This window comes from Mercenaria mercenaria, chromosome 18, assembly GCF_021730395.1.
Source record: "Mercenaria mercenaria strain notata chromosome 18, MADL_Memer_1, whole genome shotgun sequence".
NCBI lineage: Eukaryota > Metazoa > Mollusca > Bivalvia > Venerida > Veneridae > Mercenaria > Mercenaria mercenaria.
The window spans coordinates 59079045-59151133 of record NC_069378.1 but is presented as its reverse complement, the minus strand read 5'-3'; the positions used below and the strand labels follow the sequence as shown (position 1 = coordinate 59151133).

General features: G+C 31.8%; 2 protein-coding genes across 2 annotated transcripts in view; one reads left to right on the top strand and one right to left on the bottom strand.

Annotated features, from left to right (window-relative positions):
- Positions 1–20947: 20947 nt before the first annotated feature.
- On the bottom strand, positions 20948–27358 carry LOC128550703 (protocadherin-11 X-linked-like). The gene is made up of 5 exons (XM_053530274.1): positions 27172–27358; positions 26035–26278; positions 24672–24793; positions 22945–23013; positions 20948–22226 (listed from the first exon to the last, which is right to left on the bottom strand). The coding sequence occupies exons 1-5, from the start codon at positions 27227–27229 to the stop codon at positions 21985–21987; spliced, it is 735 nt and encodes a 244-aa protein (XP_053386249.1). The 5' UTR covers positions 27230–27358; the 3' UTR covers positions 20948–21984.
- Positions 27359–70782: 43424 nt separating this feature from the next.
- LOC123538440 (neural-cadherin-like) overlaps positions 70783–72089 on the top strand; it is a 6520-nt gene continuing 5213 nt past the window's right edge. Inside the window, exon 1 of the mRNA XM_053530273.1 lies at positions 70783–71440. Coding sequence (XP_053386248.1) covers positions 71380–71440 — 61 coding nt within the window. The 5' untranslated portion in view covers positions 70783–71379. The remainder of the gene's footprint in view (positions 71441–72089) is intronic.

The following is a 72089-nucleotide window of genomic DNA, read 5'->3' as shown; positions in this document are numbered from 1 at the left end:
GTGTATTTCAATGTAAAGCAGCGTATGGTCCCCAGTTTAAACCACGTGTTATCACAAAGTTGATTTTTCCGTTTCTATGAAAATATAGTCAGCAATTTATTTTTCTAGACGATTTTTGTTAAGCAGTAAAACAATTTTTAATTACGAATGAAGACTTTAGTTTTATAATTTTGCTGTTGACAGACAAATTGTGTTACGATCTATATAATATACTGCTTACGTTATGACTATACGTCGAGCTAAGTTATCTCAGTTGCAATTTCCGTAAGATATGAATAGTGAATGATATCTGGAACTATCTATAGATAACACATTGCTGTTCACAATAATTATACCACATTTACTTTCTTGTTATTGCGATAAAATGTTTGCATTTCTACAACTTTGATCTGCAGCTTATGTCAAACTCCTCGCTTCACATGTATCCTATTCCTAAGATTACTAAAATCCAGTAAGAACTAAAAACCTAGGATATAAAATTAAACCCTAACCAATTGATTCCAAAAATACGTTTCAAAACTCCCTTCTTTCGTCATATAATGTTTACGGAAGACCTTTTCTAAATTTAAGTTCTGTTGGTCCGGCACACCCAGACTTGTTACGGGATGTATTTATTTGTGGGGTATTGAACCTAAGCTTTCGAGTCAAAAATAATTCGCATACAATTTTAATGAATATGCTTTTATAAAGAATCTTAACCTGTGTCCAAATATAAAGACTTGCTTTAAAGATGTCACATATCTATCTATCACAAATATATTTTATATTGTGTTAAATCCCCATTAAATATATTCAACTTTACTAAATATATCAATTATTTGTACATGTAAAGCTACAAGTATTATTAGTCGATTGTTTAAAAAAAAACTTCTTGTGGTGGTACACATTATTACTGTGTTCAGTCATACATATATATAGCGTTTACTATTTCAACCTAATGCAAAGTACTGTTAATACACACAGACCTGTTAATTTTATGTTTACATAAACTAGGAGAAGCATCTATTCCTGTTATCAAATAAGAAATTTGGGTCTAGTAGACCTTTAAAGTTACTGAATATGTTTGATAACATCTAAAATTATAATACCATGTGTACTTATCACATTTTGCTTTTTCTGCCAGAGCTCGAGTGACAAAAACAATATAGAGTAAATGTAATGATATTTAAGACACGTCTTAACCTCAAATGTTTGATTAATTAAAAAAGTAGAAATATTACTGCTAGATATATTTAATCTTTGATTCAATTGACCTAAGAAGAGTATATCGGTATGACCGTGAATTTATAGTTTTAAATGCATTACGTTACATTGTAAATATATATACAATAATTTATTGTAAATATAAAAGTGGAAAGGGAACACATAACGTTAGTTAACCGACCATAACTTTTATCCTTATAATCTAAACTGAATTTAGAGACTTCAGGAATATCTAAGTGAAAATATGATATCAGTACATTTAATTAAGTGTGTAAATATTTTGTGAATACAAAACCAGTGATCGTATGTGATAGTTCTGCTGCTGAATATTTGACTTTATGCCTGGTTCACTTATTAATGTTTCGATAGTTATTCCAAATGCTATTTTTCCAATCATTTAACGCCTCTATTTACTTAATATGAAATTAGATTTTGCTGCATATGCAATATCAATTACGTCTTGATTATATAATGACACTACATGACTGCTCATACAATGTTTTGACCGCATATTATTTAATTTTATCAACACAAATTGTTAGACTGTTCACATTGCTTACGATAAAAAGTCAAGTTTATATGCGAATTATATACCTATTACAAATGTACTGTCAGCGTTTGATGTTTACTGCAAATTACAGATAATATATTGAAAATTGTTGTCAGATTGTGTGGTTGTATCACTATATATTCAGACAATAATGATCAACGGATATAGAATAATAACGAAATAAAAAAATTCGTAATAGCATATCATATGCAAATAACTATATCATGTATATATGTTTATGAAAGACGAATTACATTTTGATAAGTATTCAAAGTTGTTATCTATGACACATCTTTTTTCTAGTCTAATACAAAATGAATATGTATAATTTACAAACACTAGATTAGTGTGCACTTATTTCAAGTCCCTTGTACTGATATATGTTTGACATGTAAAGAATAGAGAAAAGTGGAAACTTCACAGGTCGCTCAACACGACAGAAACGAAAATGTTAAAAACCGTATATACAGGATTTTATAAGTAATAATAAAGCAATAAGTATCTTCATAAGAAATTATGGACGTTTTCTTACATATAGATTTCAGTTATCTCGATACAATCAAGGTAATAAAATATCTGAAAATTGTTCTGAAGCATATAACGCAACCAGGCCTCATAATACAGATTCGGTTCAATTGAGTCTGTTCAGAAGAGATAATGAAATATTATAGTGAAAATAAATGTACTCCATTATTCCAAAAGAACAGAAAAAGTAACAAAACTTTATCTAGGGAGACCTTTTGCAGCCGTCACTCGGCACTTTAAGACTACTGTAATTCAAACTGTGAAAAAATCCTGTGGAATCATTGAACATAATAGCAGACTCGGTTTGATTGAGTCTGCTAAGAAACGAAATGAGATGTGTAATACATCTTACGCCTGTCCCCTAATACAAGCTTCAAATGCTTTTCTCAAAGGATGTGTGAAAACCGAAATTGCCTAGATGACACGACGTTATGTACGTATGTAGTATAATTAACTGACGTCTTTCTATGTATATATGCTGATCGGGCATTTACATATTGTTTTATCAAATTATATATAGCTTTGTACAGTAATTATATATAGCTTTGTACAGTAATGAGACCGTCAGCTTTTCCATCCATCTGTTAATTATATTAATTTAGTTCATTGTTATCTCTAGACTTACACAAATCAACAATTACAAAGTATCTTTCGTTTCAGAATACAATAAGGGACATAACAAGAACGAATGTTGGAAAGAAACTTTATGAGTTTCCTCCTTTTGCCAATAAGTTATTACAGATTATATAGCATTTCGAATGTATAGGGGAGATGATACTGTAGTGCTCGAAATAAAGCTACTTGGCGAGTTGCCTCCTATGTCTTACAATACAGCACCATTTCGTAGTTTCGGACATATTGTTACGTATGTTATATTTCGTGAAGGAGGCAAAAAGGAAAATGCATTTATTATTTCTTTCATAGCAAATAAAGCTTATTCATCTATTAAACAAACTGCTAAAATAAAGGTAACGTTGGTTGTCTTTCGGATACAACATAACATACATCATGTACAGTTAGATACACAACACACAATATAACGCACCTAACCCTGTGGCTCTGTAACACGATTCAATCATAACGATAGTCATAGTTCTACATGTGTAAAGAACGCGTATGAAATTTTACCTGTTATCTGAGGAAATATAACAGTTGCTACTTATAACACGATTTAAGTCATTTTGTTGAATATGACTTTCACTTGAAGTCTACTGTTCAATTGGTTTAAACACTACCAAACGATGCAACTCGCTGTAAAATATCTGTATATATGACCTTTTCTCCGCTACACAAGATGTCATTTCAATACGGGGCTTCACATTACAGATATACAAATATAGTTTTACAGACCAGCTTATATGTCCTCATGACTATGTTCTTACAGATGACAAAAGATTTAGGGATTTACACAAGATAAGTACTTAAATTAGTTTCACTAGTATAACAGGCGTATTCTTAAAACAAATTAGATAAAGTCGAATGATGGAAAGATATGCTCATAAATTAATATAGACAATAGGTCGCTAGTGTAGCTCATTTTATAACGTATAGATCAAAGCCTAAACAATTTTTTTTTATTTGATAGTACTCGAATGGGATCTTTGGACTCCAAACATCATCATGGAATGTGATTGACCTGGCGTATTCCAAAAGGCTTTCTATATAATTTCTAGAAAGGAGCGTTTCCCGGGTTGCTCTGAACAGGTTTAGCTTGCAAATACTAGTAGTTTTTGGCCTAGCTATGCTCTGTAAGTTGCACAGTGTCCATAGTAACTAGTCAGGTGGGTAGTTACCGAGTCGCATGTAGTATTGTATTAGTATTATTAGTATTATATACATATAAACAAATTATATTAATAAGCTTGTCTCTTCTCCGCCATGGTGAATTGGTTAAGATTTCCCTTCTTAGTTAAGGGCTGGGCACGGCCACAATATACATTTTACTCATTTTAACTGATAAATAAATCATTGCCGCAAGTTTGATCTTTCACGGTCAAGTGGCATTTCAAAATAGAATCATGTATTTTCTATGCTTCACCATGGAAAAGAGACTATATTGATGTCAGCACGTCGTGCTGCTACCGTGGTTTGTTTGTTTCTGTCATGGTCAGATTAATAACATAATAAAATTTACGCTGCTTGATTGCTGATGATAAAGTTACATTAATGTGCCTTTAACTTTAATCTTCAGATATTGGAAAGTGTGTCTTTCATCTTTTGTGTTTTTTGTCTCGCGTACAATTTTGACCACATTTATAGGGTCTTGCCCCCAGGTGAACACCAAAATACTTGAATTTTATACAATTTGAAAAAAAAACACACATTTTATATTTTATATGAGAAATTATGAACATTTATATGAATAGATATATGATATTTATATACTAGTATTTAAAGTTTAATTGATTGTAGAATAATGTGTATATGTGACAATTCTCTGGAAACCATCAATGGGGATAATTGGGTTTTCGCAGGGATATAAGTTTTTTTCTACTTATTTAATTAGCTCCGTTGTTTTACTCGTATGGACATATGAAATTAGAAAACTTTCAATGTTCATAGAGTCGTATGTATAGTGTATGCATTTAAACATGATCTCAACTTGTTTTCTCACTACATTATATCTTAGTTTTCATTCACGTTTATAAATCTGTTTTGGCGGGTATTACAGACGTATTTGTTTGAGGTTTACAATGTGCCACACGTTGATTATCAATTGATACCTTAAGGTAAATTCTCAAAACAATTGCTCAAGACTTTGCGTTTTGCTTACAGCTGCTGTCATATCCTATTACGTACAGTACAATGTATCTTTTCATAATGTATAAGCACCATGTTAAGACACTTTATTGCAATTTCTCGTTGTATTTAATTATACTCGTTTTTCAATAGTATCTTGGTAGCAGTTTTCTCTTCCTGTTCTCTCTTCCTTAGCAATTAGTGCACAGGCATACCCAGCGGAGCAATGCACTATCATGCACTATATTCTAAACCTTAAGGTAACTAATATCATTCTGGTGTCAAATATGGGGTAATGGATGTCATTGTGAATGAACGCAGAAGCGAAGAACTGCAAAAATAAATTGTATGTTAGTTTATTGTGAACAAAAAATAATTTTTCCTAGGCAAATATCAAATTAACAGGCCCAGAGTGTTTGGTTTCATGATCAACTGAGATTTGGTTTATTTTTCATACTGTATAATAAAGCTTCACTTTTCTTTCATCCTGATGTTTTGAAATTTTTGTGACCATCTACAAATAGTTCTGAATATTCTGAATAAACTTATGACAAGGATCTATTTCGCGGAAATTTTGTCGCTAAAGTGCGGACAATAATATGCAGCTTTAGGACATTTACTCCTTTATTTTATTTTTTGGGGGAGTCATTTTGATGGAGTGATGTCCGTTTTTCTATCAGTCCTCCAGTCTGTCTTGATGTCACAAGTCCTCTGATTCCAATTGGCAAATTTTCACCAAACGTTACAAGAGCAGTCATTGCCTAGTTTATTTGTGCAAATCGTCGGCATTTTCTGGGTTGGTGACTTTTAGCGGAACTATGGTTCTTGATTCGTCATTTTTTTGATGTTTTGGTCACTTTAGTTATATTTTGGGGCGGATATCAACCAAAACGTACAGAAATGATCAGTGCCAAGTCTCAATTTGCATATGTTTGGCATGTTCCGGTTTAGTGATGTTCTCTGGATTGATGGCCTTTGATTTTTTATGTTTAACCTTGACTGCGCAACTGTTCTGTTACCACCTTGAGGAATTACACCAAACTTCATAAAGGTGATTACTGGCAAGCTTTGTTATACATGTCATCGACATATTCCGATTAGTTATTGCTCTTTATTCGTCAAACTTAATGAAGTTTTGGTCACTTCTCTTATAAATTAGAATCGAATTCCAGTAAACATTGTAGGACTCAACAGTACAATGCCTAGTTATGCATATAATTGGCATATTCCGGTTAAGTGAGTTTCATAAATCACCACAAGTGATAAGATAAGTGTAGTTGTGCGTATTATCATCACGTTCTGATTAAATGATTTTCAGCGGAGTCATGACCATTGACTTGTCAAATGTTTTATATATGTTCTACATCTCCTAATCCACTGTTTGGAATTCCACAAAACCTCACAGGAGTTACCACTGCCAAGTCTGTATGTGATTGCCGTTAGAATGTTATGGTTCAGTCATTTTCCTTCGATTTATGGCCATTAATTTATGTGTTGAAAGATATTTGTATCTATAGACAAATATATTTTCACAATATGGGTAATTTCTGTTGAGTCAATTTCAAAACATAGTCCAGTCTTCATTCAGAAAAGTAGGAAAACCACAGATCGTTCATCACAAAATAACCAAATCGGGACACTACACGATTTATACATAATGACTATTTCTTTTTAATATCAATTAAGAAACAAAGTTTATAGATATCTTACAAATAACTGAATAACTGGATAACTTTTATTTACACTGTCCTGTGACTTTGAAACACGGTTGGGTTAAGAGTGAGGTTAGGAGCACAATAAACCGGTTTAAGCTCCCCAGTGGTGGTTTTGCCACTGACTGTTCGAAGGCGGTGCCCCACTGTGTTCCTTTATTTGTTTGTTTTGTCCTTGTGTGTGTGTGTGGTTAACGTTTTTGGAGGCTGCGTGTTTAGAACGTGGCTTTCCCTGTTGGATATTCATCCTTGTCTATTTACAATGTACTCATGATCAAAACAACTAAAATATCCATTGTGGTGCGATAAAAATACGCGAAAAAGGACGAAAAGCTAAAAAGAAAAGTCACATTCAAACAACGCCGTCGCCATTTATTGTTTGTGAATGGGATTGTTTTTTTAAACTAAAATTTGTCATCTCCATGCAATTAATATGTAACAGAAATTTTTATCACGATCAAAGTTTTTTCCAGTTTTTAATAAAATCATATTAGAAAATATGTAAATGCTATATGCACCTCAATATACATTAGATAATGAAACTTATATCGTGTAGATTTTCTGAGAATCAGATTAATCAGAAAATTCAATCCCCATTTCCTGAAAGTGGTGTAGTAGATAGAAGATAAAGATGTCGAAAGCAGTGATGATGACGCTGACGCCAGTACAATAGCACTCCCAATTCTTCGAATAGTCAAACTCGTTTTAATGGAAGTTGTTCAAATGTTTGCAATTACCTAACAGCGAATGTTAAAAGATCACAAGGAGGTGTTCAGAAAAACAGGAAAAAGACTTTCTGAAGAAAATGATATCTAGCAAGAGACCAGTCCGATCATTGCCATGCAGGACATGCATACATTTATATGCTTATATATTATCAGTATCAGTTTGTATATTAGTACCTTTGGTATAGAACAAGTGGTTTTGAAATATAGAATACTGATTCTATTTCAACCAGAATTTTGTTACTCCGATGCACGCTGGCATAAAGATATATGTCGTTTTCTGTTATTTGCAGACTCTTCTGTTGTGACTTAAACAAGTGTATGTTTTCAAAAAATGTAGAAAAACGTACAACGTGAAGTCCTGATAATTTACAAAACAAACGTAGTATATTGTTTCTAATATTTAATTTTTTTGACACAAGAAAAAAAAAGTAAAACTAATTTGCGTTGATTCCGATGACTTGACAATAAATAAATTGTTAAAATTAAGCAACTGGATGTTAGTTTTAACTTAAGTTGTTTTTACGTTTGAATCCAGAACATGATAACTTGTATTTCGAACTTATATAAAGCATATAGTTTAAAAACAACTCACTCAGGATAACTGCTAATTTCTTTTTTTTTCAGGGGACAATTAAAAATATGTGAAATGTAAATAGGGCTAAATTGCAGGAGTATCAAAGTACATAGTCCAAAGTGGGAAATGACTCAACTGTCGATACAGTAGTATCTCATTACTGAATCATTTCTGGACAGATAACTGTTAGTACGACAACACAAATACACACAGATCACATTGTACTAAAGAGAGCAGACAAAGAAACCTGGATGCTGTTTAATCTTTTCGTAGTCCAAACACTAAGTAATCTATTTAGAACCGAAATTTCAGAGTTCACAAAATTATTGGTAATTGTATGACATTTTTGAAAGCGGTTTTAGTTTGTAATGTCTAAGTCTTTATGTCTTAGTGATGTAAAATGCCAGATATGTCAGTAAAGTAAGAAGTTTCCATACAGCTCAAGATTTACTTGTGTCATCTCACCTATTGTACTAGAACAAAAATACAAAACTGTCCTTTCAGAGTTCAATCGACTGGTTGTCGGGAAAATTATTTGACGATCATTTTGGTACACACGTAGGTTTTTCAGCTGAATAATTTTTAAACAGTATTTTAACTCTTGAAAAAAAAGGTTCTAAAGCTACTGGAAATCGGTTCTAGAATTATCGATTTAAATATACTGTGATTACGAAATAAAACAATATCATAAAATAAATAGTACCAATAAACCCCCAACTGCCATATAAAAGCCAGAAGATGGCTCTGGGGCAGGTTCCTATGTAAATTATACATGCTTCACATCAGGGAGCCCTTTTTCAAAATTTTGAATGAACTACTGTTAATTTAAAAATGAAAAATTGCATAAACATACGTTGAAACATGCTTTATCAAATGATGCAATTATTTTTACAAATAAAAAATTGTGAAGTATACTTTCAAAAAAAATGTTAAACCAACTGCCAAAAATTTGAATTTGCCGGGAGGAGCTAATGGGGTCATGAACCCAGGAGAGATAAAGAATGTAAACAGTTCCCACGTGGTAATGTTTTTATAAACAATCCTGAAACAGGAGAGAGAGGGTCATTTATCAATGAAATCAACACCAGTTACATGTAAAGCTTTGCTGTGATTTATTTTTGAAGAAAAGTAATTAGTATTTAACTGATAAAATATCATAATAGATCATTATATTTTATTTCTCAGTGTATTTACATTATATGTTTATTTGATAAAGTTTTAAGTCCAGATATAAGTCTTAAGAGTATAATTATACTGTTTTACTTTCATACAGTGGTTCACCAATAATGTCCCATGTAAGGTACTCCTTTTGGATTTGGATACAGTGTCCGAACCTGGTTTAATACACAATCTGGCATCAACTCCCTTTGTGTCAGTTCAACATGAGCTTCTGTCATAGCACTATTTTTTCTTTCAAAATAAACAGTATTACTCCATAAACCTCTCAGATCTAACATTGTCCAAAACTTTCTGTACAATCTTTTCCTGATGATATTATTCCCGGGACGAGCTGTTAGACCATTCCCGAGCCATGACTGTGGACTTGCAGTCACACATAAAAAATTCAAGCAAAATACACATGGAATGTCATCCCTGGGTTGATCACTTTGGCTATCCTCCTGGTTAGATTTATCTTGATTTGCTGGTTGGCAAACGTTTGATTCTTGTTGCAAAACACAGTTACCGTCATTTTCTGTCGAAGTTGTGCATACATTTACAGACATCTGTTCTGGATCTGCATTATTAGATTCATCAACATGCTGGCTTCTAACGGCTCTAGGAGAATATGTATCATCATGTTCTATAAGTATGTCCCATCCATTAAAATTAAAAAATCCTTCTGTGATTTCAATTTGTTCATTTGTCATGACCATTGTATATCTTTTTTCTCACTTGCAACAGAATTAGAATCCATCCTTTCCTCACAAACATGCACACTTGCAGTGTTTACTTTTATCAAACTCTGATAATTTTGGCCACAGCAACATTTGTTAATGGGTGCTTATTGTTCTACATTCCAGACTTTCATAGTTTATTATTTCTACATCGATTGATACATTATCTCAATTAATGGACCAGTGTCAGCAGTGTCAGAAAGGTCAAATGAGTTTGCTGGATTTTAGGTTTCACTCATTTTCATCTAATAGGTTGTAAGGAATGCTGGTGCAATTTTTCTAGTTTTGTCATAACTGATATAAAATGGATGTACAAAATATGGATATTATCAATGAGCAGCCACCATTAAAAGACTACGAGATGACCACAGAAAAGAACGACAGGACTTTCCATCCCATTTCAAAAGAAGCCAAAAAAGAATCTAACAGAAAGCAGAAATTAGCCAAAAACAGACTTCGAGGAAGATTAGAGTATTACTACAAGGAGAAAAATGACAAAATTGAATTACTGAACAAAATGGATAAACTGAAAATATTTCTTGTTGAAGGAAAATTAAATGTTGTATCTACATTTGAATTATTACACAGAGTGTTTGATAATTTCATAAACAAAAACATTCCGAGTGAAAGAGATAGAAATCAAAATCCTACAGATGTTGAGGGTTCTATGTACATGTACCAAGAAATACAGAAAGAAGACGCCAAAACTGATCAGCTGTATGTTGGAAGTACGACTTCTTTACGGACACTAATCTCCCAAGTTGAGTCACTCTCGTCAAGGTGTCCTCAAAGTTTACATGTTAGAGGGACTACAATGCTTCGGCATGTCATGTCAATGGATATGGTATGTGATGATTCTCAGCATTCATTTTCATGGACATCATCACCACACATGAAAAATGGCAAATTCCTAGTGAATGCCAGAATTGCTCATGGATACTTTTCATCTGGTATATTACCAAATCAATTTGGCAAATTTTGCGAGGCATCAAATATTGGAGACATGGGAGAAAAATACCTGAAAGAATTTAAAAAATCTTATGAAGAAGTTGTTTCACAAGAAACCAAAAAATCTAAGGTAAATGCATTACAACAAGAAATTACATCAAGAGCTGCTATGTTGCCGGATGACGAAAATATTACTGGAATAAATATACTTACTGATGCACGCCATTGTTGACGTAAAAATGCTGCATTTAGTGATATAGTGTGCCTAGGACAGGCAACAAGCAAAGTTTTGGACATACAAACTGTATCAAAAAGGATGATGACACATGCTCTCAAAGACACGAGCTTATTGGAGTTAAAAGAATTTATCAAAATTTGGATGAACAATATTGCCCTGTCAATATTCACGCACATGATAACAATAATCAAATAAATAAGTACATTCAAGAGGAAAGGAGACCAACTGAAAATGCCCTTGATTCATGGCACATGACAAAGTCAATTGCAAAAGCTGCAAAAAAATAATATCCGGTCAAAAAGCAACCCACGGAAACATTTGGCATGAAGAACTCCCGGATAAAGCTGCTTCTATTAGAACTCATGTGTATCATTCAATGAAAAATTGTCAAAATAATGCCGATATTTTAAGAAAAAAACTTTTGAATTTGATAGATCACTATAAGGGCGATCACGAAAACTGTCTTCTTACATCGAGGTGTAAGACTGACCAAAATTATGAATGTTCCAACTATTTGATCAAAAGTGAAACAGCTGAAAAAATCCTGACAGACTTCTTAAAAGGACTGCAAGTCTATAAAAATGCTGAAAAATACAAATTTTGCATGAATACACATATCGTGGAATCATTCAATAATGCACTGTTACAACATGTGGACAAAAGGATATCATTTGGATCAAGTACATATAAAATGAGGATTAATTTGGCATTGCTAGACTGGAATGAGAATGTAAACAGAGGTTCTACTTCTGAAAAGGTTGTCAGTTACAAAAGAAATCCAGAAAGAACATACAGTGTACCAATTAGAAAAAGAAAAACAAATCATTTCAAAGAAGAAATCTGGGTAATGTGGAATAATAGAACATATGACCTTTAAATGTAAGTTCATATTTTGATTTCGTCTGCTACAGCATGGCAATTGTTTACATCTGTTGGTGAATCATTGATAAGCAAGCTATTTTTAAGTATTTGACATCCCACTGTAGCGTTGCTATTTGATAGACTCCTCCTACAAAATTTACTACCAGGGCAGTAAAAGTTGGGGCTTTAAGGAAATGTTCCTGTAGCTGTTTTTATCGGTTCAATGATTGTGTACGCATTATTTTTTCCTTAAATGTTTCACTTATAAAACTGATACAAGCATGGTCACGGAAATTGCAGTGACGCTGACACCTAGAGCTGCTGTGCTGTTACAGTCTGCAGCGACAGTCACACACACAGTTGTCGACCCAGTCTGAGGAGTTGATTCATCGACAACTGCATGAATTACAAGCGTGTAGCTTGCATTTGTTGCCATGGCGAGAGTTTTACTAGTGTTAACCTGTATAAGGCCTGTAGTCGCATCAATTTTAAAGTCGGAGTTCGTGTTTCCAGCAGCAAATGGAATGAAATATAAATATCGTATCGATTTTAGTAATGAAGATAAAAGAAAACGTCAATAATGTGTTAAAGCATGTATAAAACAGAAATATAATGTGTAATGTTTATATAATTATCTTCAATGACATGTGACTTTTACTGTTGCATTTGTTTTCATGTGTCTTATCTTTAAGCACCTTATACATTTTGAAATTTACTTAAAATAAATTTATTGCAAATGACACTATCTCCCTTGAGACACCCCAATTTTATAAGATCACAATAAAAATTTCATAAGAGTAGTATACAATAATGAAAAACACAAATTTTAAGTGACAATGTTTGACACAATTAAACCGAATTAATCATGTTTTCAAACAAATATCAAAGGAATTCAATTTAAAGGTTTACAATTATATTCCTTCTTCTATCATTCGCAAATAGACATGTCCTTTTCACATACATTTTGGGCAAACAACGTACTCCCTTTGGTATTATCAGTTATAGATTTAATAACTGATATATATTTCATGTAAGAAAATCACTAGAAATTGTATCATCAATTCTTTAATTGTTTCCTAAACCTCACAATTTGTTATATGTTTGAGGGCCAATACTGACAAATACTCATAGACATTTATCATCGTAAAACATTTTAATATAAAAGATAAAAGGTAAAAGGGAGATTTCCCGTAAGCACATAACACCTGAAACACAGACAGAGCCTTGCATCACATAGTAGGTTCACAACAAAAAGAAACATTAACGTAAAAATTTAGTATACAGTTCTAAATAAAGTATCTTAGACATTCTGATAAAAGATAAAAGGTAAGGGTATATTTCCCGGACGCACACAGCATCCCAAACACAGCCATAGAGCCATGCATCGCAAAGTAGGCCCACAACAAAAAGAAGCTGTAACGGAAAATATAATAGAACCCGTCACTCGCTAATTTCACTGATAACTTAATAGATACGTCGGTCATAAATTCCCATAAAATATTTAGCTTCGGCACTAATAGTCCCCTATTTTATCTGCGATTAAACTAAACTACCGAAGAATGCATGTCTACCTTCTGTGAAATATGTAAGAACTTTGTTTTCTTAGCTTTCTCATATAAAAAGCTTTATGAAGGGAAGTCTTGGGTATTATTTTTATATTTTATGAAATTTTGAAGTTAACGATTATTGAAAGAAAAGACCCATTTCTCGCATTATGCTGGATAGATACATTTGTTTCGTTTCAAACACTTACGAATCGTTTTAACTATTTTGGTTTATTTTAGTGCAAACATTTAAAATGTATATTCTCATTTAGATAGATCTTAAGGGCGGTAAGGGCTATTAATGCGCGCATAGAAACAAGATTAATGAAATAAATCTACTCGTTGAACACTCTCTTATTTGCACTTAAACGTCGTACTGCCGGCATATTGTAACTACAAGTTTAAACAAAATTCAAAGTACCCGCAAAAGACAAGATTTAAAATAGTTAGTTTTAGCTCTTTATACTTACAATTTATACTATGAGTAATATTGTATCACCAGGGTCAGAATCGGCTGCGAGGACAGTTATCAGTGTCGTATCTAAAATAAATATTAAAATTTGATTAAAAAAACAACAAATTGATGAGATTACAATCTGCATAAAGAGAGAAAGCAAATATACGTGCAATTTAAACAAAATATATTTTCTACATCAATTTTCTTAAGCTAGTTTTACAATTTGCCAAATCTTACCCGCAGCTGATCCATCAATTATACACTGACTGTAGGAAGTGGCACCGAATACTATGGCCTGGTCAATATCAGTAGCTGTAAACGTTATAGTAGTTGTACCTGCAGCTGAAGTATCATCTGTCGCTCTAGAAAAAAAAACACAATTTATGATAGCATCGAAATGAAACACATGCTATAACTTTTCATCAAATTTCTGCTTTTATTGATTAGCTGTAGCTTATTAGACGAAATGCCTTAGTTATGTTCCATCTATTTTTGAGTTTAACGTCACACCGACACAATATAGGTCATTACAGCGACCTTCAAGCCTTTCATGGTGGAAAAGGACCCAAGCTGCCCCCTCCGGGCATTATTTCATCGCAGTCGGGCATCTTGATAGAACAACTGATCTTCCGTAAGCCAACTGCTACCTCATAGGAAGAATTCTACGTCCTAAGTCAGGCTCGAACTCACGTCGGTAAGGCGTCCTTAAAAGTATCTTGAATTTACCATCTAATACGGACCTATCTAAAAAAGTGGACTCGTAAATTGAATGACAGTCGAAAATGTGAAAAATAGGAGAATGTCGAAACAGACACGGCGATTACGTTAATTGACTATTGATATTACGGGTCCACTACCTCATTTGATTTCTTAAAGAATACATTACATCTGTAGTTAAAATATTAATATTTTGTCATTTGCAATTTAAATGGACGTGTCAAAAATACATGTATTTTTCACTGCAATCTGTGGGAGTTGTTTTATAATTTGAATTACAATCTTTGCAGGAGGGTACAGTGTATAAAATATGGAACGAAATATGGCAAAGATTCTCTCGTTTGTGAAGAAAGCACGCTCTATCTGCCCTAGTTCTACTTTTAAAACAAAATAAAAAAACAAGAGGTAAAAATGTCTTCTTTTAAGTAGAAATGTATATATAAAGTAATGCTTTATATGATCTAAATATGAATGATATATAACAGACATGGACCAATAACCATTAGATATCACAAATATACAAATTTTGACCAACATTGTTCATACTTCTCAAGATACGCACTAAAAGGGACGTAATCAGATGTTAACTGTATGTTGAATGTTAAAAGTGAGTGTGAAAAGAATGTCTTTTTCATGAAGAAAGCATGAACATTTGTAGTTAATTATTATGAAGTATGCTGAATCAAAACTGTAATATACATACGATTTGTCGGCTTGATTTACCCTAAAATGAGACCAAAAACGGGAACGGTATTCTATTTATTTTAATCAAATATATTTAAAAATGTCAAAAACTTGTATTCATAACCTTAATCAATTATAGCCCTTGACACAATTTTTATTGAATTATATTTTGTGAACATTCAATATACATGGCTCCGAACATACGATATGATATCCTTAAAGGGGAAGTTGTTGAAAAAATTTCATTCAATTATTCAAAGGGCAAATTAACTCATTTTTATAATTAAAAACTAAACATGAATACATGAACTGACTTTATGTTTGTCATGTATAATACATCAAAAGATAAACAAAATATATACATTTTGAGCACCTACAATTACATAAATAGATTTACATTAAAAAGTGCGGCCACTTTAAGGGTCGTGTTTTTGTATGTTTTTGTAGTTGTTTTACATTTAAACATCAAATTTAACTCTCTAAATCATCTGGCTGTAACAGTATGTGACATTGTAATGTTTTCAGATAAAATGACACCTCTAAAAACACATAAAATAATAGAAACGGAGATGTGTACCTTTACAATTGATATCTTAGAACTGTAATCGGTTTTGCAGTATTTCTGTCTCAAGTTAAAAGACTATCACAATAATATAACTGTACATACTGTAAATGCGTTTGACAAATGCACATGCCCTATACATGACTGTGTTATTGCAGTGGCATTTTTTTTGGTTCCATGAAATGTACACCATAGTGGAACCCAAGTGTCAATGACTCTTGGTCCATCCTAAGTAAACAGGATTAAGCAATTCAAGGACCACAATAATGTCTCTCCCCAAGCATCACCTCATTGATAAATGGTTCTAAGGTCATGCTAGAAACGTGAAAATCGGGTAGTTAGGATGTTTTATATACTGACTTAGAGCTTGATGCTTTTGTTTTATAACATGACAATGTATTGTTCCAAAAGAGTGAAGTATGTTACAAAATGTGGTGCATCATCTTGTATAAGATGAAGCATTGTTATAAATAAAGACTCTCTTCATGCAAACGGACAGACTGTATCACAATCAGATAATACATAAAAGAACATAATGCCCAAAGAGACATACATACAGCATTTGTATGCACCCGCGAGAAAGCTAATCATGTTATGCATTTGTTTGCCGCAGATGCATTAAAACAAAACCACTAAGGTATAATGTTACGCGCAACAGACACTGAGACAAACAGTTTTTTTCTACAGTAAATCGGTTTGCTTGTTGTTAGTTGTATCTGCATTTGGCCATTCCAAAAAGTACATACTAACTCATTCCATAGCAAGCCATCTTCACGGCATGAAAACAAGAACAAAAGTCGAACAGGAAAAGCCACATCTAATAAAAAAACATGCACCACTTAAAGATAATGCTCTATATGCATTATCTGGTTGTGATACTGTCTCAAAATGTTTGCAGGCCTTTTCTTATGGCTATACCTCGTTTACAGGATTTTTGAGTGCACATGACAAATGGAATGATATATTGTCCTATTAAACAACAACATATGTAAGTTAGTAAATATATTTTCTTAAGGATGTAGACACATTGAAAGCAACCTCTTCTGAGATGTTCACTTATCTAGCATAGAGTATTGTATCAAGCAGGTTGTATTTGGGGACAGGCGTTTATAGCAAACACTGCAATTGCTAATCCTGCCCGACAGAGAATAGACAAATGAGCTGGTACTTGATTTCAGTTATTTCATACAATTTGTAAAGCTTCGCTCCAGCGACAGGAAACTTATCAATGTTACTACAAGAAAAGATCCACAGGCAGATATAAATGTACCTAAGCAAATTTTGTATGTGCTTAGTCAGCTCAGTCATGTCATTGTGAAGGCCTTTGCTTTTTGCTGGAGAGTGAAATACTGGCAAACCTATCGCTTTTTTATTTAACATTGAAAGGGTTGTTACGTCTTAAATTAATAGCTGTTTTTAGGTAACCTGATCCTACCCAGCGGAAAACTCCTACCTTAGATTTTCTTTCAAGTTCTGCAAAAATTTCAAACGTTCACAAAAAGGGAGATGGAAAGGGAAATAAAAACAAATGGAAATTAGTTGACGATACAGTCTCTTATGTTTCTATCTATAAAGTACAAAATATATAATTTTCTTTAATATGTAACTATGACATTTCTAATGTTCTATAAAAATGATAAAAATCTATTTATCATTCCAACTAGTTTCCTTGGACCCGGTGTTACTCTAAACAGACAATTGTTCTAGTCCTTACGATTTTGCTTCTGAGTGGCACTTACACTTTATTTGACAAACAGCAAATATCAGCCAACAAATAACTAGAACGGCCTGCAATAGTCATTTCACCATTATAGCCTCATCGACTATAGAGAAATACAGAATATAACCCACATACTCGCCTTATGCGATCATTTCGCAGCATTTAGTAAAGACATGATGTATGTATATAAGCCGATTTGGAAACTAATATGTAATTAGTTGTCGAAAAAGCTTATCTTTGATAACTCAATTTCTATAAGAATAATGTGTTTGTAAACTAATCGATTAACCTTGACTTTCAATGATTTACATCTAAATCCATTTGGCATGTTTTCCTTTTATGTCTATATTATATATTCATAAACAAGTAAATTATTTGTGTTACTGGGGTGTCTGCAGTAAATCACTGCACTTTAAAAATTTGTATAATTATAAACATAAACATAGAGCTATGTGATTGGGTTCAATATGGGAAAGGCAGTCTGTGGTGAAGGTCTTGCCAGCTCAAGGTCTACCTCTCATATTAACAAATTAACCCTTACTCTGCTAAATTTCTATAGTGGACTTGTCCATTTTTCAACTTGGACAAAATCATTTACTGTTAAAAGGGTGCTTAACAGAAAGGTACTGACTGAATTGCGAACAGTGCAGATCATGTTTTATATAATATGCATTACAGGGAATTAAATTAGATGCTGTAATACAAGAAGAAAAAACCCTTATGGAGCCTCTCTTTTGAATGTTACTCTTTTTTTCATCGTAAAATCTAACTACCAATACTCCCAGTACTTAATTAGAACTGTAAGATTGATGTGACAACGCAGGAATGCAGACTATTATTTGAAACACACTTTGTATGTACATGTTAACTTGTTTTATAGGAAACCCTTCATGAACCTCCAAATGTTAAGAATATTTAAATAGTTTTTTAACTTCATTAATTACTAGAATGTATTAAAATGAGTTTAGTTTACTTAAGTGATATAATATTCATACTTAGAAATAAATTCATCCTATGAATGAGAATTTGTTTAACATTTCCCCCCTTTAAGGGTCTCATCTATATCATTTATCTGTGTCTTATTTATATTAAGAGTGTATAAAATGCAACTTAATAAATATTTTGTCAAAAATTATTATCTATAAGAGTCATAAATTAACGTTTTGGAAATTGCTGATTAAAAAAAATAAATCACCGGCCCCTTTTGGTTCCTGATTCTAGGCTAATTAATGTCTATGAACCGTGTGTCTCTTCCTTTGTTTGGCTTCAGCTCACTTCAAAATAATTATATACAAAGTTTCGTGTTTTCTTCACAAACGGAAATAGAGAATCTGTCATTGGTCTTCGGTTAAGATCAGAAAATCCCAACCCGAGGGCGCACCGCTCAAGTCTTAAACGAGGCTGTGCCGAGTTTAAGACTTGAGCGGTGCGCCCGAGGGTTGGGATTATCGATCTTCACCGAACACCAATGATGGATTCTATTTCTCACTTACCACAACAGAAACAATGAAAACAAGCATGAAAATATGGAACTATTTAAAACGCGGGAAATTGACGTCCGTAAGCAGAAAAGACGTCATGACATTTCAGTGACGCACAATAACAAAGTTCCGCTTTAGTTTTATCGTTTTTAGCGTAACGGTACGTTCTTATCAAAAAGTAACGAATTTTGAATCGAGAAATACATTATAAGGAATGGAGAGAAAAGATAAAGGTACCTGATTTTTAATTATTTTACATAAATAATATGTATATTCAGTGCATGAAGTAGTCCGTCACAGGAGTGTGGGATAACCCATGTGAGATAAGATTTTCCAGCATTTTTAAAAATAGAGATTTTTCTGTCCGGTAAGTGAGAAACATCTTTTCTCTATAACCCATCGCTAGCAAGCAATTTTGCATCAAAAACATATATACACAATTATTGAAATATAGCTGTATAACTATTCAAAATACTTTGGATAATTTTACTGCACATTCTGACAGCACCAGTTTTAATGAATTATCACGGTGACACGTCTGACTGGCCTAAATACAGTTATTACCCTCTAGTTTTTCCGTATTTATTTGGAAATAAAACTTGGCATTTCCATCTCATTGTACGGTGATCAACAGGAAAGCAAGCCTCGGGCCCTAGCATCCAAGTATCTAAACAGTTCAAAATAATTTGAAGGGATTTTGGAGACGGTCACCAAAGAAATATACAAGTGAAATTAATAGGAGTCTAAGGTATAAAGATATATATATGCTATGCGGAGAGAACCATCAAGTATATTATTTAGAAGTATGGATGCATATATATACATACAAGGCTGAAAGAATTAATTAACTGGCCAGTTTCTTGTCTCGTCGACGTCTATTACTCATGCATGTAAATGCGTACATGCTCATGATACTAGGTGGAAATAAATCAACTTGTCCGCTTCTTCCCCATTCATCGTCTGTTATTAAGGTAAGATATGTAAATACATAAGGGGTTGGTCAAATCCAACTAGTGAATTTCTGTTCCTAAACGTCTCTTTAATCAGAGCTGTTATATTTCGATCTATTCTGATCGTACAGCTCATAATTTATGTTGTTTGAGTGCACTATTTAATTTTTTAGCTTGAACATTTCGGCTCCCCTTTAATCGCTTTGGGTATTGTTAATCGCCTCTTGGATATGGTGCCTGCCTTTTAATTTTGTCTTTTGGCAGTTTCTGTGATATGCAGGCTCCATTTACTCTGGTCACCCCTCTAAATTCCAGTTAAATTCTAGTATGTTTAGTTTTGCCCATTATTTTCTCGTTTAGAGCAAAACCATTATTTCAACTGGAGACCTTACGCCGTTTTTCATGGAAGTAGACTCTGTGTATCATTGAAGCTTCCATTTACACCTCCGTATGAATACATCTACGGATGTCGCTAAATTATTTTCTGGTACCTATAACATGTGTTGAGTTATGCTCAACCAGGGGCTAGAGGGCGTGGACGGTAGCTTTCATTTACAAAACCGTAAATGAACAGGCTCAATCAAACCGAGCCAGCAACATTTTCGTTCATGTCGTCTAGGGCGAGCTGTGGTTTTCCACTTTTTATATTTTATTCTATTTTAATACAGTATTACACTCTCAGTCATATAATTCTATAATAATAGAATATAATTCGAGTGATATACGTGTATATTATAGTTTACGGACATAGATCATATAATGGTTTTCTCATTAATGATATAAACCTTAGATTGAAAGAACAAAAAATTTCTAATATAAAAAACGAACTCATTGTGTTAGCTCCTGAATAACAATTCGAGACTTTGAAGTATCCACAAATAACTGTGTCATTTCTTTTATTTTCACATCAAACAATGACAACATGATACAAGAGTATTAAGATATCAGTATGCTAGACAAATGTTATATTATATTGGTCAGTCATTCATACGAAAGTCATTAATGATGTGCAAATTTCATCAAAATATTTTATAACATTTTTTGTTCATGTATGAAGAAAGTTAATACTGTCAGTAAATATTTGCTAGAAATTTCATTAAACTATTTAGTTAAAAAAATCATGTTTTAACATATTTAACACTGTCAGTAAATATTTGTTGGATTTGACATTTTCAGATATTCACAAGTGAAATGTGAATAAGCATTTACGAAAACAAATACAAAACTCAAGGAAAATGACCCAAACATCGATAAACTTGTATCTCATTACTGGTATCATTTTCCAAACAAATCACAGTAAGTACGTCACACACACACACAAATACAGTACTAAAGGGAATAGCACAAAATCTTGAACACTTAATAATAGTTTATGGCTACATCTTTTCAATGGGAAATCAAGTTTCATTTCATTATTACATATCATGAAGTTCGTGTAGAACCAAAATAAGTTAAGATTTTTTGTTTAACTGTTTGCAATAAATTATAAGCCTATCACGGCAGTTCAGTTTACAGCCAATATGTCATCTTAAAAATGATATAAGTACTACAAATATAATTAATTATTCAAGAACGCGCATCTCACCTAAAATACCTGCACTATAATGCATATAGAAACAATTTGATAAACGCCGGTATTGCAATATTGCAAAAATATCTTGTCGGTACTACAAGATTTTACCTTTGTTCTTATACGCTCATTTTCATTTACTGCCAAAGGGGTATCAGTCTTCAGAGTTCTTTTTCAAACAAAGTGGGTCTAATACACCTGATTAAGATTTCATTGTAATATATCGTTTGTTAGGTTATTTCAAACATATGTTTAGAGACAAAGCATTCATAATAAATCCGTTTGAAATTACGGATTTTTTACACAAGATACCGGCATTTTAACACTTAAATTTTTGCTACAAGAAAAGCCATCAAAATTGCCAGCATGCTGAAACCAACAGCTGCCACACCATTGCAAGAATCAGCAACTGTTACTGTGACTGTGGTTGTCGATGTGTGACTTCCGTCATCGGCTTCGATTACAAGATTGTAACTTGGATTTGTTGCTTTGGCGAGAGTTTTGCCTGTATTTACTTGGATGACACCTGTCGCAGCAGCAATTTTGAAGTCAGTATTTGTGTTTCCACCTGTACATGTAAAACATTTTTCTAGTTATGCACAATGTAAAGAAAACGAAATTACTTTGCTTAACACTATAATGTTGACCTTATCGGTTTAGTTGATATAAAACAAACAATTGAATGAAGTATTGACATGCAATACTCGTACAAAGTCCCCTACTGGAAGTTGACTAATTTACTTTACTACGGTATAAGATAATGTTCTGATTACTGTCAATGATGTATATACAATATTGTACTGCATATACAATATGTTATAACACAAAGTTTGGATATAAAATCTATAGTTGTACTATTGACCTATGACCTTCAAATAGGGCCTTGACCTTTAAGATAAAGGTGACATATTGTCCTATATTGGGGTAAATTTACGTCAAGAAATATTAAAATCTATTGATGAAAGACAGAGTTATGGATCGGACACGACATCGCAGACGAACAGGCGAAATGATAGACGGACAGAGGGAAAAGGGCAACTCTAGTCCCCGAAACGGGTTTCAACCAGTAGGGGACAAATGCAGGGACAAATTTTCTTTAAATATTTTTTGACTGTTTTTTTCAAAATACTTTTGAATTTCCTCCGTGATACACCAGCTAAATCCCTCAGATGACATGTATATCTGGTGCAGCCAAAATAGCCCCTTGATAATTAAAAAGGCAGTGACAAATATCTTTTATCTGTTGTCAACATTTCTTTCCCACTTTCATTACGATATTAACTGACCTGCTATAGCGTGAGTAACTGTGTCACCGGTATCCGCATCAGTTGCTAAAACAGTGGTCAATGTGGTATCTGCAAAAATGGCGGATATTCATCAGTCAAGATATCACTTTAATTAACACGTTAGCAAACTTATTTCATAAGGCATACAATTAATTCAATAATATAATAAATAATACATAAACGTCATGATTGTGTAAATTTTGAACGATATGCCATGTGAGTTTTCTTCTAATACCTTTTTGCGTTATATGGCTGAACCTCATTATTGTACATGTTAGGGCTGTGCTAGGGAGCGTGACAGATGTTGCGTGTTTCAAACCCTCTCATGAACAGATTCGATCAAACCGAGGTATTGTTTGTCTTGGCTTGGCTGCGTTCTATGTTTCCAAAGGATCTTCTCATAGATTTTATCTACTGTCACAGCATCATAGTTTAGTGTTGTATAATGTTACCCCTTACGTATACTCAGTTAACGAATAAAATACCGCTTAGTCCAGTGCTAGAAAGCATGATGGATGCTGCACATTTCATTTCCTTTCATGAAGAGACTCAATCAATCCGAGTCAGCTTTTATTTTTCTTCGTAGGGTTTTATACTTTTTTGGCAGATTTTATTGATTTTTTTTTGTAGAATATGAGTTTAAACACACATAATAAGCATTTAAATGTCACGTAAGTGCTGTATAGTTTTTCAGATATAGACAGCTGCAATTGATTAATTTTAAACATATGCAAATGTCTTCCTAAGTCTCAAGGTGTTTTTAGGTGAGAAGTTCTCTTAAAATTCTTTTCAAATTAAAAGGAACACCTATCCTTAATTCTAAAAAGTGCAATTTCTTATAAGACCAATACCAAAATCCCCTGCACAATCTCTAAAAATAGGAAACGAATTCTGAATTTGACATAACTAAACTACACCAGATACATGAATCCGTGTCTATTTCGCTTATATCGAAGATGTAAGAGTGTCATCAATCAATTATTTTATGGTAGTTTCTTACACGCTGTAGCTTTTTAAGTAGTCGGCGAAATACGCCAAGATTAACACATGGTATATGAATTTTTACATAAAAATATAATGATAATGCATTATGAAAATGTGTATTTGTCCCAACCTGATACTCAAACAAATGAGCAAACTGTTTTGTTCAGGCAACATTAAAACCTGTGGATAACGTTGGAGTGTTTACTCGTTAAATGTGCTTAAATATTGAAAACTCTAATCCAAAACAATAATGATGATTGCTGTAAGTTAAGGCATTTTTAAATGATATCTCTTTTGTTCGACGACAGAAGACAAAAGAAATTTCTGAAATGGATATTTATGAATTTCTATTTTATGTAATTTATTAGATAAATCCTACACTTTTGTGTCTGCGTTTTTCCCCTTTTTGTATCAACAGTGTCAGTTATAATTTCTTTTTTTCTAATTTCGTGATCATGTAACATTTGCTTAAAATTACTCTAAAGGGTAGCAAAGTCATTTGCAATAAATGTACAGAATTATAAAAGCGCACACGTATTTGATGTTTACATAATCAAATAAATATTTAATAAATTATTAACAATGGTCATACGACGTTAAAACAGGTACTCCTATGAAAATGTGTTTGGAAAATGCACATCCTTTAATTCGTGTCTACATTGCACGTTTTAAAATAACTAATTTAAATTTGCATAATTTAAGAGAATATGTTATAAGAAATGTTAAGACAGACTGAAGCTTACCTGCCACAGAACCGTCGAGAATGCATGGACTGTATGATGAAGAGCCAAATGTCGGTTCATTAACATCAGTCACAGACACAGTAATGGTTGCCGTTCCCGTCGTAGGGTCGTCATCAACCGCCCTATCACAAAATGTTTTAAAAATATAACTATGTTGGCTGATTTGTGTCATTTCCTGTTTTCGCTCAGAGAAAACACGAGATTTAAGGAAATAAGATTGAGAGGGCACGGGGCGAAACCTCGTTTAACAGCGGAGATACGGAAAGAAAATACTAGATTTAAGAGACATAATGGCGGACCGCAGAGCATAAAGACGATAGGTAAATTTAAGTCTTCATTCAGTTTTGCCCTTGAACCTAGCCGTCTGAGATTTAAAATGTCATCTTTTCGTCTCGTGCTTCCGCTGTTTAGTGACTTGTTCGTCCGCGCCGCCGACATTTAAACTTCTTAAATCTCGTGTTCTCTTTGGGCAGAGTCGCGGTGCGAAAAGACGAAATGGCATAAATCAGCAACCATATATAAGAGCTGAATGCATTAAGACTTGAAAATATCAAAGTAAGTGTATTCCTAACAGATAAAACGTATTTAACTTGATAATTTAAACTGCAGTAATATTAGCCCTTACCCTGCTAAATTTCTATAATGAACTTGTTCATCTTTCAATTTGGACAGTATCATTAACTGTTAAAAGGGATGCTTACAAAAAAGGCACTGACTGAATGGCGAACAGTGCAGATCTTGATCAGACTGCCCAGCATAATAAGGATTAAATTACTGATTTTACGACCAATCGTGAAACTTTCGTGAAAGGAAGCTTGTTATTTCTCATGAAATATCAAAGAAGCATATAGCTGAATTGTTACGGTCGCTTACGCATAGCCTGTGCGTCTGACAACTGCATCAGGGAGTCGACTCTTTGGCTCAGGGGTAAGAGCATTGGTCTTTCACGCGCGCGATCTGGGTTCGAATCCCTCCACAGGCAGTTGGGATTTTTCATCATCAAAATTCTATCCTCTTTAAGGTCTGTTTCGCCCAAAGTCGTAACATGGGGGATCGTCCGGGAAATGGCTTACACGTCATCACATATGATGACTTCTTGAAGAGGGGAAGTGTTACTGTCGCTTACGCATAGCCTGTACATTTCTGTTACGGCTTAAATTCGTGCGAAAATAAAAAGTAACGTTAAACTAAAATTAAACCAAATGGATAAGATAATCCTCGGTCAGAAAAAAGTTCTAAGTTTATCCACTATTAAAACACATCAAGTCCATACTGATTGCACACGGTGTATTATCATTGTTTATAGCGATAGAACATTGTTTCAAAGTTCAAATTTAAACTTTTAAAGTTTAAACCCACTTACTCAACTTCTATTACGTAGGAAGTAGTTGTCTCGTAGTCAAGAGCGGAGGTAATTGTAAGTTCACCTGTACCAGCTACTGCAAAAGGAGTACCTGTAGACAGTAGCGAATAAGTTATCGTTGCAGCACCAGTGGCTGCAAGCGTGTGAATTGTTGTTGAAAGAGCTTGGTCTTCGGCAACTGACAAACTCCCACTTCCGGTTGCAGTACCTATAACTGGTGTTGTCCATTCGGAAAGAGCGGCCTCTGTTAATAGAATAATTCTATATCAAATATTTATATTTAAATTATCAACTGGTTTGTAGTTATTCACACGCATTGAAAACTCGTGGATAATGGGCCCTGAGTTAGCTTAATGCAAACAATATGTAGAAAACATAGACTTTGATTATTGTTACTGGATCGGTAATTCGTAGCATGCATATTAATTCCTTGCACATTGACGTTGAGATAAATCATTTCAGACTGATTTAAAACTTTGAGATATCAATGTCTAAACAGACTAGGCATTTCGGAAATAAATGTGTTCAAATAGATTGAGTTTATTAAAAGGTATGGATCAAACTCGAATGAATTACTCAGTTGTTTCTTTATAGTGGAAATTACAGATAAATTCGAATTTGCTTTAATAGATTTCAATATATCGTAATTTACATTTGTTTAATTATCTAATGAAAGACATTTTTTAATAATTTAGTGTTGAAAACATTTACCCGTTGGCTGCGATTATGTTAAAACTGATTATTTGTAATGTCTTTGATGTAATCATTACACGATAGGACAAGTAATATACATGTATATAAATAAGTGAATAAACGAAAAGCCTTTCAAACACACTGGATTCGAAAATGACTCGAACATAAAAATAAAATTATAGAGTATGAGAAAATATTTGTATATTCAGAGCCAAAAGTTTATAAACGCGAGCGCTTTCGGCTTTCAAAATGCCTTTTCCAAGGGTAGCATAAATGAAAACAATAATTGCGTATTTTTGTAGTTCGATATATAAATGCTAATATACAGAACATCAATGAGACAAAACGTGCCTGCAATGGTCAGTAGTATAATAAGTGAGAAAATTAACCTGCATAGTATTTGTAGTCCTTGATAAATATTCATCAAATTGTGCTAAATCTTACCTCCGGTATTAAACAAGACGATTAATACAAGTAAACCGATAAGAATCCTGGACTTCATCGTTCCTTCCTAAATGCCTTTTCTGTTATCAAATTTAGATATATCTGTTCCTTCGGTAAGTTCCTGCTGTGCCGCACTCTGGGTTCCGTTCCTTTTTATACTGAAAATCCCGGCTGTTTCTATGACTGTTTCCATGGCTAGATTTAACAAAGAGCAAAATAGATCAAAACAGTGACAGCATTCCTGTTTTTTCATGAGAAACATCCTGCACCAGGGATCAAGTCAGAACAGAAACAGCAAAAGTCGTATGATGGAGTATTGAAGTTTACTCTTACGTCACTTTTGCCAATGGAAACAGAGAATGGCTCCTCCTTCTGTAAATATGTTGAGTTTGCTTAGCTACCATGAGCATTTATTGCAGGCGAAAGGCGTGTCTGTCTTACTGACATTAAACGCATTGAGCGCATGCGTAACATAATGAGGGAACAAATTGTAAACCGTAAAAATGCAACCAAATGATTTCATTGACAATATTGAATAAACCCATCATTTCGAAATCTGCGAAGATCAAAATACTTTTTTAATTCTAATTTACCTTTATCAGGGAAGACATATACAGACCATCAACTAAACGGATATTTGACTGATCTGAACGTCATTTGCCAAGGTAAATCGAAATAAGCATAAGTTTCTTCCAAAGTATTATAAGATATATCTGATAATCATAATAAATAAAATTGTATTACATAAATTTTAAACAGTTCATATGTTATATTTATGACTTATATTTATGAATTTATGAAATATTATCAAATGTAAACATATAATTCGCAATAGTTCTTGTCCCAGTATTATTGTCTTTGAGGATTACTTTTGTATATGTACAACAAAATATTTTCATTGGCATCTTATATCATTAATTATTAATTTCAATAAAGCCTTAAATTTATATATCTTTACAAGATCCCCAGAACATACATCGCTTCTTGTTGTATATTTAACTTTTAAGTGACATAAAGCAAATATTTTTTACGCAATGTATTGTTTATGTTTCTGAATTGTGACGTGTGTAAAAATGTTTTAAAACATTCAACACAGTACATGAACGGAAAAAATAACAAAGCTTTAACATGTACTTTCGATTAATATTTTCATTTTTGATCAACATACTTTACTTTTGGACATGAATGAAATATTGCAATTAGTCAAACTCGGTGAATACAGACGCCCGGACAACCTTGTAAGCCTATCATCAATATATTTTGTGTTGTTCATACCGTTTTGCACGTTTAGTGAGAGAAACTGGTAAATATTATGTGATGTGCTATTTGTTTATTTTAGTTAGTTTACTACGGCCATTGAAACAAAACTTTTAAACACATATTCTCAATTAATCCATAGTAAGTAGAGAAAACGTTGTTATAATTATTATTATATAATAATAATACAATATAATAATAATAAAACGTTGTTATATAACCCGCATTAGATGTACTTTGTTAAACGCATGAATAATTATCATTTCAGAAAGATTAACATGGCTTTGGGCGAAAATCGTTCCAATTTCTGCGGGAATTGCAATAAAATCGTTGGATTGTTGTTTGCGGAGGAAATAAATAAAATGTTATTCAATAAAATAAGACGGACCAGTTTCAAGTGACTATAAGAAAGTAAAGATTCAGATATTTTCCTATTTAGGAAAATATTATAATTGTAAATACACAAACATACTCATGCAGAATAATATTCTAATCAAATACTCATTGCGTCTTCGGGAATCAAGAAAATAGTAATATATGTTCAAAAGTGTTTGTCTTGAGCTAGTGTTAATTGTAAACTGATAAAATAACCAGAAAGAAAATGACGGAATATTACATCAACTGTCTTTTATCTATTTTTAACTAAAAATGGATCTATCGATGACATGAAATTTTTCTAATGAAACAACTTGGATGTTTCTGAAGTGAAGTATTAATGTTTGTGTTCTTTCTACCTTTGGCAGCTTTGCACGAAAAATATTTCTAACGTGCTTAAGTATTTTCGCAGTACATTTTAATAATTATGGAATGTAAAAATATTTATAATGAACTACGTTTTCTCACTAAAATAAAGTTATTAAGATTTAAAAATTGTTACAAATTACGCCGATTTGTATACTTCATGTGAATCATTAGGTAATGTTTTAGAAATTCTTAGAACATTTTTCTGCAAGACACTGCAGTATGCAGAGCAAGTAGGAATTACAATCATCAAGAGAGGTTGTTCTCTTTGGAAGAAATCAAGATCTTCACTTTTATACATGTAGCATATACTATTACAGACCATTGTACCTATGTAGAAAATATCAATGCACTTTTTGTAAAGGTTGCTCCTGCTAATTTTGGAGACACATTTCACATTACAGTGTAACTATAATAAGTCACGATTTCGTAGATCCACAACGGTCTATTTTACTTTTATATGTACAAATGGCTCTGTAAAAGTTCCAAAGGTAGCGCAAAAGCTTAGTCATTCAACTATTTTTAAAAATGAAATTAATTTTTTATCGACCAACAAAGGATAACAATCTATGTAAACGTTCTGCCTTTGAGTAAATTCTTTTGCTCCGACGGACAAGGTAACCTTATAATATTGACTTTTTGAAAACAACATATCAACTGCCTAATGATTAATTTGATTTGAAAGGTTAATCCAGTGATCAATACTCACACTTCCTGACAATGACATAATTTTTTATAAACTTTATCTAAACATCTCACTGAGAAACTTTTTATTTACAGATATCACAAAGATACATATTTTTAAGTTTGTTTTAGGAAATTCATGATTTCTTCATCTAAAATATAATATCAAATAAAGTAACTACATTTGATAAAATATATGCAGTGATACATTTTATAGGGTTGTTTAGCATTTTATAAAATTACAACTACAAAAGAAATGAATTCACTCTCTCAGCTGTTGTTCGCGTAAGTTTACAAAGTGAATACGTGTAGTGTACGCATGCACATGATGGAGCTTTTTTGTTATAATGCAATCACATTGTTTGAGGTGTGAAGATATTTTCTGTGACAACTCTCCAAGGAAACAATAGTAGCATTAAAGTCAAAGGCATACATGTCTAACAATGCACAATTTGATCACGTTGCAGGATGTACATGTGCCATATAATTGTAAACAGAAATGTTTTATTTCTTTCAATGTACCTGTTGAGGGCACAGCAGATCGACTAACGGTGTTTGTATAATTTCTTTTTTCCATATGATAAACAGCAATGTTGTCAATGCACCCGTTGAGGACAAGGCAAAAAGATTAATTGCAGAAACCAATCGGTGTCTGAAGGAATTCCAGATTCTTTATAGATTTTTATTAGCTTTATATGTCTGTCAATACGCGTATAACACTGTAAATGGACTGAATGTAGACATCTAAACAATATTTGTAGAAATTATTGTTCTTACAACATTTCTAAAATAAGATGCTTTTATAACTGCCAAATGGTATTGAATGGTTCGTCTATAGCTTTGTTGACACTTCTCTATATATAACATCCGAGTTGCTATTTGTCATTACTGAGTAGCGTCTGGTTTGATTTCTACTGAAGGTCGGAACCATGCAATGGAAGGCCGGTGCGCCATGCAAATTGCAAAATGACAAATATTTACTGCTAAATGCCAAGTACTTAATGCTAAATGCCAATAATTTTTTAATGCTAAATGCAAAGTACTTAATGATAAATGCTACATACCAAATGCTTAATGCTATATATTTAAAGCTAAATGACAAGTAGCTATTGCTTATTGCTAAATGATAAATGCTTATGGCCAAATTATTTAACTCTATTAATTAATGACTTCTGTTAACCAATGAATGTAACATTTAAGACATATGATATTCTACCAGTCTGACTTAAACAATAACATGGTCTACCGACCATAAGCACATTGGACTGAAACTTTTTACTATTAAAATGTTTAGAAAAATGTTTTAAACAATGAAAGTTATGTAACAAAATCCAATTGCTATTTAAAAGATGCTTTCATACAGTGATATATTGAGCTCTTTTTAGCAAGCATTTAGCAATTAGCATTTAGAATTTATTGTTTCGTATTTTTCATCTGTTTAAAAGCTGCTTTTATACACTGATATATTCAGCTCTTTTGAGCAAGCATTTAGCACTTATAAGGATTTGGTATTTATTGTTTCGTATTTCTCATTTATCATTTGACAATTACCGTTTGACAGTCAATATTTGAATTTCAGCATTTTGAAAATAGCATTTTGCATTAACTATTTGTCATTTAGCATTTGGCAACTAGCATGGCGCACCGGCCTTCCATGCCATGCTTATGGTCAAATGCTAAATGCCAACTTGTAAACCCTAATATTAAATTACTTAATGTTAAATGCTGCATATCAAATACTATATGCTATAGACTCATGGTTTAAAACTCTATGGAAATCCGGTGCACCATGCTAATTACCAAATGCCATATACCAAATATTTAATACTAAATGCCAAATACCTATTGCTAAATGCCAATTATTTAATGCTAAATGCCAAATATTTAATGGTAAATGTTGCCTACCAAATGCTTTATGCCATATTCCTAATGCTAAATGTCAAATATAAAATGTCAAATAGCAAATGCTTATTGCCAAATAATAAATTCTAATTTTTATATTATTTAAGATAGATGTACTTTTTCAAACTAAAGAACTTTTAAGCATCTGAAAGCGTGTAATGTTCTACCAGTCTGATATGAGGCAATAACATGTTCTTCTAGTCATGGGAATATTCGTCTGAAACTGTATACTATGAAATGTTTCAAAAAAATCAGATAGAGACAAAGTTATGTAATGAAGGTTAGTGACTATTTAAATGATGAATTAACCCACTGATATATTCAGCTCTTTATAAGAATAAGGACATAACAAACAGCATGTGACATTTCTTTTTTTTTTTCGCATTTCACAATTAACGATCAGCATTTTATGGAAGACCGTCGCCATGTGTTTTGCCAAATGCTACATGAAAATAGTTGATGCTTATGCCATACACCTAATGCTAAATGAAAGATGCTTACTATAAAAAAAGGTAATGCTACTGCAAAATGATGAATGCTAATTTTCAACTTTTTAACTAAATGAATTAATGATCTGTATCTCTTAAACTAATCAATGTGACTTTTATTGTTTTGAAACTTCAACTATTTTGAAGGATGCATTCATACATTGATGTATTCAGCTCTTTATTAAAACAAGCAGGTAGCAATAAGCATTTGACAATTATTGTCTAGCATATTGTAATTAACAATTACAATTTATCATTTGATAATAACCATCTGACGGTCTATATTTGAAATTAAGCATTTGACAAATAACATTTTGCATTAACCATTTGGCATTAAGTATTGGGCAATTAGCATGGCACACTGGCCTTCCATAGCATTTCACACTTGAAAATTACCGTTTGATAGTTATAGAAGGCTGGTGCGCTATGCTAATTGCCGAATGTCTGATGCCTAATATGTAATGCTAAATGCTAATCACTTAATGCTGAATGCCAGTTATTTAATACTAAATGCCAATTACTTAATGCTAAATGCTACATATCAAATGCTTTCTGCCATATAATTAATGCTAATTTCCAAATGCTAAATATCAAATACATGTAGCTAATGCTTATTGCTAAAAGATAAATTTTTATCGTCAAAGTCTTTAACTTTGAATTAATGATTTCTATCTCTTAAACTAATAAGTTTTAACTATTTAAGACGTATCATATACCAGTCTGACATGAAACAGTAACATGATCTACTGGCCATAAGAACATTGGACCGAAACTGATTACTCTTTAAATGTTAAGAAAAAAGACATAAAAGAGACAAAGTTATGTAACAAAGGCCAATGACTATTTAAAGAACGCATTCATACACTGATCTATTCATCTCTCTTTTTTAAATAAGCACTTAGCAATAAGCACTTAGCATTTATTGTTTTACATTTCTCAGTTAACAATTAGCAATTATCGCTTGACAATTACCATTTTGACAGTCATTGTTTGACATTCAGCATTCGGCAAATAGCATTTTTAACTACTTGTCATTTAGCATTTTGCAATTAGCTTGGCGTACCGGCCTTCCCTAGATAGTCAATATTTGACAATAAGCATTTTGACAAATAGCATTTGGAAATTAGCATTGCGCACCTGTCTCCATTAGATTTCTTTGCCATGTGGCATTTTTGTCTCATTTTAAACTGTTTGAATGTTTATTCGAAATTATTACGCTGCTATTTCTAGTAATTCTGGAATGCTTTTACTAATTTCAGTTGTCTTTCCCATTATATCATTATTGAAAAGCAGACATAACATGATAAAAATAATAATTAAAGTAACAGGAGCTGGATAACTAAAATCAATTATCCATATTTGAATAATGATAATAATAATAATAATAAAGTCTTTGTGTACGGAGGAAGCACTACTGGTCATGGACCAAACTTCCCTGTGGTCCTCCGTTATATACATTTACATGGTAGTATTTACCAATATAAAATACAGTTTACACGAGAATATATTTTTGGCAGTGTACCCTTTCATCAAACTTCATCAATTTCAGTTCTTGAAATAGTGATGAAGATGGTGTGTCCAGGCCTTTGTCGAGTATTAATCTTGCTGCTTTTTTCCCCTCAAATTTTAGGATCTGGTCGGACAGGTCCTTGCTACAATATCCCCATATTGTACAACAATAGTCAATGTGTGAGAGGATGTAAGCATTGAAAAAAATTTACGGTTTGGTATAGAAAGATAATGTTGTATTATTCCTAGCAAATACAGCAGTGAGTGAATAACATTTTTATTATTACTTTCTCAACTTGTGCTGACCAAGAGACCAGGAAGTGAGATGTCTATAGTAATTCCTTGCAGTTTTCCTTCTGATCTATATTCTGTATTAGATTATATCAAAAAATAATTATAATTAAAATGTAATACTATTAACAAATAATAATAATAATAACAATAATAATAGATAATAGTGATATTATTATTATATCAATTTTAACAATAAACTTAATTATTACATAATTTTAGCTCAAATAGTAACAAAGTTTGTTTTTATAATGATCATTATCATAGTGTTTTATAATTCTGTTAATATTTTCAAATCCCTGATAATATTTATAATATGCTACCAATGATAAAATTAAATTTAATTATATAATATCAATATTATCTAAAATAGTAATTAATTTTATAATGTTTATGATCAAAGAGCTTATATTTCACTAAAATTTGATAATTATGATTTTTCAATATTCTTTTTCGCAGTAAAACTAATGAATTGATTTGTGTAAAGAATGAAATTGTTATACTTAATGTTGTTGTTTTTTTAAAATGCATGGAATCATTAACCTACTTCTATGCTAGTAAAACTTCTTTTTATGCATCCGTTTCATTCTGTATACTGTTGTTGAAATACTAGTCTTTGATTTGATGAATTTAGTGTATGAAATGTTACGTCCCCATCGCAAATGTAAATTCGACTGTGTAAATTTAAAATTAGGCGGCAAAAAAAAGTCAGCAACAAAGGAATGAAGCCAGCCAAGACTGCGGTCGCTTCGCATGTTCCCAATGTGTTTTTATCTAAAACCATTGTTATAGTTTGTCAGGAAATGCTCTACAAATAAAAACAAACAACAAAAATGTTAAATTGTTCTTCGCTGTTGTCACTTGAACATGTTTTACCACTAACCGGACGGTACTGGTACTTATAAATTATATTCCAAGGGTACATGGTCTTAAGGTTATTCCTGTTTGTGCACTAAACTCAAGTAATTTCCTTACGAACGATCAGTTCGATCCCATTTCTTTTGTTTTGTTTTTCGTATGTTTTAAATGAAATGAGAAAAGGATTTTGTCTTCACCGATTCCAGATATAAGTCGTTTTTTATACATAAAAGGTTTCGCTCTCTGATATGATTCTTGATAATTCAATTTAATACAATCATATAAAGTGTTTTACAATACTTGAAGAATTTTCTGTTTGTTAAATGATTCTGACAATTGTCATTTATAGTCAGGTCTCATTGCTTTTTTCTGCAATTTTCAAGTAATTAATACCTGTAGGACTAACGTATTTCTTTTAAACTGTCTGACAATAGGACTGTGTCTTCATATAAAATTTATTCTGTTTTTTTTTTTCGGATTTCTCATCATGCCCTGGTTAACAAAAACTATATATTTTGTTTTTCGAGAGACTGGCTAACTTTTTACAATATTTACATTGTATTCACAATAGATGTCGTGTCTCAGCTTAAAATATATAAAAGGCTTTCCAGAATAAAAAAGGAAATTCCATTTGTCCTTTTTTTGGGGTGATATTGAAAAATGATTATACAGATATATAACACATACAGTAGAGCCATAGATAGGGTAACATCCCCCCACGTCCCTTTTAACAAAATCAAAATGAATTTTCAATTTTTCAAATACAGTAGAGCCATAGATAGGGTAACAACACCCACGTCCCTTTTCACAAAATCACTTTTCATTATTCAAATACAATAGAGCCATAGATAGGGTAACATCCCCCCACGTCCCTTTTAACAAAATCAAAATGAATTTTCAATTTTTCAAATACAGTAGAGCCATAGATAGGGTAACATCCCCCACGTCCCTTTTCACAAAATCACTTTTCATTATTCAAATAAAATAGAGCCATAGATAGGGTAACATCCCCCACATCTCTTTTAACAAAATCGATTTTCAATTTTTCAAATACAGTAGAGCCATAGATAGGGTAACATCCCCCACGTCCCTTTTCAGAAAATTACTTTTCATTATTCAAATACAATAGAGCCATAGATAGGGTAACATCCCCCACGTCCCTTTTAACAAATCAATTTTCAATTTTTCAAATACAGTAGAGCCATAGATAGGGTAACATCCCCCCACGTCCCTTTTCACAAAATCACTTTTCATTATTCAAATACAATAGAGTCATAGATAGGGTAACATCCCCCCACAAAATCACGTTTCATGTTTCTTTGAATATTAAACTACCTCGTGGTAGGCATAACAAACTAACAACTCGGGTTTTTAATGTCACATACATTTTATTTGTAGAAAGGGGAACATTCCCCCACATCCTTTTCACCAAAAATCACTTTTCAGTTTTCTTTTAATAGTATACAATGTTAGGGTATGCATATAAAATTAATAAAACGAGTTTCAAATAACATAAACAGTAGAGCCATAGATAGGGTAACATCCCCCCACTTCCCATTTAACAAAATCACTTTTCATTTTTCACATACAGTAGAGCCATAGATAGGGTAACATCCCCCTACGTCCCTTTTAACAAAATCACTTTTCATTTTTCACATACAGTAGAGCCATAGATAGGGTAACATCCCCCTACGTCCCTTTTAACAAAATCACTTTTCATTTTTCACATACAGCAGAGCTATAGATAGGGTAACATCCCCCCATGTCCCTTTTCGCAAAATCACCTTCTTTTTTTTCTTTAAATATTGAACAACCTCTTGGCAGGCATAATAAACAAATTGGCAGGCATAATAAACAAACTACTCAGGTATTAAATGACACATACCTATAGCCATAGATCGGGGAAATTTCCCCATCGTCCTTTTCACAAAAATCACTTTTAATTTTTCTTTAAATAGTATACAACGTCTAGGTGTGCATATAAAATTCAGGAAGCGAATTTCAAATAGCACATACAGTAGAGCCATATTTAGGGGAAGATCCCCCGCGTCTCATTTAACAAAATCATTTCAAAATATATAATATTTAACATCGTGGTATGCATGAAACCCTTACAATTCGAGTTTCAAATGGCATATACAGTATAGCCGATTAGTAAAAATGTTTTTTAAAAAGGGGAGGGGGGGATGTTACCCTATCTATGGCTCTATTGTATGTAAAAAAATGAAAAGTGTTTTTGTTAAAAGGGGACGTGGGGGATGTTACCCTATCTATGGCTCTACTGTATTTGAAAAATTGAAAATTGATTTTGTTAAAAGGGACGTGGGGGGATGTTACCCTATCTATGGCTCTACTGTATTTGAAAAATTGAAAATTGATTTTGTTAAAAGGGACGTGGGGGATGTTACCCTATCTAAGGCTCTACTGTATTTGAAAAATTGAAAATTGATTTTGTTAAAAGGGACGTGGGGGGGATGTTACCCTATCTATAGCTCTACTGTATTTGAAAAATTGAAAATTGATTTTGTTAAAAGGGACGTGGGGGGGATGTTACCCTATCTATGGCTCTATTGTATGTGAAAAATGAAAATTGATTTTGTTAAAACGGACGTGGGGGGATGTTACCCTATCTATAGCTCTACTGTATTTGAAAAATTGAAAATTGATTTTGTTAAAAGGGACGTGGGGGGGATCTTACCCTATCTATGGCTCTATTGTATGTGAAAAATGAAAATTGATTTTGTTAAAAGGGACGTGGGGGGATGTTACCCTATCTATGGCTCTATTGTATGTGAAAAATGAAAATTGATTTTGTTAAAACGGACGTGGGGGGATGTTACCCTATCTATAGCTCTTCTGTATGTGTTATATATCTGTATAATTATTTTTCAATATCACCCCAAAAAAAGGACAAATGGAATTTCCTTTTTTATTCTGGAAAGCCTTATAAAAGAAAAACAGTTTATATATTTAGTTAACCTATGTTAAATGAAAGATATTTTGTTCATCCAGCAAATACATGTATGCTGTCTTTTTCAAGATTACAACATTAAATGAAACTATTAGATAAAAAAAAGAACTCGTTGATCGGGTTAGCGTACGATACAAACACTTTCCACGCTAGCATCTACTTTGTTTAATTATACGATGGTGTTTATCACATGGTTCAATTTTATAACTTTTCTTGATTTTCACATTGAGATTAGTTTTTATATGCTTATTGCATTAAGTACACAACTATCCCCTTCTGTAATGTTTCTAGACTTCATAAGTATGTTGAACAGGCTATCTTTATACCGGAATTAACATGTACTTTTATTTATATCACTTCCATGAATTTAAAGCTGTATCAAAACCATTTTACAATGTATTCTTCTTAATGTTAATGTTATAATGTATTATAATAGTATGGCCTGATCTACAATGATATTGTATTTTCCAAACTTGTTTAAAATTTGCTTACTGCAGTGTATTCTGAAGCTAGTCTTGTTTCCAAGTGGTGTTTTTGCCAATGACACCGTTCCATAACTGTGCCACACTATGTTACTAAATGTGTTTGTCTTGCCCATTTTGTCTATGTTTAAAGCGTATAAACCTACCGTTTATACACAAATACATGAAAACATGCATAAACCTATAATTTATACACACATACATAAATACACTGTTGTATGTTTTGTTTTGATAGGATGCGTTCTATCAAAATTGGCTTTTCCAACGGATCTTTGTCTGTATTCTATATACTAAAATGTAGTTATGATGTTGTATACTGAAAGATTGTTACTTAATAGATAATTTGCTCTTCGTGGAAATGATTGTTTGTATCTCTGTGGAAGTGTTTGTTTGTACTTGTATCAACTGAATCACATTTTGACTGCCATACATATTTCCAATCAGCAAATTTACAGTCTTGAAAGAGCTAGAAGGCAATGGCATGCAGAACCTCTTTAATATTTTTAACGTTCAGCTTAAAGTTATTATGATTTTTTTACATAAAATTAAATCGAAAATAGAAAAAGTGGAAACTCCACAAGTCGCTCAATACAACAAAAGCGAAAATGTTGCAGGGTCGGTTTGATTGAGCCTGTTGAAGAACGGTAGTAGAAACTGATGCTACCGTCCACGCCATCTAGCCCCAGGTTGAGCAGAACTCACCATTTACATATGCTACAAATACAAAAAACAATTTAGAGACATCCGCAGATGTGTTCATACGGCGGTGCACATGGAACCTTCAATGATACACTAGCGTGTAATTCCATGAAAAGCGGCGGATGGTCCCCAGTTACCATGGTTACAATAATGTTTTTTGTGGGTTTTTTTGTTTTTTGTTGTTGTTGTTGTTTCCTTCAGGCCCAAAAGAGCGTAACCCCGTTTATTTTCAGAAAAATTACATGTACATATTAATGACATCATTTTTAGTTATCATATATAACATATAGTCTATGAAGGATAACACATCAACAGTAGTGAATCTATTCGTCTATTGTCAACAAATAATATGGGAAATAATGCAGTTTGCTTATATGCTAATACCATAGACATGTAGCTGTTTTTCAGTTTTCAAATTATGAACAGTATAAATGTCACATATATCCTATACAAAGTATTAAATTTAGGTAAGACATTTTTGTTAAACTAAAACAAGTCTTGCGAAAACCGAAAGGCAAAAAATCGAAATTCGAAATGCAAGACAAAGATGATAGGGTATATAGTTTTATTGTTTTTATTTCAATAAAGGGAGAAAATTCTTACATGTTCTTACTTATTTTCAAATTCTGGTTATTCCTACAGTGATTAATCATCATTTATGGTATAAGATATTTTGTATTATAAAAAAAAAGGAAAAGGGGGATAAAAAACTTAAACAAAAGGCTCAATGTCAATATGGAACAGCATGGAACAGCATGCAATCTGGAGTGATGTTAATTATAAGACTTCAAAGTAATATACACACTAATATAATAGAGCGAAAAAAAGAAAAAAGGAGGGGTGCAGTATCAGGCGGACCTAAGTTCTTAAAGGACCTCGGACATTTTCCTATTCAGATTGCCTATCCGATTAAGGAAAAAGTGACATAGGGATAGACTTCTGAAATTGCATAGTTACGATAGTTGAAGACCATTTCTTGATAAATGCGACTTCATTTTACAAGTTTATGGACAAAAAAGAAGACTTTGTAGACATTTCTCATTTTCTTTTCTATTAAAATATGAACTTAAATCATTTTTACGTTTTAAACATCTTTCCCCCCAGTGACGTAACAAAATAGTTCACATGCCTTTGTAAATAATTATTATATACGTATGCTGCAAAAAATGGTACTTGGTCACAGGGGGAAAGTGTTTAAAATTGAAAAAAAAACTACGTACAGGGTGTCAGCAAATAATTTTTTACATAAATATTTGACACTTATTGCATGTGTTTCCTAAACCTTACATATCTACAGCTTTAATCATTTTTTGTAAATATTTCAAGCACAGAAAACACTAAACTAAATAAATAACGGACATAGAAAGTCAAGCTAGAAAGCAGACAGTTCGTTATAAGTATATTTTATAAATTTTTCATTCAGATCTGTTACCTCTTGACAGTCTAAGTCAGTAGATTGAGTGTCATCTGGATTGAGACAACTGCGTCTGTCGTAAGTCAAGAACCAAGCAAGTGGTTTAGACATATTACATATGTGTCTTCAACGTAAACATGACAAAGAAATACAAACGAACTTCTATGGGAATAGTGCCACTTTGGTGCAAATTATTTACCTTTTGTAGGACACAACTGAAGCGAACCTAGAATGCATTTTAAGAGCAACATTTGCTTTTATTCGATCCAGCATCCTATACCCTAACAGAATTACACCAGACACCATCTCATTAACTAACCCAGTTGCTTCCAGAACTTACACTGACACCCATAGAACTAATACTGACTCGCCCAGAACTAACACTGAGACCCCCAGAATTAACATCAATTCGCTCACACATATGAAACTTATTTTGAAGCCAACTGAAATACTAGTAAGGACCTCAAAGAACTAACACAAACACCCTAAGAATATCTATATAAATGTTGATACTAGCTAGTGAAGTTCTGTTCCACTGATATAAAATGCTAAAAGTAAGACATCCCTGAACCCACAGTGGAATAGGCAGTCTCCTGCGCTCTACCCATTGTGCTAAGAGGGCGGGTTTACGACATGTTAATATATACTCGGAAACACACTGAGAGAAGTGAATATTGATATTTACCAAAAAAAAATTAAAAAAGAATTTTGTATTGATATCAAAATATGTGACTTTGGATTTAGTTAACACAAAATAAGGTAATTAATTTTTGATAAAGCTAATGTTTTAATAACGACATTTTTTCCGATTGGTGTGATTATTCTTTTTGACCATTGGGTAAATAATCTTCTAATTTCTTCCGTTTTGGTGAAATAGTTAGCATTAGTAATTTCATTTCAATTTATTGTAAAATTAACACCAAGCAGTTTAATACATTTCAACTCCCAATTTAGATCAAGTACTGGACAAATTCTAAGATTACTGCTTTTCATTGAACCTATCCGTAATACTTTTGTTTTCTCTATGTTGATTTTTAAACCTGACATTTTAGCATAAAATTCTAAAGTTTGCAAGGTGTAGTTCAGAGACTTCTCAGATCCATCTAGCATTATGGTTGTATCATCAGCGACAACAGAAATTCTATATTGTTTAGCTTTATTCCTTTTATACTGGGATTGTTTTTTAAAAGTATTCCATGAATTTCTGCACACAGTATAAAGATATAGGAGGATAAGGGATCGCCCTGACGACAACCGCGTTGAACATTAAACCAGTCAGAAAGATGTCCATTTATTGTAACACAAAAGCTGTATATTTTTATAAAACAAATTTATCCATTTTGTAATTATTTTTCCAAAAATTAAAGAAATGTAACACTTTATACATGAAAGACCAAGATAGGGAATCAAAAGCCGTTGCAAAATCAATCAACAATAGCATCCCTGGGACATGATGCTCTTCTGTATAATGCATAATATCATAAATTAGACTTCTGTTATCGCCTTTGTATCTTCCAGATAAGAAGCCGGTTTGATCTTCACTTATAAGCTTATGTAGAACTGTTTTTAGGCGCTGAGCAATACTAGCTGACGCAATTTTGTAAGAGACATTTAACAAAGAAATAGGCCGCCAATTTTTTATGTACAGTTTATATCTTCCCCGCTTAAGAGTAACTGATGATTCCTCTGTGTCAACAACATGATTAATTGACCTGACCTGAAAATGACCAATATCATTCCAAAAGAATTTAACGAATGCGGCTGTAGAAGAGTCATTTTTTTTCAAGCTTGTCAACATTTCATTATAATTCAAATGTCCTTCTAGACTTTGTTTTTCTTCTTCATTCAGTTTTGGTATAACTATATTATAAAGCTGATTGTTAAGCTCAATATTTGTAGTCTTTCTAAAAGAATATATATTTTTATAATGACTTTCTACTTTTTTGAGTCGGCTAAAGGCTGAAAGCCTTTTGACGAGTCCTTGCTATCCAACGATTCTCTAAACGGACCAAATAACACAGTGAAGGGATGTAGTTCCATTAGATTTTTCAAACTTCAAACAGTTCACTGCATGAATGAAGTTAAGTTGCGTCAATTCCCTTTGCTATGACCAATATACGATGTAATCTGTCATATTTATGACTTGTAATTGTGCAATTCTCGAATGTAACTCATTAAGCATAAATGTGCATTTTAAGAATTGCGCAGGCTTACAAAGCTTGGGTAACATCCAGCGAAAGACAAAAAATAGTTCCAGCAGGGCTCCAGATAAGATGCGTATTAGCGTAAATTACGTATAGAAATAATGCAAATACGCATGTCTAATAATTTCTAAGCGTATAAAAACGTATATAAAATTACAGAAACGCACACAATGCTTTTTTAAAAACAAAATCTGAATCGTCTGGATGCGTTAGGTAACATAGCCAATCAGCCTTAATTCTCCCACATTGAACGTAAACACGCATCGTATGATTTCTATAAACTTTGCGTGGGTTGAATTTTGCAGTCAGTAAACGGATAAATTATCGGAAGAAGAAGCTCTTACTGGTTTGTTTAGTTACTACTGATATTAAAAATGGTTTTAATTCTTATTTTTCGAGAAATAAACAAATCGGCGAAACATTAAATTGTATTTTCTTGTAGTTTTTGAAATCGAAAGTAGATCGTCTATGTTTCTATGACTCAACTCATGTTTGGCGAAACGAAACAACTTTTTTATGAAAAGATTTAAATAAGAGGTAATTTAACCGTAAACTTCAATGTCAGATACTGCCAATTGCTGCTAAATGTCTTCGTATCATCACAATTTGTAAAATATATTGTTCAAACTGGAGAAAAGTGTAATCGTATCCGGATATAATATTTTGGGTAAATATCGAGCTGTGTTATGAAATTTTAAGAAAAAAACTAAAAACAAACTGAAACTGGTAGACTATACTGTCAGTACATCAATCATTAGCCGACTCAGGCCATTCAGGCCTTTGATTCAAAATTTCTGTTTTGACTTATGAATAACAACCCAGAAAAAGAGTATAAAGAGTTCATTAGTTTAGATATGTAGTTTCTGCTCTCTAAGTTACAAAAATATTTTGAAGGTTTTTCTCCCTTAGAAATCCATGTTGCCCTAGATCTAATAAATACTCCTTGCATCTTCTTACTTCTAATTTAAGACAACTCTTCCTTTTTTGCTTCTAACAGAGGATAGTCGATATCATTTTGTTTTTTCTAGAGCTTTAATTTCTACCAAAAGTTTGCCTTGCCTTTTGTTTTCTTGTTTCTTATTATAAGATGAATACTATATAGTTTTTCCATTAAAAGAGTTGAAAATATAATTTATTATCTATACTAAATTAAATATTTTCATTACTTATGTTTTCTAAAGTCTCGTATGTACCTTGCATATCTGTCGCGATTTGTATTTTAATTTCGTTAATAAGCTTTTTGATTTGCTCAACATACTGAATGTCTTTTATTTGTGAATTATTAAATTTCCAATAAGAGTTACCCTTTTTAAATTTACCGAACTGGATACTTAATACAATTAGCGAATGATCAGTTCTATATCCCGGCTCAATTTCAACCTTACTTATGTCTGTAAAAAAAGATTATAAGAGGTTAAGAAAAAGTCTAGTCTAGCTATTTTAATGGAATTTCTTTTAAACCAAGTGTATTGTTTTTATTCTATATTTTGCATCCCCTAACAATTAGATTACATTCTAGTATCATTCCAACGTGCTCTAGAATTATTTATATTTATATGAGTAGAGTAATCAATATTTGGATCTAAAACTAAATTATAGTCACCTACCACAATGCATGCATTATCAAGCTGTAAAATCTTATCTTTAATTTTTGTGAAAAAATTTGGTTCATCTCTATTTGGGCCAAATAGGCAAATAACAGTGATATCAATATTTGTAATGCTTGCTTGCAGAATAAGTAAATTGCCATTTTGATCTGTTTCACAACTTTTAAATTTGAATTCAAAATTGTTGTTTATAAATATTGCTACCCCTCGTGACTGACTATTATAGTTACTGAAATAACAAACATATCCCCACTGTGTACGAATATAATTAACGTCTTTATCAGTAAAATGTGTGTCTTGTAGACAGTATAAATTATAGTTTTCCCTTTTAAGTAATTAAGGACATCTTTCCTCTGTCTGCTACCTCCTAAGCCCTGCACATTCATAGAACGAATGTTACATTTTCAATCATCATGCATTTACACTTTTATATAAAATGGAGATAAATTCCATGTTTAGATATATATCATATAACATCTATAACTAGCAGATGCCTGATCCTCTCCATACTGCCCCAATATCCAAAAAAGCAAAACAAGAGTGATATTTAAAAAAACACATATACCTAATGTACATGTTAACTGTTAAAAGAAAAATAAATTGAAGCCTGTGTGTTTTATATCATATTTAACAAACTATATATTTATGTATTAACATCTTACTGAAGTATCATTCACTATTTGTTTTACATGTGTCTTAAATATTAGCTACTATGATTACATTTGTTCTGAATAATAATCATACATGACTATACAGGTGTACATTCTAACACCTAAAAATATTCAAATATCAGCTGTACTGCCCCTTACAGTATGTGCCTGTGAACATTTTAGAAGTGTTTATTAGAATCCCTGCAATAATTTTGAAGAAACCTACAAAAAAAGCCCGGCGCTTGTCCATTCCGGGACAAATTTACACTAAAGTTACTTGCCATCTAGATCTGTACAAAAACATACTTGCATAAAAACCATAGTATGTTTTAACATTGCTTATACCTCATAAGTAAATCCGCGCAAAAATAATGAATCATTTATTTAATCCTAATTGGTCAGTATAAACTACATTCCTAAAAATAGCCAATCAAAAATGTAAACCAAGGTCACCGACAACTTGTCAATAAAAGGGGTTTAGAAACTTTTCAGATACTTTAAAGTCGCTAAAAAAAAATTTGAACAGAAATTTGAAAATAAATGCAAACATTTTATGAGCGGGGGTTCCAGTCGGAAACTCATATAAATGTCCGGGTTTACTTGCCTTGGTTTCGGGCCTTATCTCCTCAATTTTAAAATATTCTTGCAAAAAAGAAATGAAATATTTTGCATATGAAAATTTAAAGCATAGAAAATTAATATCAAAAATCATATGCGTGCAAACATAAAAAATAAATCTGTAAAAAACTTCAGCACAACAATTTTGGGGTTCCCAGTATATCCCTTTTTCACTATGAAGATGTAAACAAAAGAAAAGGTGTACAATTTTTCCACACTAAAACCGTACAAAAACCCTGCCTGTCCGCTGTAAAAACATACAAAAAAAAATGCGGGTTGTACAACTTTGAGCAAAAATAATCTTTTAATTGTCTAAAAAGATAGCCCTAAAGAATTTTGAGCAAAAAAACAAAAAATTTTAATTTTTGCTTTGAAACCATTAAAATCAGAATTATCTTTTGAATATCACTGTGAAGATGTAACTTTTCATGTATTTTGTAAAAAAATTTTAAGGGCTCAACATTAACTCTATAATCATCAATTTTTTTTTTATGATTAGAACATGGAAATGGGCACAAAACCCTTCAAAACCCTTTAATCCGTATTGCCCTGTATAAGTATCACTAAAGCATTAACATTTTTCATGTCCCTTTAAAAACGGTTTAATTGCTCTGTCATGTTTTTGTAAAATGATTTAAAAGTTATCTTTGAACCCTATAACCCAAGTGTACAGCTTTGAACACAAAAAATCAATTTTTACTGTTTTGGCCATCACTGTAAATTAAACCCAACCGTTTATGAACGTAGCAAAAAAAAATTTCTTCAAGTTTCAATTTTGCCCCCTAAAATCATTTATTTATCTGTATGTCTATCACGGGATAAAAAACAACCGTTTCATGTAATTTTGCAAAAAAACCCTTTAAGTGAAACGACTGTGAAAACAAAAATCATATTTGTCTGTATGGCTATCACTTTTTGAATAAGCAGACTTTTCATGAAATTTAACACAAAAAAAATTTAAAAAGTGTCCCACCTTTGCACATTAAAATCAGTATTTGTCTTTTTATGGCAAATCGTTGAAAAAAAGCAACCCTTTTTCATGAAATGAAACAAAAAAAAATAAAGTGAAACAGCTTTGAAAATTTAAAATCAGTATTTGCCTGTTGGTTTATCACTCTGAAAAAGAAATCGTTTAAATAAAAATTGAACAAAAAAATTTTTCAAAGGTACAAATTTGCACTTTGGGAAATCAGTTTTTTTCCCTGTATGGCTGTCTTTTTAAAAAAGAAACCCCTTTCTTTAATGAGCAAAAAAAAAAAATTTAAAAAAATTTAAAACTTTGAACACTAAAATTAATATTTGAAATGGTTTCTTTAGCTATAAATTTTTTTTTAAAGGAAAAAAAACCGTTTGTAATGTACCCCAAAAAAACCCCTTTAAAGGGAAAAACTTTGATAAAAAAACCAAAAAAATCGAAATTTCTGTATACTTCCCTTTTAAAAAAAGCCCCCCTTTTTCAAAAAATTTGTAACACAAAAAATTTAAAATGTGCAGCATTGAACATAAATCAGTAAATACCCTGGGGGGCAAAAAGTGAAAAAGCAACTGTTTAAGTAAAAAGAACTCAAAAAAAACATTTAAGGGGAAAAAGCTTTAAACTAACATCCGTATGGTTGAAAGGCCCATCATTTATGAAAAAGTATCCGTTTTTGAAACCTTTTAAAATTTAATTTAAAATTCTTAACCTTTCTAATAGGGTTTTGTTAAGTCTGAAAAATGTTCCCCCTTTTATTTTCTTTCCTTTGTTTAACATTGCAAGGGACTTTTCCTTCATCAGACCAGCATTTTTTTAACTTCCCCCTTTTCCCCCGGGAAAAGCTTTTTAAAAGGAAAGTTTTGGGCCTTTTTCAAAGTGAGGCCCTTCCCTAATTACACGAATTACCCCTTTTACTTTTCTCCTTGCAGCAATCATTTTTGGGGGTTTGTGGGTACAAATTAAAAATTTTACAGTTTAATCGGCTATTCCCATCCCCCACAAAAATTTTTCCCCAAAGGATGCCCAATGTAAAGTTGCATTGTTTGGGGTTTGAAATCCCAAAAGTGGTCTTTAAAATGTTGTAGTACTTTTTCTCGGTTTCTTCAGGGGTTTCAAATTTATTGTTATCATCCATACCGTATATACGGATTTTTTTTCTTCTTGTATATTTTTCCCAAATTTTCTTTAAGCTGAATTCTTTTGGTACTTGAGTCTGTCGAAAATTGTCTTAATTTTTTCCCCTAAGTTCTTTTTTCCCCTTTTTAAGTTTTTCTTTTTTTTTTCCATCACTTTCTCGACATGTATTTGTCGATCACTTTTTTTATTTTTTCAACTGACCCTTTTCTATTGAGGATTTTTACTTTTAAACCTTTAAAAGCCCAAAAAAGGCTAAATACCCCCTTATCAAAAACCCGATTTTAAACTCATCACTAAAATTTTTTTTTTACTCTTGGAGAGAAGACTTTAAAAATTTTTTTTTTCACTCACCAACCCCCCCAATCGTTTGTTAAGTCCCCTTTTCTATGTAATCTTTAGAGCAAGCTTGTGTTAAATCTTTAAATTTTTCCCGTGGGGACTAATTTTCGTGGTTTTTTCTTTGGGGGGTAAATTTCCAAAAAATTTAAAAATTTCCCAAGAAAAAAGAAATTTTTCCCCCCTTTCTTTTTAAAGCAAAAGTTTTTTTTCGACAAATTTCATTTAAATTCACGAATTTCCGTTTTGTAAAAACCACAAAATTTCATCCCCACGAAAAAAAATTTGTTTTTTAACAGTATTGACTTTTTTTTCCCTACCCTTTTGTCGAAATTGCACAAGGCCCGTTTAAATTAAAATTTCTGTTTTGTACCGTAATTCTGTTCGGGCCCCCAAAACTAAACAGTCCCAACCCGCCACCCCTCTCGATCAAATTAAATTTTGAGCATCTTCAGTTTTTTTCCCGCCGAAATAAAAAAAAGTCATATCAGTCAACGAAGAAATTACTTATCGGGCAAGACGTTAGTGATGGATCATTTCTGACAATTATCAAAAATTTATATTTTTTTAAAAAGTCAAAATTACAGAAATTCATGGAAATTTTTTCTATACACTTTAATGATTTTCCCCTTTAAAAATTTGTATTTCATAGGGACAAAAAATTCAGAGTTCCCTATTTCAAAGAAGAAAAACATGCATCATTGACTATTTTCTTTTTAGTCACAAGTGAAACAAGGTTTTGTCAAAACCCTTCATTACCTAGGGTTTATTTCATAATGGAAGTTTTTTAAAAGGGGTCATTTAAATATGAAAATATCAATTTTTAAGAAGGTCTAAAGATATTTTAAAACATAAAAAATAAGCAAATAAACTAAAAAATGTATAACGGGAAAAAAAACTGGCCAAAAAAAAATAGGTTTTTTAAGGAATCAATGCCAAAGGGGATGATACATTTTCAATTGTTTTTTTATTTTCTTTTAAAAACCCTTTAAATTGTTTAAAATTCAAATTGCTATTAGGAAGGAGGTATGTATTTAGCTCCAAATAAATCATTTTTTGGGGAAATTTTTGGGGAGTTGATCGAAATAAAGTTTAATTTAAAAAAATTTTAAGTGATAGGGTCAAATGTTGGGGGTTTTTTTTTAAACGGGGTTTAAATACAAAATTAAAAATTTTGTTGACATAAAATCATAAATTTGTTTGTATGTGCAAACCTGCCACAGGTACCACTAAATACTAATTTTGGGAATTTTTGTATAAAAAAAATTTGTATTGTGTTTTTTTTAAAATCATGCTAAATTTGGGCCCCACAAAGGTTTTGCAAGAATACTATTTTAAAAATTTATTTTTTACAAATGAAACCACCCTTAAGGGGAAGAAAAAAGAAAAAAAAAATAAAAAAAAACAAAAATTAGAAAAACCCCCAAAATAAGGAACCAAAACAAATAAAAGAAAAATAAAACAAGGGTTACAAAATTTATGAAATGAAAAGAAACCCTGTGCAACAGCTTTCCTAAAGTTTACAATCATTTTATTCGGGGTTTCTATTTATCCTAAAAAAAAAGCGGGAATTCATTTTTACTTGAACTTTTTTTAAAAATTATTTTTAAATATTATGTCTCCCTCAAAAAAGGAAAAGAAAGCAAAAAAAACGCATGTCCCCATCTTACCCATTTTGTTTAAAAACAGACCTTTAAAAATTATTTTAACATAACAAAACAAGGCATTTTCCAATAGCTTTTTTGATGAAATAGACATTACTTTATTTTTAACAAAAAAAAACCCAAGGGCAGTCCAATAAGAGTAACCATAAAACAAATCTTAAAAAATAACTGTCATGTAGTCACTTTTAAAACATTAGGGGCCACATATCAAATTTTATTTAATGTGAATTTTAAAAAAACGAATTATAATTAAATGAAAAAATTTAAAAGAAAAAAGAAAAAAAATAACTTAATAAAATATTAAGTATATAATATACATATTTAAAATTTAATATAAAACAAATTAAAAAATTTTTTTTATTTTATTTAAAAAAACCTATCCCTTTTTTATTTTTTTTTCACCCATTTAAATGCATCCATGCTTTCTTACCCCAGTTTACCTATTAACGGGGAACTACTTTTTTAAAATGTATATCCCCCATAATTGGGAAAAGAATTATTTTTGCGAAGTGTTGAATAAATTTAAAATTTAAAAGTCGATTAGTAGCCCTTTAAAGCTGTTTTTTATTACTTTTTTTAATTAAAATTGCTGGTTTTCACAAGTTACAAATTTTCTTTAAATTTTTTTACTACAATCGTTCGAACTTTTAAAGAAATAAAAAAACCCAAACCCTTTTAAAAAACACTTTTAAACTTAAATCTTACACCCCGGGAAAACAAAATTGCTTATTTCAAAAAAATATTTGTAAAAATTTTGTAAAAAAAAAAATAAAAAGGGGATAAAAGGCAAAATCTTTCAACCAGGGCATGTCTGGTGTTGCCCCCTTAAAGTTACCCGCTTTCCAAATTTGTTGGTGGGGTTGATAATAAAATGTTGGACTCCTTGATGTTTTTCTTCCTAAATCAAAAAAAAAAGGGGCCCGGAGGGAGTGGAAATTGTGTCTTGCAGCTTGTTTGGGGTCTTTGCCCTTAAAATTTAAGACCCCAATTTTGCTTTTTTTCCAGAAAAGTTGCTGGGGACTTTGGGAAATTATACCTTAGATTGCCCTTTTTAAATTTTTAAACTTCAGGGGGAATGTTTTTATTCACCACTGCCATCCCCAAACTTGTTGGAAAAAGGCGGGATTGCATCCCCTAAATTGCGTGGAAAATTCCCCATTTTTCCTTTTATATAATTACTAATTTTCCAGAGCTTTTCCCCTTTTTTTTTCATCTTTTTTTTTTTCTGTCTGTATTTTGTGTTGCCCTTTGGGTTTTGGCGTTTCCTTCCTTTCCACCCCCACCCCCTAACCCCATTCCCCCCTCTCCAGCCCCTTTCCCCTTTCCCCCACTTTTGGCTTTCCCCTTATATTTGCCCCCCTCCCCTTTTTTACTAGATGAGTTATCGTCCCCAACCAAAATTTTTTGGCCGCCGGCCTCCTAAGGGGGGGTTTGCCCGATTTTTGGTTTTTTTCCTATTTGTGTGTGTGGGGGGGAAAGGGTTTTGGGGCGGTCCCCCACGGGTTTGGGTTTACTTGCCCCCTTTCCCACTTTTTTCCCCCAACCCCTATTTTTAATCTGTTTTTTGCAAAAAATTTAAAAAATTGTCTACAATTTTTTCCGTTACGTTTTTTTTTTTGGAGGGGGCCATTTTCGAGGCATGGCTCTTTTCTCATTTAAAATTTTACTTTTTTTAAAAGATTCATAGAAAAGTCTTTTTGCTATGAAACTTTTGGTCGCTGGGGGCTTTCCTTTAAACAAAAAAAACAGCATGAAACATTAATATGATTGTTTACATCGGATTTTAAAAATAGAGGGAAACAATTTGGGAAAACCCGAAATTTAAATTAAATTTTGGCAAAAAAAAAAAAATTTTAAATGATTAAAAAACTCATTTGATACTTTGTAGGATATTAAAAGGGTTAAAAGAAACCCAAATTAGATAGGAAGAAATCCCTTAAACATTATTTAAAAGATTTAATAAAATGGCCCATAAGGAAAACTATTTACTTTAAATTTATTTTTGGTTGTCCTTTTCCCAAATTCTATATTAATAGAAAAGGTCAAAATATGCAAAAAAGATTCTTCTTTTATTTTTTCAATTCTCAAAAATGGGGGGTTTTTTTAAAAACTCCCCAAAAAAAGTGTTTTTAATATTTTTTATTATGGTCCTTTTTTTGCAAAAATAGGGAAAAAAAGAGGTTTAATAACATGAAAAGGGTGGATAATATTAAAAAAGATTTAAAACATGTCCTTTAAATTTTTTTATTTTCTTAGGCAATGTCCCTTTTTAAAAGAACCCCAAACCGTCTTTTGTGCCCGCTGTCATGTCAACTTTTTGATTAAAAACAGCTTTTAAATTAACGGGTGGTTCAATGAATCAAACCAATTAAAGGGAAAATGTTTGCAATTTCCTAAAAAACCCAATAAAAACTTTCTATGATTTTTGCTGTCGTGTTTTAATAAAAGGGGGGACACTGAACTATGATGCACCGGTCCGTATCAATGAGCTCTTTGATTTTCAAAACGGGGAATTGAATTATTGCCAAATGAAAAAATAAAAAAAATTTTACGTTGCCTGGCTAGCATTTACTTTTTATCTGTCCAAAGAATATTAACTTTAACTATCAATTTGAAATTCCCTAATCAGTCATATAACGTTTCATTGATTTTTGGATGATCATGGAAAAAATCAAGCCCCTTTTTCTGTGAAAATTTTTTGAATTTTTTTGAACCTCCCGAAATTCAAGGAAATTACTAGCGGGGATTTTGTCTTACTTTTGTATACAAAATTGAAATTATGATTTTCGTAAAACGAAATTAATAACCAAAAAAATGGGTTTTTCCCTTATAAAAGTGTTTGAATATTTTTTTAAAAAAAGGCGTTTTCCTTTTTTAATTTCTTTGGAAATCGTTTTTTTGTATTTTTATCGATTTGTTTGTTTTTTTAACGTAGGGGCGACATCCCAAACCCGGGCCATAAAAGTTTGTAACAGATGCACGGGTTTTTCAAGAATGTATTAACGGCGTGAAAATAAAACACGGGATTTTAGCCGTCGATTTTGAAAAAAAATTGTTCATCGGGAAAAATTTAAAATTAAATCGATTTTTCCACAGGGGGAAAATATTTTATATAAGGAAGGAAGAGTAAAGCCCCCTTTATTTAATTAATTTTTGGAAAAAAAGTTTATAGGCGTTTTAGTTTGCAAACGCCCGTGATAATTTTCAAAAATTTTGTTTTTTTTTGTTTGAATTTTTTAATTTTAAAACAAATTTTAAAAAGAAAGGGTTTCCTTTTTTGCGTTTTTTTTAAAGCCTGTCTATTTCCCTTTTTAAAAAATTTTTCCTATAGTTTTTTTCCTTTCTTAATTTTTTTTTTTAAATTTACATATATGATAGAAAAATTTTGGGTGTTTGAAAACAATGAAAAATAACAACAAAGGGGGTCACCGGCTTGTTTTTGGGGGAAAAAAAAATGTTTTAAACCATACCCACTTTCCCTGAAACGCCAGCGTTTTTTTCCAACATTTTCGTATTTTTGCTTTTTTTTAAATACCGCCCAAAAAATTTTCCCATCAAGACAGCAAAAATAAATTTTAAATTCCTTTTACAAAATTTTTTTATAAATTTAATTTGATATCATAGTCATATTTTTTTAAAAAATTTATATCCATAAAACCAAAAGGGTACAAATAAAAAAAAAATTTTGTTTCCTATTTCACTTTTGTGAATTTTTTTCCAATGAAAAATCCCCAAATTTGAAGAATTTTTTTTTTTAAATTTTTAAAAAAAAACTGTTTAAATAAAATTTATTTTCCCTGTTTTTTTTTTTTTTTGTTTTATGAATAATTGTATTGTGAGCAAAAAAATTTTGGTTTAAAAATGTATGGGTCACCAGGCAAAATTTTTGGGGTTTTAAGCCCCCCCTTGAATAAAAACCCTGTTCAGAAAAAACAATGGCGCGAACCGTCCCAAATTGTTTAAAAGGGTTATCTGCTAAATTTAAAAAAAATTTTTTTTAAAAATTTTTAAATTCTTTCTAAAATTCAATGTTTAAATAACCTGAAAGGTGATTTTGGTCTTTAAAAAAAAAAAATTCAATTGCCCTTAAAATTATATAAAACACACGGGTCTTTGAACTAAAATGCGTTTGTGAAAACACAAACCCAAAACAAGGGGGGCCAAGTTGGCCCTAGGCCCGGCTCCCTGGGGAAACACACCATAACACACCAAACATTTGTAAACTTTTTTGGGACCTAATGATTTCAGGGAAAAAAAATATTCTGCCCAAATTTTAACATTAAAATTGGACCCAAAAAATCTTGATTTAAAATAAGTTTTATTTTTTTGATTTGACCTAGGGGACCTAGTTTTTGACCACAAAACCCCCTTTTTCAAATTTGACCTGGGATTTCTTAAAGGCCAACCATTCTGCCCAAATTTTTAAGAAATCCAGGGGAAAAAATGAAATTTCCCTATTGCATACACAAGGTTTTCCTTGTTTTTGATTTTAGTGACCTATTTTTTAAAAAACCCCAGAGGGCCCCCAAAAACGAACTTGACCTAGTTTTCAAAAAGGTTTATCATTCTGCCAAAATTTTTTCATAAAGATCATTTTGGAAAAACGGGCCTCTATCGATACAAAAGGTTTTTCTTTGTTTTTTAACCCTTTGTGCCCTTATTTTTTTGACCCAGTGCAAAAACTGAACTTCACCTAATTACATAAAGGCAATCATTTGACCAATTTTCATGAAGTTTAAATTTGAAAAATCACCTCTATCGAAATACAGAAGGGGTTTTTTGTTTTGACCTAGTGCCCTACTTTTTAAATTTCCAATGACCCATAATAAAACCTAAAACGTAGATGTTATAAAAGGCCCAATCATTCTGGGGAAAAAATTTCAGGGAATATAAATTTTTAAAAAATACAGCCTCTATCCATACTTTAATGTTTTTTTTTAATTTGACCTGTAAACCCTTTTTTTTGGGACCTAAAGATGCCCCATATTCAAACTCAAACCTAGATTTCATAAAGGGAAATTTCCTTTGACTTAATTTCAGGAAAGATAAATTAAAAAAAATATAGCCCTATCGCATACAAAAGGGTTTTTTTTCTTGATTTGCCCTTGTGACCTGGGTTTTTAAACCCAAGGATCCACATTCAAATTTCGGCCAATATTTCATCAAGGAAATTATTCGCCCAAAATCATAAAGATTAAATGAAAAAAAAACAGCTTCTATGCAACACAATGTTTTTCTTTGTTTTAAAACCTTGTGACCTGGGTTTTTGATTCCAGATGCCCCCATTTTCAAATTGGGCCCTAGATTTCATCAAGGTTTTTTTTCTGCCCAAAAATTTTCATGAAGTTTTAATTGAAAAATACAGCCCTATCGCATACACAAGGTTTTTCTTTGAATTGCCCTATTGCCCAAATTTTTTTGATTCCAGAAAACCCCCTTTTCCAAAACTCGGGCCAAGTTTTTAAACAAGGTTATAAATTCTGCCCCCAAAATTCAGGAAAGATGAATAAAAAATCCCGCCTCTATCCATACAAATGTTTTTTTTTTAAATTTTGACCTATGACCAAGTTTTTGCCCCCAGTAACCCATTTTCGAACTCACAAAAGTTTTTAAACAAGAAATAAATTCTGATCAAATTTCATGAAATCATTTAAAAAAATACACCCTCTTTTGGGAAATACACAAGCAAAATTTTGGACGGACAGCGGGGAACGGGACGACAGACAGACCCCGGACATCGAGTGGATCAAAAAAAATCTAGGTGGGGCTAAAAATGGCAAGATACCTTCAGGCGGGGTTTAACTTGTCAAAAAAACAAAAAACCAGAAACAATTTTTGATTACTGTAAAATTTTATAAAAAATTTTTTGATCATTCAAGTTTCCTCTTTTTTTAAGATTGTTGAAAACAATTTCAACAAATTTTGCCTTCATTTCAGTTTTCCATAGAAAGAAACGGCCCGCAGAAAGATGCGAAAGAAAAAACAAATGGGAAATTTCCCCTTTTAAAATTATGTAGTAAAATATGGATAATTTGCAGAACATTGAATTTCGAGCAAACTCGGAGATCGAGGTTTAAATCAAAAGAAAACACCGAAATTCGATGAAAGAATGGAAAACAAAACCAGCGGGAAAGATCAAAATTTTTAAAATATTTCGTGCTAGAAAGAATTCTGTTTTTCGGCATTTTGGAAAATTTTTGGACTCGATCTTCAAGGGGAGCCCCTTAATTCAATGCGTGTTCGAGATTAAATTTTTTGATGTTCGTTTGGGTTTGGGACATGCGGGGTAGTTTTTTAAAACGTCGACCGGCTCAAAAATTTAAAATTCAGTGAAAGATCAAAATTTTTAGCTGTTTCAAATTTTGGTTTCTTTTTTTAAAATCCAAGCATTAAATTTGTTTTTTTTAAAATTCCCGGAGCGGGCTTGAAATGAAAACCCGAAAAATTAAAAAACCTTTTTAAAAATTTTGGCAAGTTATGAAGTTAAATTTTTGATTTTCGAGTTTGCGAAATTTAAAAAATTTTAGTTTAGAAAAAATTTGTCACTGCCCTGAAAAAAATGTCCCACCCGGGAGTTTTTTGATTTCACAAAAAACTATTAAAAAACCAAAAATTTTTCTTTTTAAATTTTATCAAAAAAAAGTTTTAAAAAAATTATGGGGGCTTTTATCTGAAAGTAAAATAGTAGAAAAAAATTTTTGCAAATGTAATATAATGTTTTTGGGGACTCTTATTAACCCCCAAAATAAAATTTATTTTTCCGTTTGTTTGCCCAAATTTATTTTTGTTAAAAAAACGTTCTAAAGTATGTGTGCAAGCGCTGTAAATGACCCTGTATAATTTTTTGTTTTAACCCAAAAAACAAAAATTTTAAATTTAAAACAAAAAATTTCGTAGAAGAAAACTTCCTATTCGACCCCAAACCCCGAAAATTTGGGAATAATCGAACCCTGCGAACTTTCGGGGCCCCCAATTTACCGGGTTTGTATTTTTTTTTCTTTTTTTCCCGGTTTCTTTTCAATGGGTCAAATTTTCCCCAATAAACGACGTAAAATCGTCACTTTTATTCCCGGGAAGGTCGACAACTGCATTTTTTAGGGAAAAAGTTTTAAATTTTAAAACCCCTTTTTTCTCCGAAAATTATAAGAACTATAACTTTGCACACTTATCTATCAATATAATTATGTTGTTAAAGGTGGCCAATAACTCTCAAATGAATATGTTACAATTATGGTCTTTTAAAGGTTTAAAAATAAAATTTAAAAAAAAAAAATTTTTTTATTTAAAGTTCACTTTTTTGGAAACCTTTTTGGGGCTCTAGTTCTGCATTTTGGTACACTTTTTTTTACTATCGTTAAATTAAAAATTTAGGTCATTAACCGTAACTCCCTTTTGTTTTTTGGGTAAAAATAAAGGATCTTTCAAATGCAGGGATTGTATTTTTCTTTTATTGGGGCTCACCTGAGCACGAAATCCTCGAATAACAATTGTAAACACACTTTTCCCCGCTTTCCACCTTTCCGTCGGCGTGCGTGCGTGCATGCGTCCTTCTGTCGCAAACAATTTCTTCGAATGACTTCTCCTCCAAAACCATTCAATGGAATTTGATGAAACTTGCCTGAATGTTCATTGGGTGGTCTTCTACTGGGTTATGTGAACGGTTCTGCTTCGTTGCGCATAGGGGCCACCAGAGCTAGAAATAGACAAATCTTCAAACGACATCTCCTCTTAAACCGCTGGTCCAAATTTTTGGAAACAATTAAAACACAAACAATTTAACACAAAAAATCATTGCTTTTCTGGGCCAAATTCATTTAAAAAATTAAAAAGCCCCCTGTAATTTGAGGGGAAAGGGTGACTGGGGAATTGAATATATTGCCCAAAGTTTAACCAGTACCAATGTGTTTTGGAACAATTCGGGCTTTATTTTAAAAGGGAGGAAAAGACACTAATCTTATTAGGTTAGTGGGGTTTGCTGTGGAATATGGGACAAATAGCATTTTTTCATTTCATATTTTAAAATAAGGAAAAAATTATGAAATGAAAAAAAAATTTATAAATCTTTTTGACAAGTTAAAAAAATGTAACAAATTAAGACAGTCTTTTTTTTTGTTAACCGCGTACAAATATATAATGCTTTTCCCAAATTATTGCGTTTTAAAAAGTATCCGACAACTGCCTAAATAATATATTACTGACAAAATAGAAAATCAAACATTTTAACAATCCAACAAGTAAAAAAAATCCTGCAACTTTGTTTGACCTTACTGGTTTTTTGAAATAAAAAACCTTCCCGATTTTATCTTTGGGGAAAAACGTCTCCGAGCTTGTTTATTTATATTCTTAAGGGGGAAAATTCCTTTTTAAAACTCAATTAAATTTTAAATCAAATTCATTATAAAAATGATCAAGGGGTTTTGCCGTATTACACGGATATTTCTCAATGTGCGGGATTTTGGGTTTTTATACTGCAAAAAATTTCAAGAAGTGACCCCTAGAGGGTGTATGTTTAAAAATTTATTTTTTTTTCATTTTCCCCGTTTTTTAAAAGAAAGAAACACGCCCAAAATTTTTAACAAGTAATTTCGTTTAAAATAAAACTTTTTGATGTTTCTAGATACATGTGGGAAAAAGAAACAACTTTAAACTATTAAACAAAATTTTTAAATGCAACATCTGATCTGACCGCAAAATATGACTTTTGTCGAATTGTTTAATTTCAAATACACTGATTCCTTAAATTTGAAATACTAAAAAGTAACCGTTGCGACACACAGGGTGTAATCACGAAACACAAGAAAGTGTTTTTATATAAATTCCATCAAATCTTAGATCAATATACAAGGCAAATATATGTCCTTAATTTTAAACGGACGGAAAAAACTTTTGGGCTAAGCAACACTTATATCTTCATATTTCTTTTCCCCCCTAAAAATTTAAATGATTTTTCTTTACCTCACTTTCTCCTTAACGAGAAACGAACGTTTCTTTCGGTAAATGAAATGGATATTGTTGATTTACCCAAAAACCCAAATAAAAATCATTGCTTTAAAATTTTTTTAAGGCCTAAAAAAAACAAACTTAGTGGGAAAAGGTTTTAAACTCATCGTATTAATTAAAAAACGGGGCCAAAAGAGGGAAAACCCTTTCCCATTGGGGGTTAAATTTTTAGCAGGCAACCGATTTTTTTAAAAACTTTCACACAACTTTTATTGGTTTTAATTAAATTTTGGGGACCTTTCGAATACTGACCTGGTTTTTTTTAGGGGTTTAGGGTTTTTGGCTCCTCAAAGGGCCCAAAAAATTTTCTATTTAGGTTTTTGAGCCATTAAAAGAAAACCCCATTTTCAATCCGTTTTTAACTCAAACTGCACACAACTGCTTTTTCAAAAATATCTCGGGTTCCCTTTTAAAAAATTGGGAAGATCCCCTTATGGCCTTTTAAAAGGCCAAAAAATTTTTATTTTGGATTTTTCAGCCTTTTAAAAGGCTTTTTATGGGTTTTATTTTATCAAAAAAATTTCAAAAAATTTAACAAAAATATTTCCCTTTGGGTATCTTTAAGAAGCAGTCAGGGTAAAAATTTAAAAGGGTTTTGAAAATTTTTGAAACCCCCATGGGCCCTGAAACCCGCCTAAATTTGATTTGTTTTTCCCCTTGTGAACACGATAGAAGTGGCATTTTACATTCGATTTTAACCCCCCATACACACAAATTAATCCCCAAAAGATATCGCTTCCCGTCGAAAACCGGCTAATTTCCTAATGGGTTGTAAGTTTTCTGCCCCTGGAAAAAAGGGGGATTTTTTGTTTTTTCCCCTTTCAGTCATAAGGAGGTTTCAAATTTTTGCTTTGACTTTGGGAAAAATTCACTTTTTAAAAATTTTTTTCTTTTGGGCTTTTCCGGGGAAACGCAGGGTCCATAACCTCAGGGGCCCCTTTAAAATTTCCCGTTTGTTTATTTTTGCCCCCTTAAAATTTTTTTGGGGGCCAAAAGCCCCTCTTCATGGAATTCACGCCCAACACGGGTATCATTGAAGGGTTTCCCTTTTCACCGCCGTTTGAATTTTCATCTGCGGATGCTCTAAATTGCTTTTTTAAAATTTTAGCATGTGTAAATGTTTAGTTCTGCTCAAACCGGGACTAGAGGGCCTGGACGGTAGCATGGGGATTTTCCCCCTACCCCCCATGAACAGGCTCAATCAAAACCCAGCCCGCAAAATGTTCGTTTTTTTTGTTTTGAGCGACCTGTGGGAATTTTTCCCCTTTTCCCCTTATTTTGGGTACAAAAGTGCACAAAGTTTTTCTTTAAAAATCTCTGGGCGGGGTTTTTTCTCAGGGTACCACCAGTGGGGAAATTGCCAAATTTTCATATAACTTTTGGTTTTTGTGCCGTTAAAAACCAAACAAAAAAAACATCGCCTGTTAAACGTTTATGTTTAATAAGTATTTTTTTTTAGATTAAATCAGGCGGAAAAACTTGAATTTTTTATAATAAGAAAACCCCAACTATTAAGCCCATGTTAGATTTGGGGCCCGTAAGTATAAACATCAAGCAAAAAAATAAAAATCTTTTAAAACGGAAAGGGAAAAAAATGGGGCCCCAAAATACAATTAAATTCCCTTAAACCGGGAAAAACAAAAAAATCAAATTTAAGGCTTTTAAAACAATGTTCTGAAGACAAATGGGAAATACCCTTTTTTTTAGAAACCCCCAAAACCGAGAGAAAAACAAAAATCACTTTTAAGTGACCTTTTTGACCCGCTACCTTTTTTCCTCCCCATCTGTCAGAAAAGAATAGGGGTATTGCATTTTTTCAAAGTGAAGCCCGGGCCAGCCTCCCTTTTTTTACCCAAACCCCAGACGTATTGCAAAAGGGAAAACCCTGATTTTCCAGAAAATTTTTTACCCCTTTCTCTTTTTTTTTAACATCAGATCTATAAACTTTGGCTCCCTTTTAGGAAACTCAGAATACAAATTTTCAATCAAATCCATCATGAAAATTAGGGACCTCTTTTCTCTCGGATACACTTCCTTTATCGGGTAAGAAGGGGATTTTAACCGGGACCATGTTACCAGAATTTTAAAAAAAACGTTTGTAATTTTGTCGTTTTTTTTCTTTATAAACTTTGTAAAAGGGATAGGGACAATATAATTTTTTATAAGCTCGGTAATTTGGTAAATGTTTAAAATTTTTTTGCTTTTTTAAAAAACAGGGTAGTTTAGTTGTAAGGCCTTGCATCGTGCTATTTTTTAAAAAAGTAACTGGGCAAGTAATGCAAAAGAAAAAAGGGACACACCCTTTCCCTAAACATTTTTGCGAAAAGAAATTTTTCTCAGTGAAGCTTTTAATGAAGGGTTTTCTCCATTTTGGAAAAAAAAAATCGAAACTACGTGTTGGTTTTTATTTTTTTTCTTTTGTTTTGTTTTTTTTTATAGATAAATTGGGCTAAAGAAATTTAAAGTGACCCCCCACATTTTAAGCTAATTTTCAACAATTTTTAATTAAAACGTGTCCAAAATTTCAAAATTTTTAAAAAGAAAGCTAGTAAAAGTGCCATTGTAATAAATCTAAATGTGCGGTTTCCATTTTGGGATAAAATGAATTCTTTTTCCGGTACCCCAATCCAGGTTTTATCACGTTTTCCGGAAAAAATGGGGGTTTCACCCTCCCCCTTCCCCGGGTTATCAAACGTGCAAAAAATACCCAAAAGTTTGCATTTGTCAATTTGCACAGCGGATAGGGCCCTTTCCCTAGTTTAAAAGAATTATGAGTTTCCCTGTTTTTCCCGAACTTGATGTGTGGGTTAAAAACCCCATACACTGAAGGCAACTGATTTTGATCAGATTTTTGCGTAGTAAGGGGCCAGGAAAAACATTTTAAGTGTGACTCAGTACTGGAAAAATTTATAAAGCATGCTGGGTGACGAGGAAACAAAAATTAAAGCCTTTTCTCATATATTTTTTAAAAATTTAATTTTAAAAATAAATTTAAATTTCTGTTCACGCGGCCCCCTCCATCATAAATTTCCTTCAAAAAACTTTTTAAAAAGTTGCAAAAAACCTTTCTTTTAATAATTTTTAAAAATTTTGATTTTATTGAGAGTTTTTATTTCATCAGATTTTGAGAACGTAGTATAGAAAAAATTAAAAAAGTGAAATGCTTTCAAAGGGGGGGGGGGGGGGGGGGGGGGGGGGGGGGGAAGGGAACCATTATTCCCTTTTTTTTCCCTTTCCCAAAGAATGATGCTTGATATTTATTTACAGCAATTGTTATTCATAACTTCATCTCAAGTAACATTCTACTTAAAAACAGGTATTCATCTTTCAAACTAGCACGATATGACCTTTATTTCGCCAATTTGGTCGAGAAAACTAACATGAACACAATTTGAAATGCAATGAACTGAAATGGTTGAAAAATGAATTATGATAATAATGAATAGATGGGTGAGATATATTTACAATAAAACTTGTTGTAAATGTAATATAAAACATAAACCAACAATAAGGTAAATCAAACCAAAATAAAAGCACCCTAAACTCATAGGAAAAACTTTAAACCCCAAAAAACGGTGTTTTAAAATGTTCCTTTAAATTTTGATTTAAAAACAAATTTATTCTCCCAGGTTGATGTAATTTCTCAAAAAAAAAAGAGACCAAAAAAATACAACCTTAATTTTGAATTTTTTTGTAAAAAGTAGGGCCCTTTTATGATTTGTTTTAATTAAAATAAAAATAAATCCCTTTAAAAAGGATATTTACAGCTTAAAATATTTTTTTTCTTTAAAAAAATTTTTGGGTCCCAATTTAGTATTTTTTTATTTGACCTTTTGTTTGCAATTGATAAATGCAAATGAAAATAAACTTTACTTTGAAAAAGGCTTATCAAAATTTTTATCAATTTTTTTTTTTCCAAAAAAGTCTGAAATTTTTCAGTTTACTTTCATAATGTTTTTTGCTTAACTTAATATAGTTAGGAAATTTGGAAGTGTAAAAGACTAGAATTTCAAAACACATTCGTGGGGTTTTAAAGTTAACACCCCACATAAGCTAAAAAAAACTTTAAGTTTATTGTTGTCAGCTTCCCGGGCAGTCCCTGGGGTTTTCCCTTAAAATTTTTCCCCATTTGCAACCCAAACCCTTTAAAAGGAAGTTTCGGTACTAAAACAAAAAGAATTCTGGTTACCAAATTTTTTTGGAAAAACTTTACCCCGACTGTCCCCCAAAAGCTTAGCGGGGGGGCAAATTAATGGCCACCAGGGGGGGATATCTACTTTAGTAGAAACTGTAATGAAATTTTTTTGTCAAAAATGGCCCAAAAAAAAAATTCAAAAAGTTTCCTTTTACTCCAATTTTGTTAAAACCAACGCAAAAGGTCGTGGTAAATATATATTGCACCTCGGGTTTAAATTTTTTGTTTTTTACACTTGTTTTCTACTTTGAAATAAAAGTAGATATAAATTTCCCCCTCTGCAAACGACATAACCGGGGCTTTATTCGACCAAAGCGTTTTATCTTTTGTTTTTAACGTTTTCTTCCCTTTGGACACCAAATTTTTCATATGAGAAAGGGGCTAAAAATATTTCAACATAAAAGTTCAAAGAAACACACTTAACTTCAAATATTTTTCCAAAAACAATTTCGGGCGCTCATTTGAATTTGGGGAGGTTCTCCAAAGTCTCATAAGGTTTTAAAGGTATCAAAAGAATTCAAATTTTTAAATTTTAAAAACAATGCATTTCTAAAAAAAAATAAAGAAATACCTTGGCTGTACCCAAAAATAAATTTATTTTTCCCGGGGTCAAACTAAAATTTAAAAAAACCCGATGTCGAATCCATTTTCTAGTCTATTGAGCCATATGTTGTTGTAGTTTTTAAAAAATAAAAAAGCACAAGGGTGATTTTAAAAAAATTGTCATTTTTTAAACCCAAAAGACTTTCCCGTAGTTGGGTAACGGGATGTTAATTCAAAACTTTATGATATATATAACCAAGTTATCCATTTTTAAATTTTACACCTTTTATAAATAAGGCAAAAATTTTAAAATGTTTGAATAACCAATTTGAAATCATGGGCCCACATTTTAAAAACCCGGTTTTTCCTTTAGGATGTCCCAAAATTTAAAATTTGGGGTCGTATCTCCGTGGGGGTTGTTTATCAAATTTTTTAAAAAAAGTTTTTTGTTAATTTTTGTTTTTGTTGGGATAAAAAGGGTTTCGCCTGACACACTAATTACCCGCGGAAAATGGTTTTCCCTTTTACGGGAGTTTTAAAGCATTTTCCCTAACTCCTTTAAAACGGGGGAAAAAGGAAAATTTTTCCCGTATATGCAACATTCCATTAAAGGGGGAAACCCGTATTCTTTAAAAGGACATTCATTTTTTTTCAAATGGGTCCGTTTTTTCAAACTTAGCAAAAATACGTTTTTAACAGTTTAAGAAATAAATTTAAAATTAGGGGTTTTCAAGGTCCAAGGGGATGTTAAAAAGGGATAGGTTTTTATCAAACTTCAGGAAAAAATACCTTTTAAAAAGATATTCGTAAATTAGACCCTTTTCGGGACCGTAAACACCCGTAATGCACATATTTTTCGAGTTAAAAAAAAAAAAATTTTAAAAAAATACCATAAAGCCCGGAAAAATTCTATTTCGTCAATTTTTCTATGGCATGTGTTTTTTAAAATTTTAAAACGCAAAATTTTAAAAATATAGTTACTGAACGCCAAAAATCGAAAAAATTTATTGGGGAAATGGTTTAAGAAATGGTTAAAAGCCCCCAGTGTAATTTTTTAAACCAGAAAAGAATTTAATATTAGCCATTTTTACCCCGTATGACTTTCTTTATCGATATCGTGTTAGGGTGTCCCGAAGTGATCAACCCAAGGGCTTGTATATTTACTAAAAAAAAGGAGTTTTTTTGTGCGCCAAAGGGTGGGGAAAATTTGTAATTTTTGTCTTCTTTCCATTTTTAAAAAAAAGAAACTTGAGCCATAAAAAAAAATTTCCCAAGATTTGCCAGAGTTTAAACCTCGCGTGTTTCTCGAAACGCACATAAGAATTCAATTTCATTTTTGGCCCTTTTAATCGTATTTTTAAAGATTTTGCCCGGGTTTTGTGACAAAAATTTTTAAATTTAAACCAAAAAAAATGGCAAGGTGGGGGTTTTCCCCCTAAATAAAACAAGGTACATAGTACAGGAGGGTGAGGGGAAAGAAATTTTTAAAAGGGGTAAAATCCCTTTCCAAAAGTAAAGGGTTTTTTGAACATCATTACTTTCCCCTTTCCCCTTTAAAACATTTTAAGATTTAAATTTTTTTACTGTAATTTAATATTAAAAAATATAAAGCAAAAATTTCGATAATAAAAAGTTTGGTACAAATAATTTCGTTTAAATTGAGATGTCAACTGGAAAAAAAAGGGCCCTTTAAAGTATGCCCAAAAAATGGGTTTCAAAACCTTTTCGTTATAAACAGTTTTATTGAAATGATTTTATTTGGATAGTGTGGGCAGGTCTTATTAAAAATTTTTTTAAACCCCGCATGGTAATAATTAGTAACAATATTCCCGTGAATTTTTAAATCATGTGAAAATTTTAAATTACTTTTTAAAATTATATAAAGTTTTAATTTTGGGAAACACAGAAAAGGCATTAAACGAAAAGGGGGGGGTTTTTTTTGAGGTTTTTAATTTTTTCTCACCAACTAATAAAAAAAATTAGGGAAAATTTTTCTTTCTTTTTTACTTTAATTTTTATTTTAAGGGGAAAGGGGATTCTGTTTGAGGTTTTGTGTATACCAAAAAGATTCACCAAAATTAAAAAATTTTTAAAAAAAAATTTTTTGGGAATGGGGGGAATTTCAATTGTGTTGGGGTTAAATTTCTACAAGGGGAAAAAGTTTTGAAGTAGCTCTGTTGAATTTTTTTTTAAGAAATTTAAATCAATTTTTAAAACTCTAGTTTCCTTCTTTCCAATGGTACCACACTGCTCCTTTTTTAGGTTTTTTTTTGGGTTGGGGTTTTTTTATATTGTTTTTTTTGTGTTTTTTTTGTGTGCTTTTGTTTTTGTTAGTGTTTATTTTGTTTTTCTTTTCAACCATTTATGCTATAAAGTTTTTGGTTTTGGGGTTTGGGGGGGGAAGAAAGGGGGGAGGTAGGGGGGAATGCGTATAAAAAAATTTTTTATATTTCCTGTTTGATAAATTAAAAAATTTAAAAAACCCCAGTCCCGTACAAAATTTTTTGGGAAAAAAAATCTGTCCAAAAGGAAAATTTTTGCCTAAAAAATGTATACATATAGGGGAAATGTTTTTTCTTTTTAAATTATCTCCTAAAAAGGGAGGGGGGGTGGAGGGGGGGGGGTTTGAAAAGTGGAGGGGGGATTTTAAGGGGGGGGGAAAATTGGGAAAAAGGGGGGGAAAAATTCAAAAACGAATTGCCAGGGGTTTTTTAATCAGGTTTTCCCACAACGTTTTCCCCTAGCAGAAAAAGACCCTCACAAACAAAAGACAAAAACACACAAAACAAAAAACATATTTAACTTAAATAGATAAAAAAAACAAGTAAAATATAAACACTTTAGGGGGAAACCCCCTAAAAAACCGGGGCACAACACACCCCACGCAAAAAAAGCATTCAGGGGTGCCAACCTCGCACTTCCCTTTTTTTTAACAAGGTTTGACAAACAAAGTTAAAAAAAATCATTTCCGCGAGATAAATCCTATTTTTTACCTACTACCCCTTAAACAAAAGTCACACAACGGATATGTCCGTGCGTTGTGTACGGGGCCCGGGTAGGATTATCTTTTGGGTTTAAAAATACGGGGCAGAAGTCTTTATAAAGGGAAAAAAGATGAGAAACAGGAAACAAACAAAACAATTTCAGGACGCGAAAAAAGTACGGAAAAGGGGACGAGGAATTGTTTTAATTACGTTTTAAAATGCGCCTTTCAAAAATTTCCCAGCGCACTTTCGGGCTGGGAAACCCACGTTAACTATCTTAAATTTCAAGCAGCCCGGATAAAATACGTTTCCCGTAAAGGGGAAAAACGAAACAAACACGGAAAACTACGTTTTAAATACGTTTTAACTACGGAAAAAAAAAGTTTCAGCCAAAAGGGGGGCCTAAAGGCAAACCCCAAAGGGGTACGGTTCGCTCTAACCTTTTTTTCTGTTCAAAAGTTGGAGAAAAATTTCAAGGTTTTGGGAATTTAGTTTTTTAGTACGTTTTGACCACGTTTTGGTACGGGTTAAAAACGAATTTACTACTCTGAGGTTTTCGGTTTTTGGTTTTCGGAAACGAACGGGGGAAAAACGTTTTTTGGCCGTTGCTAAGGACCCCTAGCTATCCGCGCCTTAAAGTGGGGACTGTGGGATTAGGGAACATAAAATTTTTGGAACAAAAAGCAAAACGGGAAAATTTAAAAACAATAAATTTTTCAATTTTTACAAGGTCAATGAGCGATATTAACTTATTGGGAGGGAAAAAGAAAAAATTTTAAATGTCATTATCAACGCTTTATTTTCCAAAAAAAATTGGGTTTCACACCCTGGATAGGGACTAGAAATTTAATTAAAAACAAAAAATACGATACCAAAAAAAAAATTTTGTTTTAAAGATTTGTTAAGAAACATGAAAAGCACAAAGCACAATTTTAAAACAGAAACCCCCCTTTGTCAATTTTTTAAAAGATAAAGTGCTTTTCATGGCCTCTATTAATGGCTTTTAAAAAGGAAATATCCTTTCCGGGACTTTAAAGAGGTTGGGCATAGTCAAAAAAATTATTGGAAGATCCTTTAGGGGCCAAAAAAACGCAGTTTAAGCACTCTAACCCAGGGCCCCCGGAAAAAACTTAAAATTTCACCGAGAGGATTTAAAGGGTTTAACGTAAAAACATTTTGAAGTTCAAATTGGAAATTAAATTTAAAAATCTACTGACTCTTAAAACACGGGGGGGAACTGTTAATTCCCCCCCAACAGGGAACCCCCACGGGTCCTTGTTTTCCGCGTGATTTCAACCAAAACCCCAGGGCCAGCAGGGGGGGGAACCCGAGAAGTTGCGCCCGGTTTTAAAATTTCACCAGGGACCCTTTCATTTAATTTTAAATTTTTAAAGATTATTATTGCAGCCAAAAAAATGTAAATTTTAAAAAAAATTTTTTTTTTTAGTTTTTACTGGAGAATATAAAAGGGGTTTCCCAAAAAAAAAAAAAATGGGGGCATGAAGTTTTTTAATTTGTTTGGGGACGTGAACCCTTTCAAACTTTTTATACTTTTAGCTCTTTACGACCAAAATGTCTCTTTTAAAAAAAAAAAAGTAAAAAAGAAATGTTTATAAATGAAAAATTATTGTTTGTTTTTTTTATTCAAAGAGTTTATAAAAAAATTTTTTTTAAATTTTTTGGTGTTTTTTTTAATTAAAGTCGGTTTTTTATGAATAAAAAATAGGCAACGAATTCGGCAGCTCCGTTTTTTTTTGAATGACGCGAAAAAAAGGGAAAAAAACCTTGGGGAGGGTTTTTTCCCTTGTCAAAAATCTTTAAAATAATTAAAAAGAAAAAAAGCAAAAAAAAGAGGGCCCCCCCCCCTGTTGATTTTGTAGGAGCTATTTTTGTCCTTCTCATACACGTAAAAAGGGTTTTGCAAAAAAAACAGATTTAAAGCAAATAATTTTAAATTTGGGAATGGGGTACAGGTTTAAATCATGCCCAAAAAAACCCTTTTTCTTCTTGGTAACCAAAAAAAAAATTGCAAAAGATAGACCCTTTTAAAAGATTTATAATTTTAAAACAAAGTAAAAAAAATGGAAAACCCCACTCAATCGAAAAACCCCTTGATAACGGACAAACCTCTTAAATTCCCCAAAATTGTTTTTTTTCCGGAATGCGTTTTCCCTTTACTGTAAAAATCCTCAAACCGGAAAATAACTTTTAAACCCAAAATATCGCCCTCTAAACGGAATACGCCTCTACACCAAAAATATCCGGGAAACAAAACCGGAATATCCACTCCTAAACCGGAAAACCCCCTAAGAAATTTTGACTTTCATCGGTTTTTAAAGCTGGGTTTTTTAAAAAACAAATTTAAAGCACTTTTAAAAATTTTTTCATGACCCAAATTTAAAAGTATTCAGATTAGAATAAGCCCTTTAACCAAAGTTCTTGTAGCAGTTTTTTATTTGCTTCATCATGGAACTTAAATGTTAAAATTCCCGCTTTGAGCAGGATGCTTTCAATTTTCTTTTCTTGTGCTAACGTGTAAACATATCGAAAATTTATTACGTGAATGATAAATAAGATAACAGGATTTTGTTAAATGCAAAAGATTTTATGGTTCGCTTTAAAGGTTTTGCTAAGGGTTGGTATTTTGATAAAATTTTAGGTTGTTTAAAAAAAAAAAATTAAAACCAAATTTTAGTTCTTTTTAACAAAGCCATATGTTTTGAAAAATAAGCTCTACAAAAAAATATTTTTAAACAAAAAGGGGAAAAGGGTCTCAACCATAGATTTTTTATTTTATGAATCCTAAAATATTTAAAAATCATAGAATGACACAGTTTTTTACCGAATTAAAGGGCTTTGCGAACACACCAAAAAAGTTTTAAAAAAAAATTGGGTGACCTTAACGTAAATTTAATAAAATTTACATTTGTAAGTATTCCTTTAAAAATTTAAAATTAAAACATTTATATGAATTAAAAATTGGCATTAAATTTTTTAAAAATTAAATTTTTTCAGGTGCCCGGGCAAACGAAAAAAATAACATACATAATGTTGTTTTAAATTTGCATGATATTATTTTAGGCCATCTTTTATGTATCAAATCATGTCTTAATGAATAATCAGAATGCAATAAGCGTTGCTTATTATAACAATTATTGTTTTTCTTATTGTTTTATTAATATTGTTGTTATTATAATTTATACTGTTAGTGCATAAAAGCGGCTCATGAGGTAACGAACCGAGCCAATATTAGTACATGTTTGTGGCATACAAGCAGAAGTTCATTTTATTAACATAATACATGATTTTATTCCATGTATATTGTATATTGATGAGACTATAATAAAATAAATAAAATAATACCAAAACCATTCTTCAATGTTTTTTAATATGTTTGTTTGTATCTTTTTTGTTTTTAATGCTCAGCTCCAAATTACGATAAGGAAAACAAATATTGAATCAAATTCGATGAAAAAGCTCAAAGTTATATTCATATGTTGTCCTGCACTTGTGATAAATCTAATTGAAGTATGTTCCATGTTTCACAATCACTACAGCTTATTGCGCGTTGTGTTTGATAGTATTTCCATAAATTTAATAAAAACATTTATAACTGTGTTTTGTTGTACATTGCGACAATGGTAAGTTAATATACTAATTGATGGCACAATACAGTCCGTTTAGGAGTATAGCAAAAGCAAATTACCTCGTGAAAAAAAAGCATTGTTACTTCATTTAAATATAAATGCCCTTAAAACGGTATTTTTGGGTCATTTGATAGTTGTCGTACCGTAACTTTAAATTTGCTTACATTAGATACTTAACCAAACATAGAATGCAAATGTAAATTTTATTGTGACATGAAAATGGAAATATTGTCAAAATTATGAAGGTAAGTTCTTTTATAAACTGTAAGTTCTACCTGTATAACCAAATACAGACTTTTTGAAATATTATTTCTTTACAAAACATAACAATGTCGGAGAAACGGATACTAAACGTTCAAATATGAAACGAAATTTTAAAAAATGACTAATTACTAGATCAATATCATTTATACACAGATAACTATTTTATTTTTGTTACTTAGCATTATCTATTCCTTTTTATTAAAGTCATTTTTTACCAAAATATCATTTTTAGGAAGTGCGTATTATTTCGTCTCTTGGAAATTACTCTCGTCCTTTTGGACATTTTTGGTTACATTTTGTGTTCTCTAGTTTCTTGTGGTAAATTCTCCCATGTAGAATTAGCTTAAAGAACACGCCAAACCACTCTTTTTTCCGATATCCTTTCCAATTTCATACCATAGAAAAAAGTAGTAATATTTTTTTCGCTTTACGCCACTGTTCCTTTTAATGTATGACACATTTCTATATTGATAAGGGTTATTTTATTCTTTCCCTAAGCTGTTGACGGCAATGTATTAGCGGAGGAATCTTGGTACATTTTATGCATATCATCCTAATTATTAGTACTTTTTTTAAATCTGAACAAGTACTGAATGACGTAAAAAACTAACAATCCGCAAACGTTTTTTATATATTAGAAATTATGTGTGATAGCAACGTTGTGACATTTGAAATAAAGGTACACCCAATCCATTTGTAGATACACCTTATAAATATGTCCAAGTTTCCGATTGGATGGGATTGAAATACGTGTGGAATATGGTAGTAACTGATACAATGACACCTAATGAAGTAAGACAATGTTTTTGATTGGATAGAAATGAACTTTGATTTAAATAGGACATTTGACGTTTCTTTGGGAAAAATGCTGATATAACATATTTGCTTTGTCCGTTGACGATTTAAGTTTGAACATGTTTTCCTAGAGACAGGCATGAAAACGGTAGTTGTTGTTTGCTACTGTTTTGAAAAAAAGCGACCCATGGAAACCCCTGGAGTCCATGGTATAAAAATGCTAGACGTCCATAAACATCACAGCACCTGAGGAAGTCGGCCTATAGGTTGTTAAGTTACTTTAATAACAAAAATGCAGATGACCTGGAATCTGATTGGTTTGTTGGTATTCGCCACTCTTTTTAATACCGGAGGTAAGAATACATTCTTAAATCTAGCAATTGTATCTAAAGAAATTCGATATTCTTTATTTTTTTTCTTTTATTTATTACTTTTAATACAGAGAAGGCTGTATATAAATGAATAGAAAATATAATATCATAATATCTTATAAGCACGCTCCTTCTTACTGATTTGTGAATTCGTTTTATTTCCCTATTGTTTATTAACTTTTATTGGCATCTTAGAGATAAAAAAACGTCTGAAGATTCCCTTTTCCCTAATTTGCATTTCATTTTCACAAATTACCGAAATGCAGTCAATCAGATTTTTTCAAGACTTTGTAAAACAACTAGCAGTTAAGATTAAATAAAACGTCGAATCTTGCCGAATACATACTAAAATATTGATGTATTTTTCTTTAAAATCCAACATTCTTTTTTTCGAAAATCGGCGTACTTATACAATGAAGAATACATAAAAAAAACATCATTAGAAAATAATGATTCAACTGAGTCTATGCTTCAGAACATTTTGATACTAGTCATCGTCATGACATTATTTTCAAATATGATATATGTCTGTATTAATACGATGCTTTCCTTTATATACAATGTGATAATCCTATTTATATCAAATTGTCCGTACGCCTTAACTAGGGCAAATGTTTTACGTTTTAAAGTT

Excerpts from the sequence above, each read along its gene's own strand:
- LOC128550703 (XM_053530274.1), bottom strand. The coding sequence starts at position 27,229 with ATGAAGTCCAGGATTCTTATCGGTTTACTTGTATTAATCGTCTTGTTT. Across the intron at positions 24,794-26,034 it reads TCCTACGTAATAGAAGTTGA|GGCGGTTGATGACGACCCTA; the intron begins GTAAGTGGGTTT and ends ATTTTGTGATAG. Across the intron at positions 22,227-22,944 it reads AGTTACTCACGCTATAGCAG|GTGGAAACACAAATACTGAC; the intron begins GTCAGTTAATAT and ends TTACATGTACAG.